This window comes from Aegilops tauschii, chromosome 4, assembly GCF_002575655.3.
Source record: "Aegilops tauschii subsp. strangulata cultivar AL8/78 chromosome 4, Aet v6.0, whole genome shotgun sequence".
In the NCBI taxonomy this organism is placed as follows: Eukaryota; Viridiplantae; Streptophyta; class Magnoliopsida; order Poales; family Poaceae; genus Aegilops; species Aegilops tauschii.
The window spans coordinates 56896962-56969050 of record NC_053038.3 but is presented as its reverse complement, the minus strand read 5'-3'; the positions used below and the strand labels follow the sequence as shown (position 1 = coordinate 56969050).

The following is a 72089-nucleotide window of genomic DNA, read 5'->3' as shown; positions in this document are numbered from 1 at the left end:
TGGGGGGGCGCCCCACTTGCCTTGGGGGGCAAGGCACCCCCCTTGGCCGCCGCCCCCCCTCTAGATGGGTTGTGGCCGGCGCCCCCCTCCCAGGGGGCCTATATAAAGGGGGGGAGGGAGGGCAGCAACATCTCAGCCTTGGGCGCCTCCCTCCTCCCCTGCTACACCTCTCTCTCTCGCAGAAGCTCGGCGAAGCCCTGCCGACATCCCGCTACAGCCACCACCACGCCGTCGTGCTGCTGGATATCCATCAACCTCTCCGTCCCCCTTGCTGGATCAAGAAGGAGGAGACGTCGCTGCACCGTACGTGTGTTGAACGCGGAGGTGCCGTCCGTTCGGCACTCGGTCATCGGTGATTTGGATCACGGCGAGTACGACTCCGTCATCCACGTTCATTGGAACGCTTACGCTTGCGATCTAGAAGGGTATGTAGATGCACTCCTTTCCCCTCGTTGCTAATATTCTCCATAGATGCATCTTGGTGAGCGTAGGAAAATTTTAAAATTATGCTACGATTCCCAACACACATACGTGGCCGTATTTTCTTTCTTGCAGCCTGGCCGCTGTACGTACGTGTACATGCTACGTGCGCGCCTCTACTACGACATGTGCGCGCCTCTACTACGACACGTGCGCGCCTCTACATCGACCAGTATGTACGTACACGTTCGCGACCAGAATGACAACGCTACGTACGCTTCGACCAGGTGGGTCCCGACTGTCAGGGACTTCCTTGCCTGCGAAGATGTAGCTAGTGGGTCCCAGCAGTCAGGGGGGCGAATCGTTTTGTTTTTTTGCCCGGACGCACTTCCTTGCGTGCGAAGGTGTAGCTGCTGGGTCCCAGCAGTCAGGGGGGCGAATCGTTTTTTGCCCGGACGCACTTCCTTGCGTGCGAAGGTGTAGTTGGTGGGTCCCAGCAGTCGGGGGGCGAATTGTTTTTTTTGGACGCACTTCCTTGCGTGCGAAGATGTAGCTAGTGGGCCCCAGCAGTCAGGGGGGCGAATCGTTTTTTTTCGGACGCACTTCCTTGCGTGCAAAGATGTAGCTCGTGGGTCCCAGCAGTCAGGGGGCGAATCATTTTTTCGCGAAATACGGTGGCCCGTCCGGTGAGTCACCGCCGTCAGGTGGAGGAATAATTATTTTGCGCGTAATAAGGAGGCACTTCCTTGCGGCTGCCGTGGACCCAGCTGTCAGCCTCTCCACGTACAGTCCACGTCCGATGGAAGTCGTTCCTTGACCACGTTGACCACGCCGCACCGAGAGCACCAGGGCGGTGGACGACGGCGAGGCCTAGGAAGGGGACGACGCGGAGCCGGGGAAGACGCGGCAGTGGATGCACACGCGGAGAGGAGTACGAGGGTTCACTGGTTCGGCCGCGCTGCCGTCGCCAGAGAATAACAGGGGGTGTGGGTGAGTGGAGGGATGGCCTGGCCAGCGGTGGGAGTAGTAGGGGGCGGTGAGGCCTCCGCGGCAGCACAGCCAGCCACGAGAGGCAGGAGCAGGCGGCACGACCAGCGCTGCTTTGGGCGGCTAGAGCAGACCAGAGGTTGAAGAAGCACGACGGCCGTTGGATGGACATCGTACGGTCACTGCAGCTAGAATCGTTTATATTGACTAAGTTGACAAAGCCCTTGGTACGTCAACTTAGTAGGCCCATAGGTCAGCTTCCGAAACGGTGCACCCCAGATGTCAGGGGGAGGAATCATTTTCTGGGCGGGTGAAGCTAGAATATCCGAGATTGAAGAAGAAGCACGGCATCCGTTGGATGGACATCCAACGGCCACTGCTGCTAGAACCGTGTGTTGACTATAAGTTGACAAAGCCTTGCATACGCGTCAACTCTGTTTTTTAGGGGACGCGTCAACTTAGTAAGGCTTGAAGTGTGTGGCAGAGAACTTATAGCCCATTTGAGATTTGTAAGGATGTGTAGCCCATTTTTGAATTCTAATGGAATTTACTACAGCCCATTTACAGTTTGTTAAAAGTACAGCCCATTTCAACCAACCGTTCAAAACAGAATTCAATAAAATTTCCCACATTTTGATGGGATCCGAAATATTTTTATCCCGAAATTTCTAGTCAGATTAAATACAATTTCAATATAAATTTATATTACGTAAAAATCCGACGAAACATTGCGCTCGCAACAATTAATGAAATTAAAATTTTCAATATCCAAAAATAATATTTTATAAAGTAATCACGTGTTTGGTGCATTTTTTATAGTTACTGCGCAGTTTTTATAATTACATCCCATTTATTATTTCTTAAAGCCCATTTTCTTGTTAAGCCTAATGCATCCCTCCTAGGAAAGATTTGCAGCCCAGCGGGGCGGAGAATAACAACTTGACCTTGCTTGGGTATTCCTAAAAAAAAGTATAGCTGTGCTAGCCATTTTTAGCTTGAAAAAAATTAATATCTGGGCTGGATATCTGGCCTGGGCTAGACGGGCCACAGCCCGCCCAGTTAATACCTGCAGCGATGTTTTCATTGTTGTTCAGAGGAGAAAAATTAATATCTGGGCTAAACATTGAAAAACTCTGCAGTGCTCACACCTCAAAAACACAAATACTGCTCGAGCTGCTTGGTCCCAGCTGTCGGCCGCTTCTTGTGCAATTCTCTCGTTTATTGACTACTACATAGGTTGACAATGGTGTGGGACCGTGATGTCAGGAAACCAGGAGGAAGCAAAATAAATTATAGTTATATATATATATATAATAAGGAGGCACTTGCGTACGTGAGGCTATGGACCTGGTGGGTCCCCATTGTAATCCTCTCCAAGTAAAGTCATCTCCTCGCCCGCGCGCGCTTTCCGCCCGAAACAGTCAGCGTCGCCCGCCCCGCTTCCCGGTGCAGACGATTGCTCCGCCTTCAAACGACACAAGTGCCGTCCGTCCGTCCATCTACCGCCCACATTAATGATACACGGTTGCCGAGGCGGCTACTCCGGCGCCACACGTCCGTCCCTCCGCCCGCCCACCATTGCTATATAAACTGCTGCGCCGGCCATAGCCGCAGTCATCCGCATTCGTTCCCTTTCTCCTGTCCACACCACTACTGCCCACCATGGCTTCTTCGCGCTCCAGCGCTCTTCGGGACGGGCGAACGACGGACCACAAGGAGATGGCAGCCATTGCTGCCGACCGGCTGGCCGGCAGGTAGCCGGAGGCGACGACGTCCCAATGGAGAACATGGTAGTCGATGATCCGGCGCCAACCCCCTCCTCCGCGCCATCCTCGCTGGTGCATTGCACCATGACCATTGGCGAGGCCCATGCCCAATATATGGACAGGGTGAGGCAGATGCGTGAGGAGCAGTTCCGGGAGGCGCAGGCCGACGCCGCCTACAACCACCATCTCCTCCAGGAGCACCTGCAGGCGGAGGAGCAGATCACCGCGGAGCGGGCGGAGCAGGAGGCGCTGCTCGACTCGTACCGCTCCGCCCGCAAGGGCCGCCTCGAGCGCTAGCGGTACCGCATGCGGGTGGCGGAGGCTGCGGCCGCCTACAAAGAGGCTAGCAAAGAGGGCGATGAAGCGGGCAAGGCGCTGTTTGGCGAGACCGAGGACGAGGCAGGGGACAATGCCGGCTCCGACGAGTCCCCGCTCCACTGGCGTCGACGAGGCCCTGCTCCGCCGAGGCCCCGCGGCGCCAACAACAAGGCAGAGGACACCACCGGCTTCGCCGAGGCCCCGCCCCGCCAACAACGAGGCAGAGGACATCGCCGGCTTAGCCGAGGCCCCACCCTGCCGGCAACGTGGGGGAGGATTTCCACCGCTCCGCTGAGGCGCCGCCCGACGGCAACAAGATAGAGGACATCGCCGGCTCCGCCGAGGCCCCGCCCCGCTGCCAACGAGGCCGTGCCACACAGAAAACAAGGAAGGGTAGAACACGGTAGGTCGCCGCCGCTCGGGTCCGAGTAAGGCCACCGCTGCTACCCTCCGGTTGAAGCCAAGCTAGGCGGGTTGACCATTGACGGCCGGTTAGCTTCTTGGTGGTGACGTGGAGTTGGAGAGCTGCGCTGGAGAAGAACGCTGCTTCTACTTAACTGCTGGTGCAGTTGGCTTACTGACACGTGGGCCCAACAGGCCACATGTCAGTTACGCAACTACACCTGCAGTTAAGTCACTGAAGCTTCTGTTCGGCTTAGCGGGACACAGGTGGGTAGCTTCGGTTAATTAGTTATACCTCCAGCGCACCCCTTTTTAGTTGAAGAATGTATGAAATGTAATGAAATCCGGCATGTTTATATGAAATCCGACCGTGTATGAATGAATTTATTTCGATTAGTTCGAATTCCTGTATCACTGGCATTGGATGAACATGCAAAACAATACGTACTAGCATTATTCCCAGGGTGATCACCTCGTTTGCAGCAGTTTCACATGTACTCCCTCCGGACCTTTCTAGTCGTTCATACAAGTTTTGTCTGCAGTCAAAGTATCTCTACTTTGACCAATCTTATACAAAAAAGTATGCACTTTCACAATGTGCGAAGTAAAAAGGAACAGAAGGAGTACAAAGAGTTTGAGCAGCTTTTTAGCGTTTCTGTACATTGCAATCAAACACACAGGCCTGGCAATTCATAGAGAACATTCAAAACAATCGATGATTATGCATCTCAGCGACTCACATGTCAGAGGCAATATTTACTTCACAACTAAAGAATAAAGAAAAAATTGATCGACGCTACTGACAGCAAAGGGCGTCCCATTCGAAAATATCAAACGCATGTCTTGCTAAAATCAATGAGCAAAATTTGACAAGGTTGTCCCATTCCAAAATATCAAATGCCTACGATTGTGGAATGGGCAGGGTTTGCCATCAGTTCGGACATTGACATGGCACCTCGTGCTAAATAAACCAGCTATTCTTTTTGTGCAGTTCCACCAAAATCAACCAAATTCGCGCGTAGCTTGTATGATTTCGCCCTTATATGTTGCAACGCCTTGAACTTATCGGCACCTCCTTTCTTGTGGTGGAAATGAATGATTCGATGTATTCATGAACATTTTGTGCAGTTCCCATTGAAATCAAGCTGAGCACCCCTGTTTGCACAAATACAAAAAAGTGATTAGTATAAGGCAAATTGTACTATGAATTGATAGTTTCAACAGGCACATACATGGTCCATGTAGAGCACACTTTTAGAAAAATGGAACTCACCAGAAAGAATCCTAGAACAACATTGTACTCGCGCATCACAGCAAAAAAATGGAGATAGTTTGGTCTTGTGGGGAGTAATGTAACCATCCTTCAACTGCTCCTTCTGATGAGAAGATAGACATGGCTTCTTCATCCTGGCATAATTGGAACTAGTCATTTCACGTACTCCATATTCTTCTTCAGAGGAAGATGATCCTGTTGTGCAAAGACAAGAGGACTACTAAATGCTAGCATCCCTGTTTGCTCGAAAAAAAGGAAAGGAATATTTAAAACAGCACAGATGAAGCACTTCTCAAGGACAATACCACTTTTTCATGACAGTATCTAAACAGTAGCACAACACCAATAGAGATGACAAAGCTCAATCATATGGATGAAATCAGTGGGCGAGTACCAACCTTTGTCAGGAGGCTTATTGTGTAGAGCATACAGATGAAGCACTTCTCCGGAACCATCTGTTGCTATCTACGGTGGTGGCCATGCTTACTATATACTCCTCGATTAGTTTAATGTTTCCAACATCTTCTTGTGCAGTTCCACTAAAATATATGGTATCTTCAAAGAAGATCCCTGTTTGCACAAGTAGAGATAATTACATATTACATTAAGAGTGGCATCAAATCAGTGGCAAAACAATTGCTTGTTCCAGCCATAGCAATAAATTAAGATGCAAAACTATATCATTACTTGTGTCATCACAGTTCCAGTACTTCATTACAGCACCGGGAGCTGATTTTTGTTTTTCTTCCGCTTGTTCTTCCCCTTCATCACTTGGTTCAATAACAGACAAGCTTCGCCTTCAATGTAAGATTTGGCATGTCAATTAGGGAGCACAAGTATAGTACTAAACTTAATTTTCTGATGAAAGTGGCAAAATACAGGCCAGCAGTTGTGAAATATCCTTATCTTACCTCAATGGGATATTACGGTGCACATACACATTGGAAGTCTTGTCTCCATTTGTGCAGTTCACTAAAATCAAGCAACATTATCGTACAAGTAGCACAACATATGAAAGCACACTGCAGAATCATGTGAAAGAAGGCTAGTATTGACCTCTCATGATGCGGAATTCAAACAACTCACAAGAAGAAGATCTGAACCAAATTCGCCTTAACGGATAGGAAGTAAGATCTCTTGTGCAGTTCCACTAAGATCAAGCAATCAAGCAACATTGTCGGTGTGACATTTTGGTTGAAGTGCACAAAACACTCTTAAAACAAAAGTGTTTTGTGCAGTGCAACAAAAGGTCACAATGGCAACGAGGTGAAGTAGATAACCCTGTTTACACAGAGGTGCAAAGGAAACAATTAGTGGTCAATAACATTGGATGACACAGAAGCCAACAAAAAGAAGCATCTACCTTATCTAAATGGGAAAGAAAGCAAGACAGTAGCATTTCTCAAACGGTGGAATTGATTAATATTAACATAGAGATTATATTAACAATAAAATTCGTTAAACATGTAATTTGGTTTAACTGTGGCATTGCATCAAAACATAAAATCCGTGTCAGTCCCATCTAAACCAAATAGGAGGGACTTTTAGGGACTAAAAGTGGGCATTTGGGACTAAAGAAAGAAGACCCCGAGGGAGTCTTTTTGGGACTTTTTCCAACAGTTGCCCCCGCCACGCATCGCACCTTTTCTCTATTAGTTCATTACTAGGGGTAACATGGTCTTTTGGCATGTCATTTAATAACCTCTAGTCCATGTTTAGTCCCTGGAACCAAGCAGGTAGGGACTAGGGAGTTTTTAACCAAACAGGGCCTTAGATTAAGTGGACGCACCAGCACCATGTGCATCTACCGATGTACTGTGGTCATGCACAGTCTGTTGCAACAAAGAACAAACAACCAAGGAGCATATTTGTGTTGGTCCCAGTTTTTTTATCTTTAGACACCTTTCCCTATGTGAGTGCAGCAAATCTAGTCCTGCTCAAACTCTGCAGCCTTGTCCCTTCCTTTTCTTTTTGAACTAGTACTTTCGCCCCTTCCTTTCCTCTTTGAACCACGTCCTAGATTTATGCGATACAACTTTCCCCACTACTTTCCCCCATTCCTTTCCTCTTTGAACCATGTCCTAGATTCATGCTATACAACTTTCCCCCTTCATTTCCTCTTTGAACCATGTCCTAGATTCATGCTATACACAACTTTTCCCACTACTTTCCCCCACTCCTTTCCTCTTTGAACCACGTCCTAGATTCATGGTATACATGCAGCTAGAGCAATGCATGTGGAGTAACTAAATTATACCTTAAGGTTCTAGGGGCGTGGTTCGGTGGGCGACGGGACGACGGTGAAGAAGAAGGGGTCGGAGGCCCTCCCGCGCCGCCGCCGGGTGGAAAGTGAACAGCTGCGCCGGTAGTCCCTCGCCGACGGCGACAGCGTTAAGCCTCCTGCCCTTCCCGGCGGACGGATCCTGCCGGCTCTTTGAGCAGCAGTGAGGGGAGAGAGAGAGGCTAACTAAGCCTTGTTTAGATCAGGAGAGGGCGAGAGAGTGTGAAGAGAGCAACTACAAGCGCTGAGGCTCCAGCGTGTATATATATACTGGAGAGAGAGTGTGAAGCGTGCAAACCCTAGAAAACACTTTGACCAGTCAAAGAATCCTCCTGGCACAAATTATGCTCAAGTGTAGTTATCGAACCCGAGACCTCAAGTTTGATGAGCGAACAGGCTAACCAGCTACACAACCCTCCCGTTATGTTCAACGAGAGGGAAATAACCTTTTATACATTCCCGCATTTGTGTGACAAGCATGTCGTGTTTTTTTGTGTGTGTGGGAGTCATTGGGATTTCAATCATAATCGTGTCATGTGGCTTTGGTGGTAAGACTATCCACAGTGGTGCAGAAATAATGCAGCCTTAGTCACCTTACCTCTCTCCACGTAGTACGTTGGGTCCCACCAGTCAGAGGGTGAAACAAACAAATTAATAAGAAAAATTAAAAGCGCCAGTGGTGTATCTTACCTCACACATCTCGCTACTGCTCGGGAACACTATCCAATTGATCCCTCTGTTCACTCACGTACTATTTTAAGTGAATCCTTATTATAACATACACACAAATTTTGGGCACTTGTATTCGACTTAAGTCAGTGTGCCACCGTATCTCGTATACTTACTACTCCCTCCGTCTAGGTGTAATAAGTCACGTTAGAAGGTGCAACGGGACCAAGGTGCATGCATGTGTGTGTGTTTAACAACATGTGTGTGTTAGAGAGAGCGATAGATCGACCTACGCCTACAGAGAGATGTTGTGTAGTGTACGATTTTAGCCGCGAGAGTCGGTGCATCCTCTCATTTCCGGGCGTGTCCGGTAGGGACATGCGGACAGCTGCCACGCCCGCTCCTGACCAGCCTGGCCCACCCAAAGCCCCTCCATCGCTCGCGCGCGCTTCCCGCCTGAAATGGTCAGCGCCGCTCCAAAGAATCGGTGCCGCATTCATGCCCGGGCAGAGCGGACGCGACCTCCCACTGGCGCAGGAGTGATGGTTGCTTCGTCCGTCCAACTTACTGCTGGGTCTATGTGATTTGACGGCTCATTGGTCTTTCTTACTGAGGTGGTAGGACTGCTGGATGTCCCACGCTTTCGGCAAAAGGTGGTACTACTACTAGATTACAATTTTCTCCATTCTTACAGCGGAGGCGTGCAAGAGTAGTGAAAACACGCAGGCTCAGTGATTACATGGCCCACCTCACACTATCACCGTGCGACACCTAACTCTTTACATAGTACTCCCTCCGTTCCTAAATATTACTAGATGAGTCCCCGCGCGTTGCCGCGGAACAGCGGTATATCTCTCTGCGCAAAATTATCGATTTCATAGAACTAAAAAAACTCTATAACTGCATGACAAATGTGGTAGCCAAACTAAATAAACTCCCATCATCATTTAGATCATCCCACGTAAGGAAAAAAGATCAGCCAACTCCTACTGCATAATGGGATTATATTTTTCTTTTTGACATGTTAGTGGGACTTAAAAGCTCACTTACATGCATGCTACCGGTGCATGCTTGCATGTAGACATGTTGATGTGATTTAAAACCCACTCACATGCATGTGCCACGGTATTTCTGCATGCTTGCATGTGGCTTAGTGCGGAGCCTCTCAACGTCTAGATCAGACGGCTATTATGGACTGATTTACTTCATCTAACGACTACATCAATTTTGATGATGTGGCTCAAGGAGAGGATAGAGAATTCCTAGTAGTGGGGGATAGCTATTACTAGTAGATAAGTCTTTGTAGAGATTCCACTACATACGGAACAAAATGAATGAATCTACACTTAAAATGCATCTATATACATCCGCATGTGGTTCATGGTGAAATCTCTACAAAGACTTATATTTAGGAACGGAGGAAGTACTAGTATAGTACGTACTGTAATTTATCAGCGAGATAAATTTGTACAATGCTATGAAGCTTCCAGCTTCTGTTACATGTATCTTGCGTCCAAGGTTGCCCGTTGCAACATTTCATCAAATACAAAGGAGACTAACATGCATGCTATTGCATCTCAATGATTGACAGATCATAGCAAATATGTACTCCCTCCGTTCCAAAATAAGTGTCTCAACTTTGTGCAAACTTTAGTACAAAGTTGTACTACTACTAAAGTTGACAGTTATTTTGGAACAGAGGCAGCTAAAGAAAAAAATGATCCATGAAGTCCCTAGCCCTTGAACCGTGAACCCTGACCAGGCTTCAATTTGCTGGCAACGTTCGAGCTTCCTAATAAATGAAGCTTGCAACCTTTTGACCATCGGATCATTTTGTGCAGTTTCACCAAAATCGAGATGAGCATCCCTGTGGCAAAGAAATTGAAGAAGCGTGATTAGAATAAGATTACTGGGACTAGTTGATGAGACATAAACTCATCACAAATACAGTACGTAGAAGCCAGTAGAGGTATGTGCGGGGCAAAGAAGTAGAGAAATATCCACAGGGAGTGATGTGGGCAGCTGGAGCAGTGGTGCAAGCCGGCTGTAAAGGGAGTTGTACCTGAGGGACGTAGCTCAACCTTGAGGAGGGCGGCGGGAGGCGGCAACTGCCCACATCGCGGCAGTGAGCAAGGGACGAAGGTAACCTCACCGGCTTTGTGAGAGAGAACGGCGGAGACCCCTGATCGGGACGTGCCGACAGTGGGTTTTCGTTGTCGGCGACGGCCACCGCATCTACACTAAGCATCCACCCCTTCCCCAAGCGGACGTGATCCGCCGGGATGTTAGAGATGTGGCCATCGTCGTTTTGTGCGAGAGAGTGTGAAGAGAGCAACCCCAACAAGCAACCGTGTAGGCTGGCCCGTCCTGATTATGTATATAGTGGAGCGGTTTCCTTTTCTCTCCATATGAACCTATCATATTGCGTACGTGCCACTGAAGAAGAAAAAAACTTTATTTATAAATGACGCGGCACCTACTACTCGTTCTCCTATAACCTTGCGCTTGGCATCTCCAAAATATTAACCTTGCGATTGGCTCTTCGCCTCTTCGGGAAGTCGAGCAATAATGGTAGTGCAGTATATATCGTTCTGGCTATATGAGACCGAATGAATTGCTGCACGTCCACCACGTGGGCGAGGGTCGAAGGGCGAGGGAGAGTGCTACATACGGAGCAAAATGAGTGAATCTACACTCTAAAATACGTCTATATACATCAGTGTTTGGAGTATGTACTAGTAGTTCATACTGAAATCTACTAAAGGACATATATATTCCAAACAATATGATATAATCTCTATAACCAAGGTAGTAGGGACGAGGAGTAAACGGAGGGAGTAGTAAATTTTTCTCCTCGTCCTGCGAGCCACCGCACGCATGGGCGAGGGAGCGGGCTTAAGGCGAAGCAAGCTTCACCTCATCCTGTGAGCCACCGCGCCCGTGGGCGGGGGAGATGGCGTAGTAAGCAAGCTTCTCCTCGTTCTGCGAGTTGACGGGACACATCAAAAGTACTCCATTGTATAGAGCCTTTCCTCTAAGGTAGGCCCCACATGGTTTGCCTCTTTTTTTAACATAACACGTCAAGTCGCAATTTGTTTGTTCACCCGTGGTAGACGATCCTCCCTCCACCAAGTGGACAACCAGTACACGTGCCAAATTACCACGTGGGCTGCCTTTTTTGTACAGAAATGAGCTCCACCGTGTACCCGCGCGGGTGTGGTTGGGAAAGAGACGGGAGTACGTGCGCCGTGCATGCACCTCTTGTCTTCGTGCACGTCCCCCACCTACGTGGGTGTGTGTGAGAGATACAAACCGCGTTCGTGAGTGTTTTTTGTTTTGGGGTGGGGGTGGGGTGGGGGTTGATTTCATGAATTATTTGTGGGAATATGTGTCGATGACATCTCAAACAAAATTTTGCATGCAATGTGTGTGAAATGGAGGCCTATACATATCATACATAGAGGGTCGAGCAATCCACGAGAAGAGAGGGAGCGGTCATAGCTATCGATAGAGTCGAAGAGAGGATCAAGTGGGTGGCTGCGAGATCGATGAAGAGAGCCATCGAAATTGTGTGCGTGTGCAAGTCAAAGATGTAGGGCGACTGGCCTACCGGAACGTTAGAGGGCACATGTCAAGTTTGTGTGTGGTAGGGAGACATGACTAGAGCTCTCGATGTATCGGTGTGTGTGGGGGGAGGGGGTGGGGGGAGGGGTAGGCAGACGCCTAACTATAGAGGTAGAACGACTCGTATATGTGTTGAGAAGGAGAGACCCAGCTATGTCTTGAGGGAGATCGGTCGACATCCATACATAACTGAAGGACGGGAAATATGATGGGACAGAGAGCGAGAGGAGAGAGGGAGGGAGGGAGAGGGAGGAAGAGGGGTAGAGTGATGGATGGGTGATGGAGTTGCTTCTCGAAGATGGTGGGAGAGGCCTACTAGACAAACTGAGGGTGGAACTGCAATGTTATCAATAAGAGTGGGGATGTGTTCCTGTGTGTGCCTGTGCGTGATAGATCTGTCGGGACGCATCCATGGATGATGAAGGGGAACCATGTGTTTGGTAAGCAAACCTAACTCGATCGGTAGATCAATTGTTGTTTGTCGGAGGAAGGGAGAGACACAACTAATGAGGTAGATCGATTGACGTGTGGGTAAAAACGAGTTATAAGGACCTAGCTAGCTATATGTATAGCGAGAGATCGGTTGGTGTACGTCAATTTGTTAGAGGCAAATAAGGCCCAGCGAGACGGATAAACAGAGAGAATGGAGCTAGGAGGTGGTGCGAGAGGCCCAAATACTAGCTAGATAGGGGGAGGAGTGTGCGGTTGTGAGATCGATGAAAAGAGGGGCGAGAGTTTACACGTGTGTCTGACCGTATGAGAGACACGAGGCAAGGACACATAAAGGAGGAGATTGAAGGTGTGTGTGTATGTTGTAGGCAGGCATCGCTGGAGAGGTTTATCGATCGGTGTGTGTCGGAAAGGAGTTGTGGAGACTCTGGGAGAACGACCTAAAGAAAAAAATGAATGTGCCCGGTGGATAGAATGTCGAGGCAGGGGGAGGGCGAGGAGGGTGTGTGCATGCACGAGAGAAAGTTAGTGGTAGCTACAAAGGTTAGAGGATTGTGTGGGTGTAAGAGACTAACAAAGATCATAATTTTATATGAAAGCGGATTCATATATTTGAATAGGAGATCATAGTGTTTTAAACATTGCATGCATGAATATAGCAGTGATACACGTGTTGTGCACATGTTATACCATAATGTGATAATGCATGGTGTTTGCAACTCACAGCTAAATGCCGAACAATCTAAACCATACTATACATCAAACAATCTCACATTTTATTTGAATTTATGATAATGTGTGGCGTTTGCAGCTTACAACTAAATATCGAACAATCTAAACAATACTATATATCGAACATTCTCACATTTTATTTGAATTTGTGGTAATGTGTGGTGTTTGCAACTCACATCTAAATACTTGTAGGCGTAGGGGGCGGGGCACCATACATAATGTGATAAACACATTATACATATGAGACATGGTTTAGATTATGAAGATCTAGCTAGAGCTAGAAGTGTAATGTGATTTGAAATCAAAATAAAGTGGATTCAAAAAATCTAGTTTGAGTTCATATAGTACACATAGTTCATATGTAACTCGAGACTAATCATGTGGTGTGCTGTGAAGATAATACACAAGCGATGGTTTAACTTGACAATAATGATGATTGTAGATCTTATTAAAACAGAGAAGCGAATTCAAATGCTTTGACTTCACAACAATCATTACTATAGATCTTATTCAAATAGAGAAACAAATTCAAATTTAGTTCTTATTGAAGCGGTAGTACATACGTTTGGAATGCACTAAAAAGTTCATTTGAGTAGTAGGTTGCATGCATTATACACGTAGCGAAATATTTTAATTGAACATAACATGAATTCAAAGTTTTGAATGACATTTGTAGTGCTCATTGATTTGGTACAGTACACGTTAGGCTTGTCCGGAAATTTCAACCCGCGCCTTGTTAGCCCGAAATATTTAAGATATATCTTTGTCTCGTTGTGCTCCGACAACTCCCTCCATCTCAACCCGCGCCTTGCTATTCCGAAATTAGAACGCGCGCGAAAACTCCCACCTCTTGTGAAATCTCGACACGCGAAATGCCCGTGGTACCCCTTAACCGAAAGAACTGCCTCAAATCGGTGGGGGTACTTTCATAACTTACCCCACATTTCGGACAAGCGCGTCTCTAAGCCATGGTTCCCCACTGCCATCCCATCCGCCCACCCATTCGTACACCGAGGCCGCGAAAACCCGCGATGAAACCCCACACCCTACTCCGTCCGCCACCCAGCCGGAGCCTCTTCCCCGACGACGTCGTCCACAGCAACACCTCGACGTCCCTCATCCACCGTACCGGATGAGGATCCGTCGTCGATCTCATCGTCCCGCCGGTTCAGCCACCCCGTCCTCCACCTCCAAGGAGCTGCCCCAACGTTCCCCTCGTCTTTCGCGCCACCTCCATTCCCACACCGCCGTCTTCACCTGCACCACCGGAAGAGCATCATCATCACTGTTTCCTCGGATGAAGCTGCAGCCTAATCGGCGCCACCAAAGAGGTTGTACACTAATCGCCGCATTGTCTTCTTGATTCGATCTCACGGTGCTGCCGGCGCTCGGTCTCGAGCCGACACGGCGCGGCTCCATCCACGGCGGCGTCGCCGGCCACTTCCTCCACGGCGTCGCTCCCTCGGCGGCGACGTCCACATCAGTAGGAGCTGCTGCTGCTTTAGCTCTCGCTCGCGCTGCTGCTCTGCTCTTGCTCTCGATCCCCTGCCTGGTCTGCTCTTGCTATTGCTCTTGCTCGCGCTGCTGCTCTCGCTCTTGCTCTTGCTTGCGATGCTGCTCCGATTTAGCTACACTTCAGTCAACTGAATCGACTTTTGGGTCAGTCGATTTTCAGGGGGTGGGGGGGCTCGGCGGGGTGAAGGAAGAACCAGCCGCAGCAGGGAGGGGGGCTCGCCGGAGAGGTACCCCACTATCTATCTTAGATTTCAGGATGGGGGCGGTGGTCGCCGGCGGTGGCGGGGCGGTGGCGCGGGGATCGCCGGAGAAAAAGCTCGGCACGAGGGGCCTAGAGGGATGGCCGGGGCGGCGGCGGACCGGCAGTGGGGAGTGTTTTCGGGGCGGGCGGGGCGGCGCACCGTCGGCCGTGGGCGGCGCGGGGCTGCTGTTTGGCCGGTGGTGGCTGGCGGCTCAGGGGGGTGGAGGTTGAAGATGAACCGCAGGCCCTTGAGTTCGTATCCAACGGCTGCAAAATCGACTGACCAGAGATGAAACAGTCAGTCGACCGACGTGTAGCCTCACCTTGCTAGAGCGTTCAGTTTCGACAGCAAAATTCAGTTTCGACAGTTAAGTTCAGTTTCAACAGTTAAGTTCAATTTCGACAGTTAAGTTCAGAGATGAGCGGCTGATGTATTTTACATCTAGCACTTTGTGGTTATGTATTTTACGTCATGTATTGGAGATGCTATTAGAATTCCACTCAGGTTAACGTTGTTCGTTGTCTCTCTTGTCCTGCTTCAGCCTCGGCGGCGTACAACTCACCGGAGCTGCTCCAACGACGAAACCCTCCATCACAGCGGAGCAGTACCTCGGGCTCCATCTCCAGACGCCTAAGATCTTCTTCCCCTCCTCTGACAGCAAAGTCAGCCGGAGCATCCTCACCGGCCAACCCAATCACGCTGAGATCGACATGGCTTCGCCAAAGAGGTTGTACATGTTGGAAATATGCCCTAGAGGCAATAATAAAATGGTTATTATTATATTTCCTTGTTCATGATAATTGTCTATTGTTCATGCTATAATTGTGTTGTCCGGAAACCGTAATACATGTGTGAATACATAGACCACAACATGTCCCTAGTGAGCCTCTAGTTGACTAGCTCGTTGATCAATAGATGGTTACGGTTTCCTGACTATGGACATTGGATGTCATTGATAACGGGATCACATCATTAGGAGAATGATGTGATGGACAAGACCCAATCCTAAGCATAGCACAAGATCGTGTAGTTCGTCTGCTAGAGCTTTTCCAAATGTCAAGTATCATTTCCTTAGACCATGAGATTGTGCAACTCCCGGATACCATAGGAGTGCTTTGGGTGTGCCAAACGTCACAACGTAACTGAGTGTCTATAAAGGTGCACTACGGGTATCTCCGAAAGTGTCAGTTGGGTTGGCACGAATCGAGACTGGGATTTGTCACTCCGTATGACGGAGAGGTATCTCTGGGCCCACTCGGTAATGCATCATCATAATGAGCTCAAAGTGACCAAGTGTTTGGTCACGGGATCATCCATTACGGTACGAGTAAAGTGACTTGCTGGTAACGAGATTGAACAAGGTATTGGGATACCGACGATCGAATCTCGGGCAAGTAACGTACCGATTGACAAAGGGAATTGTATACGGGATTGATTGAATCCTCGACATCGTGGTTCATCCGATGAGATCATCGTGGAACATGTGGGAGCCAACATGGGTATCCAGATCCCGCTGTTGGTTATTGACCGGAGAGTCGTCTCGGTCATGCCTGCATGTCTCCCGAACCCGTAGGGTCTACACACTTAAGGTTCGGTGACGCTAGAGTTGTAGAGATATTAGTATGCGGTTAACCGAAAGTTGTTCGGAGTCACGGATGAGATCCCGGACGTCACGAGGAGTTCCGGAATGGTCCGGAGGTAAATATTTATATATGGGAAGTCCTATTTTGGCCACCGGAAAATGTTCGGGATTTTTCGGTATTGTACCGGGAAGGTTCTAGAAGGTTCCGAAGTGGGGCCCACCTGCATGGGGGGACCCACATGAACGTGGGTAGTGGGGGCAAGGCCCCACACCCCTGGTCAAGGCGCACCAAGATCCCACTTTAGAAGGAATAAGATCATATCCCGAAGGGATAAGATCAAGATCCCTAAAAAGGGGGGATAACAATCGGTGGGGAAGGGAAATGATGGGATTTCTTTCCCCCACCTTTGCCAACGCCCCAATGGACTTGGAGGGCAAGAAACCAGCCCCCTCCACCCCTATATATAGTGGGGAGGCGCATGGGAGCAGCACCCCAAGCCCTGGCGCCTCCCTCCCTCCCGTGACACCTCTTCCTCCCCGCTTGCGCTTGGCGAAGCCCTACCGGGATCCCGCTACTTCCACCACCACGCTGTCGTGCTGCTGGATCTCCATCAACTTGTCCTCCCCCCTTGCTGGATCAAGAAGGAGGATACATCCCCGCTCCGTACGTGTGTTGAACGCGGAGGTGCCGTCCGTTCGGCGCTAGGATCATCGGTGATTTGGATCACGACGAGTACGACTCCATCAACCCGTTCTCTTGAACGCTTCCGCGCGCGATCTACAAGGGTATGTAGATGCACTCTTTTCCCTCTCGTTGCTAGAAGACTCCATAGATTGTTCTTGGTGATGCGTAGAAATTTTTTAATTTCTGCAACGATCTCCAACAGTGGCATCATGAGCCAGGTTTATGCGTAGATTCTATGCACGAGTAGAACACAAAGTAGTTGTGGGCGACGATTTGTTCAATTTGCTTACTGTTACTAGTCTTATCTTGATTCAGCGGCATTGTGGGATGAAGCGGCCCGGACCGACCTTACACGTACTCTTACGTGAGACAGGTTCCACTGACTGACATGCACTTGATGCATAAGGTGGCTAGCGGGTGTCTGTCTCTCCCACTTTAGTCGGATCAGATTTGATGAAAAGGGTCCTTATGAAGGGTAAATAGCAATTGGCATATCACCGTTGTGGCTTTTGCGTAGGTAAGAAACGTTCTTGCTAGAAACCCATAGCAGCCACGTAAAACCTGCAACAACAATTAGAGGACGTCTAACTTGTTTTTGCAGGATATGCTATGTGATGTGATATGGCCAAAAGGATGTGATGAATGATATATGTGATGTATGAGATTGATCATGTTCTTGTAATAGGAATCACGACTTTCATGTCGATGAGTATTGACAACCGGCAGGAGCCATAGGAGTTGTCTGAATTTATTGTGTGACCTGCGTGTCAATGAAAACGCCATGTAATTACTTTACTTTATTGCTAACCGTTAGTCATAGTAGTAGAAGTAATAGTTGGCGAGACAACTTCATGAAGACACGATGATGGAGATCATGGTGTCATGCCGGTGAGGAAGGTGATCATGCCGTGCCTCGAAGATGGAGATCAAAAGGTGCAAGATGATATTGGCCATATCATGTCACTTTATGATTTGCATGTGATGTCTGTCATGTTTACATCTTATTTGCTTAGAACGACGGTAGCATAAATAAGATGATCCCTCACTAAAATTTCAAGAAATGTGTTCCCCCTAACTGTGCACCGTTGCGAAGGTTCGTTGTTTCGAAGCACCACGTGATGATCGGGTGTGATAGATTCTAACGTTCGCATACAACGGGTGTTGACGAGCCTAGCATGTGCAGACATGGCCTCGGAACACATGCGAAACACTTAGGTTGACTTGACAAGCCTAGCATGTACAGACATGGCCTCGGAACACAAGAGATCGAAAGGTCGAACATGAGTCGTAGAGTAGATGCGATCAACATGGAGATGTTCACCGTTGATGACTAGTCCGTCTCACGTGATGATCGGACATGGCCTAGTCGATTCGGATCATGTATCACTTAGATGACTAGAGGGATGTCTATCTAAGTGGGAGTTCTTTAAATAATTTGATTAATTGAACTCATTGTCATGAACATAGTCTAAATTGTCTTTGCAAATTAAGTTGCAGATCAATAGCTCGTGCTTAAGCTCCCTGTTTTAATACGTTCCTAGAGAAAGACTAAGTTGAAAGTTATTGTGAGCAATTGTGCGGACTAGGGCCGTAGTCTGAGGATTGTCCTCACTGCTACACAGAAGGCTTCTGTCCTTGATGCACCGCTCGGTGGCCAACCCCTCTAGCGTCGTCTGTGGATGTTGCGAACATCTGGCAGACACGTTCTGATGACTACTTGATAGTTTAGTGCGCCATCCTTTACGGCTTAGAGTCGGGGCTCCAAAAGCGTTTTGAACGCCATGGAACATATGAGATATTCCAAGAGCTGAAATTGGTATTTCAGGCTCATGCCCATGTTGAGAGGTTCGAGACCTCTGACAAGATCTTTGCCTACAAGATGGAGGAGAATAGCTCAACCAGTGAGCATGTGCTCAGAATGTCTAGGTACTTCAATTGCTTGAATCAAGTGGGAGTTAATCTTCCAGATAAGAGATTGATTGACAAAGTTCTCCAGTCGCTATCACCAAGCTACTAGAACTTCGTGATGAACTATAACATGCAGGGGATGGAGATGATCCCGGAGCAGTTCGCGGTAGGCCGCGGAAGTAGAAATGAAGAAGGAGCATCAAGTGTTGATGGTTAACAAGACCACTAGTTTCAAAGAAGGGAAAGGGCAAGTAGGGAAACTTCATGAATGGCAAGCCAGTTGCCGCTCCAATGAAGAAACCCAAGAACCCAAACCCGAGACGAAGTGCTTCTATTAGGGCAACTGTTACTGGTAGCGGAACTGCCTCAAATACTTGGTAGATAAGAAGGCTGGCAACTTCAACAAAAGTATATTTGATATATGTGTTATTGATGTGTACCTTACTAGTACTCCTAGTAGCACATGGGTATTAGATACCGGTTCAGTTGCTAAGATTGGTAACTCGAAACAAAAGCTACGGAATAAACGGAGACTAGCTAGGGGCGAGGTGGCGATGCGTGTTGGAAGTGTTTCCAAGGTTGATGTGATCACCATCGCACGCTCCCTCTACCTTCGAGATTAGTGTTGAACCTAGATAAATGTTGTTTCCATTGGTGTCTGCGTTGAGCATGAACATGATTAGATCATGTTTATTGCAATGCGGTTATCCATTTAAGTCAGAGAATAATGGTTATTCTGTTTACATGAATAACACCTTCTATGGTCATGCACCCCATGTGAATGGTTTATTGAATCTCGATCGTGGTGATACACATGTTCATAACATTGATGCCAAAAGATGTAGAGTTGATAATGATAGTACCACTTTTGTGGCACTGCCGCTTAAGGTCATATTGGTGTAAAGCGCATGAAGAACCTCCATGCCGATGGAGTTTTGGAGTCACTTGATTTTGAATCACTTGACACATGCGAGCCATGCCTCATTGGCAAGATGACTAAAACCCCGTTTTCTGGAACAATGGAACAGGCAAGTGACTTGTTGGAAATCATACATGCTGATGTGTGCGATCTGATGAGTGTTGACGTGTGCGGTGGATATTGTTATTTTCTCACCTTCACCAATGAATTGAGTAGATATGGGTATATTTACTTAATGAAGCATAAGTCTGAAACGTTTGAAAAGTTCAAGCAATTTCAGAGTGAAGTTGAGAATCATCATAACAAGAAGATCAAGTTCCTGCGATCTGATCAAGGGAAAAGTATCTGAGTTGTGAGTTTGGCAATCACTAAAGACAAGGTGGAATCGTTTCACAGTTGACGCCACCTGGAACACCATAGCGTAATGGTGTGTCCGAGCGTCGTAGTCGCACCCTATTGGTTATGGTGCGATCTATGATATCTCTTACCGATCTACCGCTATTGTTTTGGGGTTATGCATTAGAGACAGCTACATTCACTTTAAATAGGGCACCATCTAAGTCCGTGGAGACGACACCGTATGAACTATGGTTTGGCAAGAAACCTAAGTTGTTGTTTCTTAAGGTTTGGGGCTACGATGCTTATGTCGATAGGCTTCGGCCAGAAAAGCTCGAACCCAAAGCGGAAAATTGTGTCTTCATAGAATACCCAAACAAGACGATTGGGTATACCTTCTATCTCAGATCTGAGGGCAAATTGTTTGTCGCTATGAATAGGTCCTTTGTCGAGAAAGAGTTTCTCTCGAAAGAATTGAGTGGGAGGAAGATAGAACTTGATGAGGTTGTTGAACCTTCACTTCAATCAGAGAGTAGCGCAGCACAGAAAGATGTTTCTGTGGCACTTGCCTCAGTTGAAGAGAAAGCTAATGATGATGATCATGGAGCTTCAGATCAAGTTACTATCAAACCTCGTAGGTCGACAAGGGTGTATACAACTTCTGAGTGGTCACCCTATCTTAAAGGTCATGTTGTTGGACAATGATGAACCTATGAGCTATGGAGAAGCGATGGTGGGCCCAGATTCCAACAAATGGCTAGGAGCCATGAAATCCGAGATAGGATCCATGTATGAGAACAAAGTATGGACTTTGGTGGACTTGCCTAATGATCGGCAAGCCATTAAGAATAAATGGATCTTTAAGAAGAAGACAGACGCTGATGGTAATGTCACCATTTATGAAGCTCGACTTGTCTCAAAGAAGTTTCCGACAAGTTCAAGGAGTTGACTGTGATGAGACTCTCTCAATCATAGCGATGCTAAAGTCTGTTAGAATTATGTTAGCAGTTGCTGAATTTTTATTTACGAAATCTGGCAGATGGATGTCAAAACAAAAGTTTCCTTGACGGTTTCCGTGAGGAAAGGCTGTATGTGATACAACCAGGCTGTATGTGATACAACCAGAAAGTTTTTGTCGATCCTAAGGATGCTAAAAGGTATGCAAGCTCCAGCTATCCCTCTATGGACTGGAGCAAGCATCTCGGAGTTGGAACATATGCTTTGATGAGGTGATCAAAGTTTTTGGGTTTATACAAAGTTTGCAAGAAACTTGTATTTACAAGAAAGTGAGTGGGAGCACTACAACATTTCTGATAAGTATATGTGGATGACATATTGTTGATCGGAAATGATGTAGAATTTCTGGAAAACAAAAAGGGTTGTTTGAATGGAGTTTTTCAAAGGAAGACCTTGGTAAAACTGCTTACATATTGGGTATCAAGATCTATAGAGATAGATCAAGACGCCTGATAAGACTTTCACAGAACACATACCTTGACATGATCTTGAAGGTGTTCAAGATGGATCAGTCAAAGAAGGAATTCTTGCCTGAGTTGTAAGGTGTGAAGTTAAGACTTAAAGCTCGACCACGGCAGAAGAAAGAGAAAGGACGAAGGTCGTCCCCTATGCCTTAGCCATATGCTCTATACGATATGCCATGCTGTGTACCGCGATGTGCCTTGCCACGTGTCTGGCAAGGGGGTATAAGAATGATCCAGGAGTGGATCATTGGACATCGGTCAAAATTGTCCTTGGGAATAAGGAAATGTTTTCTCGATTGTGGAGGTGATGAAGAATTATGCGTAAAGGGTTACGTCGATGCAAGCTTTAACACCAAGCCGGATGACTCTGAGTAGCAAACCGGATACGTATAATGGAGCAACCATTTGGAATAGCTCCAAGTGGAGCATAGTAGCAACATCTACAATATGAAATAGAGATTTGCGAAGTACACACGGATCTGAATGTTGCAGAACCGTTGACTAAAACCTCTCTCACAAGCAGAACATGATCAAACCCTAGAACTCATTGAGTCTTAATCACATGATGATGTGAACTAGATTATTGACTCTAGTAAACTCTTTGGGTGTAGTCACATGGCGATGTGGACTATGAGTGTTAATCACATGGCGATGTGAACTAGATTATTGACTCTAGTGCAAGTGGGAGACTGTTGGAAATATGCCCTAGAGGCAATAATAAAATGGTTATTATTATATTTCCTTGTTCATGATAATTGTCTATTGTTCATGCTATAATTGTGTTATCCGGAAATCGTAATACATGTGTGAATACATAGACCACAACATGTCCCTAGTGAGCCTCTAGTTGACTAGCTCGTTGATCAATAGATGGTTACGGTTTCCTGACTATGGACATTGGATGTCATTGATAACGGGATCACATCATTAGGAGAATGATGTGATGGACAAGACCCAATCCTAAGCATAGCACAAGATCGTGTAGTTCGTCTGCTAGAGCTTTTCCAAATGTCAAGTATCATTTCCTTAGACCATGAGATTGTGCAACTCCCGGATACCATAGGAGTGCTTTGGGTGTGCCAAACGTCACAACGTAACTGGGTGGCTATAAAGGTGCACTACGGGTATCTCCGAAAGTGTCCGTTGGGTTGGCACGAATCGAGACTGGGATTTGTCACTCCGTATGACGGAGAGGTATCTCTGGGCCCACTCGGTAATGCATCATCATAATGAGCTCAAAGTGACCAAGTTTTTGGTCACGGGATCATGCATTACGGTACGAGTAAAGTGACTTACCGGTAACGAGATTGAACAAGGTATTGGGATACCGACGATCGAATCTCGGGCAAGTAACGTACCGATTGACAAAGGGAATTGTATACGGGACTGATTGAATCCTCGACATCGTGGTTCATCCGATGAGATCATCATGGAACATGTGGGAGCCAACATGGGTATCCAGATCCCGCTGTTGGTTATTGACCGGAGAGTCGTCTCGGTCATGTCTGCATGTCTCCCGAACCCGTAGGGTCTACACACTTAAGGTTCGGTGACGCTAGAGTTGTAGAGATATTAGTATGCGGTTAACCAAAAGTTGTTCGGAGTCCCAGATGAGATCCCGGACGTCACGAGGAGTTCCGGAATGGTCCGGAGGTAAAGATTTATATATGGGAAGTCCTATTTTGGCCACCGGAAAATGTTCGGGATTTTTCGGTATTGTACCGGGAAGGTTCTAGAAGGTTCCGAAGTGGGGCCCACCTGCATGGGGGACCCACATGAACGTGGGTAGTGGGGGCAAGGCCCCACACCCCTGGTCAAGGCGCACCAAGATCCCACCTTAGAAGGAATAAGATCATATCCCGAAGGGATCAAGATCCCTAAAAAGGGGGGATAACAATCGGTGGGGAAGGGAAATGATGGGATTTCTTTCCCCCACCTTTGCCAACGCCCCAATGGACTTGGAGGGCAAGAAACCAGCCCCCTCCACCCCTATATATAGTGGGGAGGCGCATGGGAGCAGCACCCCAAGCCCTGGCGCCTCCCTCCCTCCCGTGACACCTCTTCCTCCCCGCTTGCGCTTGGCGAAGCCCTGCCGGGATCCCGCTACTTCCACCACCACGCCGTCGTGCTGCTGGATCTCCATCAACTTCTCCTCCCCCCTTGCTGGATCAAGAAGGAGGAGGCGTCCCCGCTCCGTACGTGTGTTGAACGCGGAGGTGCCGTCCGTTCGGCGCTAGGATCATCGGTGATTTGGATCACGACGAGTACGACTCCATCAACCCGTTCTCTTGAACGCTTCTGCGCGCGATCTACAAGGGTGTGTAGATGAACGCTTTTCCCTCTCGTTGCTAGAAGACTCCATAGATTGCTCTTGGTGATGCGTAGAATTTTTTTAATTTCTGCAACGATCTCCAACAGTACACTTGTTGCATCTCTTTTTTACTCTACATGTTATATATATTGTCCACTGAGCACACGGATTTGTTCCTTTAGTGTCTCCTTGAAATAAAAAACGTAGGAATTTTAATTTTCACTTGTCCTCCTTTTCAAATTCCTATTCATGAAGCACAAGGCTAAGAGATAGTAGCATAATAGCATTATAACCGTACATTTTCTTGTGGTTTGACTTAATCTCACCATGCTTCTTTGCATCCTGTGATCTTCCAATTGTTGTGAATCAAACACCCAGATTGGCAGAAATCCCGTGTTTTTAAATTCTCTGTTTTGCACGTGCATTCCTATCCTATTCCTGTCTATTTCCTATTCCTGCATTGTTGGAATCCTCCAATTCAAACGAGCCCTTACAGAATTACTTCTCTTACAGATAGTTGTCAAAGAAAACCTTGCGTGGTTTGTCCCGCTCCTGCTGCGCCGTCGTCCACCCCAGCTCAGCTGCTCCAACGACAGAAGGGTCCAGCGCAGCAGGGATCCGGCCTCCAGACTGTCTTTCGCCACCTCAGATCTTCTTCCCTGCCGCTGGCAGCCATGAAAACTGCATTACCATCATCAACCGAGCAGATGACCTCGAGGACTACACGGGTTCGCAAGAGAGGTCGCACTCTTTCGTGTCTGCTTACGTTATGCATCGCTTAATATTACATGCTACTTTATTGTCCTGTTCACCGATTAGACTCTGAGTCAGCTCCAAACTAATGGTCAAACTTGAGTTTTTAAATGGTTGTGGGGTACATATCGGGGCCGCTATCAATAGTATCTATCTACTATCTGGTTAATCTCCGGTGTCTACTATGAGTTTCATGTTGGGTGGGAAACAAACAGTAAAGAAGCCATTATTTGTATTTTTTAACTGAAGCCATTATCTGCCTGCTATTATTGGTTTTGGGTCTATCCACAGGTTTCTACCATCACTCTGGATTTCTGCATGCACTCCTTACATAATCTCACTATGTTTTATTCCTATGCATGACTGTTATTGTAAACAATGGAACTGAACATGTAGAGCAAAAGAGACGAGCCTTGCGTGGCAATCAAATTTCATGCAGACATCGCTCCATGGTAGGCGCAAAGGCAGCCCCCCCTCCACGCATTTCGGATTGTAATCGAGAGGAAGATATCTGTTCTGAGGGGGATTCAGAAGGAGAAGACAACTCCTATTTACCCCCTGAGGTCTTCGCTCTAACTTGGCATGCTGATGTTGGTTATATCATGCATATGGTGTCTTGCATTTCTTACTTTATACATCAAATATGTCATCTGCTTAGTTTAGACATCCTATGTGCGAATGCCATTTGTTTAGTTTATTCATCATTTATGTGAATTATGCAACGCCATCTTGTTTAGCCAGGCATCATATATGTGAATTTTGCAATGCCATCCTGCTTAGCCAGTCATCTTATATGTAAATTATATCAGGCCATCCTTTTTTTCGTTACATATTACATTTGTCAACAATGTTAGTACATTCAACTGCTCTTCGTGTGCATCAGCCATTTGACACGGTGATGGCAAATTCTGGAGTGAAAACAAGGTCTTTAGAGCAGACTATGCTATCTGACGAAGCACATATCTCGTTGGTTACGGATAGCTCCTCAGAGGAGGATTCAGAGACAGATGACTAGTCCTATTCCCCCCCCGAGGTGTATGCTCTAACTTGGCAGGGTTATGTTGCTCATATCGTGCGTATGGTGTCTCGCATTGCTATGTCATTTGATTAGTTTAGACATGCTTTGTGTGAATGCCACCTGTTCAGTGTCTAATTACCATATATGTGAATTATGCATTGCCATCTTGTTGCAAAACATTATATATGTGAATTATACAATGCTATCTTGTTGCAAAGGCATTATATATGTGAATTATGCAATGCCATGTTGTTTAGCCAATCATCATGTATGTGAATTATATCATGCTATCATTTTTTTGTATTACGTGTTCCATTTGTCGACAACGTTTGTATATTCAACTACTCTTCCTGTGCATCAGCCATTTGAAGCGGTGATGGAAGTATCTGGAGTGAAAACAAGGTATTTAGAGCAGACAATGCTACCTGCTGAAGCAGACATTTTGCTGGTTACAGAGAGCTCCTCAGAGGAGGATTCAGAGACTGATGACCAGTCCTATTTCCCCCCTGAGGTCTATGCTCAAACTTGGCAGGGTTATATTACCCATGTCATGCATGTTGTCTTGCATTGCTTAGTTTTTACATCATATATGGATTGCCATCTGCTTACTTGCTTACTATATAAATCATATATTTGAATTATATCATGCCATCATGTTTACATAGTACATACACATCATTTATCTGAATTATGGCATGGCAACCCATTTAATAAAGACATCATATAGTTATATCATCTCATCCTGTTTAGTGTTTACAGTCATCATATTTTGAATTATGGCATTCTATCCGTGAATGTATGTGAATTATGGCATGCCAACCTATTTAATAAACACATTATATAGTTATGTCATGTCATCCTATTTACATAGTCTCATATTTTGAACTATGTCTTTCCATCTTTTTTAGTTAGCCATCATAATGTGAAATTGTGTCATGCTATCCTGTTTAGTTAGCCATCATATATGTGAAATTGTGTCATGCTATCCTGTTTGGTTAGACAACATAAATATGAATTATTTCATGCCCTCTTTTATTCCCCACTATCCATTGCACCTGTCTATCATACAATGTCTATACTTTCAATTACTTTTCTTGTTTATCAGCCATTTGAATTGGAGAGCGTGATGGCAGTATCTAAGGGAGTAACAACACGGTCTTCAGAAAATATAGTGCTACCAGTTGATGCAGATAGAACCACGGTTGTACTTGCCCAAGGACCAGATCCACCACACATAACCCAGACTCTCGCAGATTGTACCCCTACCCAATTGGACAGAGAACCAGCTACACCCCTTCTAACCCCAACCCCGGCAGATAGTAACCCAGTTCCAGTTGACACAACACCGTCTCCACCACACAGCACCCAAACACGAGCAGTTAGTAAGGGAACTGCAGTGCCCAAAGCACGAGGACCACCACTCCGAATCCCAACTCAACACTTACAGGAGAAGAATATTTGTTCTCAGGTCAGGTTCTGTAGCTATGGTTCATACTCATTTGCTCTTGCATTACTGTATTTACTCATACCAACTATTTTCAAATTTGAAGGATGGAACTGAAACTCCAATGGCGCAACAGGTATGTTTTAAACCTGTTTCTTTAACTGGTTTGCTGTTGTAACCTTCTCTATCATGATTTCAGTTTCAATTGAATAAATAGTTATGTTCTCATGTCATGCACATTACAAGTGTTGTTATTGCTCTATAGTTACCCACACTTATATTCTGTCTATTCTGCTTCGTCTTGAACAAATATTATTTGAACTGTGTCTCCATCTTGATTTGGCAACAAAAACTAGAATGATATAGACCATAAAGTGACCATGGTACATAGATATATGTTTGTTTCATGCTGTTATCCTATCCACTTTACTACTAAACTCATTTACCAAAATGAGTTTCATATACAACATGGTAAACATGTTATGTGTTTGCTTGTTTCTCTTTTAGAATGCGGACAAAATATTGGAGAACAATACCGCGTTATCCAATGGTAAAGGAAGTAATGCAGATAAGGTTCAAGATAGTGAGACATCCCTGTTGGTCTCCAAGAAAGCTGATAAAAACTATCTTGACGACAGTGAGGGAACCCAAAAGTCCTGTCTTGATGTAGTGTTCGAGTTACTGGCCACTACTGCTGGCACAAGCTCTTCGAACTCGCTGCCTGAATCAGTTCGTCTTCTTGAGTCTCAACTTCAAGTTGAAAGACATCGATTAGATGTGCTGCGACAGGAAGCTGAAGGACTGAGGAAGTCCCTGCAGAATTCAGATGCATATTTTCTGGTGCAACAGCAAGCGCTGGAGGATTTAAGCGCCAAACAAGAGAAAGTTAATAAGCTTGCTAAGCATCTTGCCAGCATTATGGGTACCCAGGATATTGTTTCTTGAGATCTTCTGAAGTGGTTTCAGTTTTGGATTTGTTTTGCTGCGGCGTTTATTTGCGCTGGTCGCCAACTTTGACAACCAGTGTATATGATATGCTGCTTTGTTCCCTATATTTGCACTGGTGGCGAACTTTGATGCCCAGTGGATGTAATATGTGTAATAGCCGTGATAGCCTAGCGTTAGTTGCTTGCTTATTTATTTCCTTGTTGTCTTGTTTATTTGTTTGCTTGTAGTCATTGCAGTTCTTTTTCCGCGGTTAGCTAGTGGCTGCAATAACCTATTTGTTAAAACTAGGCCACAATAACCATGGGCTATATTTACTGTAGTGACACTGGGCCTCCTACTGGCCGTAGAAACAGTGGGCCTTCTACGGGCTGTAGAAACAATGGGCCTTCTACGGGCCGTAGAAACAATGGGCCTTCTGCGGGGTGTATCATCAATGGGCCTTATACGGGCCGTATGATCGATTGGCCAAACATGGGCCATACAGACCGCATTATGGCCGTAAACGGGCTAGAGTTGGAATCGTCCGTTCATGGGCCGACCATAACGGGCCATCGTTAATAGGCCGTATTTGGTGATACTATGAAAATGGCCCAACAGACTAACGGTCCACAAACGGGCCGACTGTAACGACGGGCCGAATTTGGCCCATAAGCAGAAAATGACAGTAACAGGCCGTAAGTAACCGAATGCTGCAAATGAGCCCAGGAATAAATGGGCCCTCAGAAGGCCGAAAGTTAACTTGGGCTGGAAACGGCCCAACGGAATAACGGGCCGTTAATGGGTATAAGGTGATACACTGTTCATTACGGGCCAGTTTCACCACGGGCCGTTAATGGGTGTAAAGTAATACAATGTTCATTACGGGCCAGTTTCAGCACGGGCCGCTAATGGGCCAAGAGTTACAAAGGGCCTCATATGGGCCGAAAGACGTCATGGGCTATACATGGGCCAGAAGTGAAAATGGGCTAGAATCATATTGGATGGCCCAGATGACACTACTGGGCCTAATTCGGATAGGGCGTAACGGGCCTTGGGTTAGCGGGCTATAAATGGGCTATATGCGAACAGGCCGTTAACAGGCTTTCCATGGGCCGGCCCGCCAGCTTTTGACCAAGTCAAATGGGCCGGCCTTTTCACAGGAATGGGCCACTGTTGGGCCGTGCCACGTGTCGACGTATCATAGGCGCCTTCTGTCCAGTGAGTGGATGACAGGTGTTTCCTCTAGCCAATGATGATTTTACACGTGGAAAATCCCCATTGGTCGGGGCTGTTAACGGGTTATCGGATCCAAAACCTGACCCGATAGCTTAACGGCGTTCCGTTACGGTGGATGCCACGTGTCGGTCACCCTTGACGAAAGCACTTCTGTGACGCGCGATTTATCGTCATGGAAGTGGACACTTCCGTGATGATAATTTTGGTAATGTCATGGAACACTTCTACGACAGCACAGGTATGACTATCTTGATTCTGTCATAAATTTGTCATGGATGTACATGCATGACAAAAAACGCGACCTACTGTGACAAACACGTATCATCACGGAAGTGTATTTTTTTGTAGTGATCTGTGGCCCTACATTCTTGTCCGTCTGCCTTGCTATACTATCGGGCCGGGATCACTCGGGAGGTGATCACGGGTATATACTTATATACATAATATATGATACCTGTGGTGACTAAAGTCGGGTCGGCTCGTAGGAGTACCCGCGAGTGGATCTTTGTGGCGGAGCGACAGGGCAGGTTGAGACCACCTAGGCGAGAGGTGGGCCTGGCCCTGGTCGGCGTTCGCGGTTAGTTCAAAATAACACGCTTAACGAGATCTTGGTATTTGATCTGAATCTGGCCACTGGCCTATACACACTAACCAGCTACGGGGAACAGTTATGGGCACTCGGCGTCGTGGTATCAGCCGAAGCCTTCGTGACGTAGCAACTGAGCGGCGCGTGCCGGATTGGACTGAAACGCCTGCTAGGCTAGGTCTGCTTCCGGCCGCCCACGCAACATGCAGGTGTGCAATGGGCGATGGGCCCAGACCCCTGTGCCATAGGATTTAGACCGGCGTGCTGACCTCTCTGTTGTGCCTAGGTGGGGCTGCGACGTGTTGATCTTCCGCGGCCGGGCATGACCCAGAAAAGTGTGTCCGGCCAAATGGGATCGAGCGTGTTGGGTTATGTGGTGCACCCCTGCAGGGAAGTTTATCTATTCGAATAGTCGTGTCCATCGGTAAAAGGACGACCCGGAGTTATACCTTGACCTTATGACAACTAGAACCGGATACTTAATAAAACACACCCTTCCAAGTACCAGATATAACCCGGTGACTGCTCTCTAACAGGGCGACGAGGGGAGGATCACCGGGCAGGATTATGCTATGCGATGCTACTTGGTGAACTTCAATCTACTCTCTTCTACATGCTGCAAGATGGAGGCTGCCAGAAGCGTAGTCTTCGACGGGACTAGCTATCCCCCTCTTATTCTGGCATTCTACAGTTCAGTCCACCGATATGGCCCTTTACACATATACCCATGCATATGTAGTGTAGATCCTTGCTTGCGAGTACTTTGGATGAGTACTCACGGTTGCTTTTCTCCCTCTTTTCCCCCTTTCCCTTCTACCTGGTTATCGCAACCAGATGCTGGAGCCCAGGAGCCAGACGCCACCGTCGACGACGACTCCTACTACACCGGAGGTGCCTACTACTACGTTCAGGCCGCTGATGACGACCAGGAGTAGTTTAGGAGGATCCCAGGCAGGAGGCCTGCGCCTCTTTCGATCTGTATCCCAGTTTGCGCTAGCCTTCTTAAGGAACACTTGTTTAACTTACGTCTGTACTTAGATATTGTTGCTTCCGCTGACTCGTCTATGATCGAGCACTTGTATTCGAGCCCTCGAGGCCCCTGGCTTGTATTATGATGCTTGTATGACTTATTTTATTTTTAGAGTTGTGTTGTGATATCTTCTCGTGAGTCCCTGATCTTGATCGTACACGTTTGCGTGTATGATTAGTGTAGGATTGAGTCGGGGGCGTCACACCTTATTCCAAAATCCATCAAATCTTTACACAAAAACTTGAAAACTTCACAACACAAAACTCAACAGAAAATCTCATGAGCTCCGTTAGTATAAGAAAATAAACCACCACTTTAATGTACTGTAATGAACTCATTATTTATTTATATTGGTTTTACACCTCCTGTATTCCAACTTCTCTATGGTTCATACCCCCCGATAGTACTCATAGATTCATCAAAATAAGCGAACAACACACGAAAAACAGAATCTGTCAAAATAGAACAGTCTGTAGCAATCTGTATCAAACGAATACTTCTAGAAATCCAAAAATTCTGAAATAAATTAGTGGAAGTGCGGAATTTTCCTATTAATCATATGAAAAAAGAATCAACCTAAAATCACTCTCCAGTAAAAAAATGGCAGCTAATCTCATGAGCGCAAAAGTTTCAGTTTTTTACAGCAAGATCGCAAAGACTTCACCCAAGTCTTCCCAAAGGTTCTACTTGGCACAAACACTAATTAAAGCATAAAACCACATCTAAACAGAGGCTATATGAATTATTTATTACTAAACAGGAAAAAAAGCAAGGAAGAAAAATAAAATTGGGTTGCCTCCAACAAGCGCTATCGTTTAACGCCCCTAGCTAGGCATAAAAAAAATAATAGATCTAGGTATTGTCATCTTTGGTATGCAATCCATATGTGTCTCTCATAATAGATTCATAAGCTAATTTAATTTTCTTTCTAGGAAGTTTTCCATGCCTTTCCTTAACGAAAATTGGAATCTAATATTTCCTTCTTTCATGTCAATAATTGCACCAATCGTTCTAAGGAAAGGTCTACCAAGAATAATAGGACATGTAGGATTGCAATCTATGTCAAGAACAATGAAATCTAAGGGCACGTAATTCCTATTTGCCACAATAAGAACATCATTAATCCTTCCCATAGGTTTCTTAATGGTGGAATCCGCAAGATGCAAATTTAAAGAACAATCATCAAATTCAGAGAAACCTAGCACATCACACAAAGTCTTTGGAATCGTGGAAACACTAGCACCCAAATCACACAAAGCATAGCATTCATAATCTTTAATCTTAATTTCAATAGTAGGTTCCCACTCATCATAAAGTTTTCTAGGGATAGAAACCTCTAGATCAAGCTTTTCTTCATAAGATTGCATTAAAGCATCAACGATATGTTTAGTCAAAGCTTTATTTTGATTATAAGCATGAGGAGAATTTAACACGGATTGCAACAAGGAGATACAATCTATCAAAGAGCAATTATCATAATTAAATTCCTCGAAATCCAAAATAGTGGGTTCATTGCTATGTAAAGTTTTGACCTCTTAAATCCCACTTTTATTAATTTTAGCATCAAGATCTAAAAACTCCGAATCATTGGGACGCTTTTTAACTAAAGTTGACTCATCTCCAGTCCCACCTTTATCAAGATTCTTATTGGAAAACAAAGATTTAATAGGAGTCACGTCAATCACTTTTAGATCTTCATCATTATTATCATGAAAACTAGAAGAACACGCTTTCACAAAGCAATCTTTTTTAGCACGCATCCTAGCGGTTCTTCCTTTGCACTCATCAATGGAAATTCTCATGGATTTGAGAGAATCATTGCTATCATGCTTAGGTGGAATAGATCTAAGTTTCAAAGAATCAACATCAAGAGAAATTCTATCCACATTCCTAGCCAACTCATCAATCTTAGGCAATTTTTCTTCAAGCAAAGCATTGAAATTCTTTTGCGAAATCATAAATTCTTTAACACTAGTCTCAAAATCAGTGGGCATCTTATTAAAATTTCCATAAGAGTTGTTGTAGGAATTACCATAATTATTAGAGGAATTACTAGAAAACGGCCTAGAATTAAAGCTTCCTCTATACGCGTTGTTACCAAAATTGTTCCTACCAACAAAATTCACATCCATAGATTCATTATTATTCTCAATCAAAGTGGACAAAGGCATATCACTAGGATCAGAAGAAACACTTTTATTAGCAAACAATTTCATAAGTTCATCCATCTTTCCACTCAAAACATTAATCTCTTCAATCGCATGAACTTTTTTACTAGTGGATCTTTCGGTGTGCCATTGAGAATAATTAACCATAATATTATCTAGGAGTTTAGTAGCTTCTCCTAAAGTGATTTACATAAAAGTGCCTCCCGCGGCCGAATCTAAAAGATTTCTTGAAGCAAAATTCAATCCGGGATAATTTTTTTGTATAATCATCCATAAATTCAGTCCATGTGTAGGGCAATTATGTATCATTAATGTCATCCTCTCCCAAGCTTGTGCAACATGCTCATGATCAAGTTGCTTAAAATTCATAATATCGTTCCTAAGAGAGATGATCTTAGCGGGAGGAAAATACTTAGAGATAAAAGCATCTTTGCACTTATTCCATGAATCAATACTATTTTTAGGCAAAGAAGAGAACCAAGTTTTAGCACGATCTCTAAGCAAAAACGGAAATAGCTTCAATTTAACAACATCATTATCCACATCTTTCTTCTTTTGCATATCACACAAATCAACAAAGTTGTTTAGATGGATAGCGGCATCTTTGCTAGGAAGGCCAAAAAATTGATCTTTCATAACAAGATTCAACAAAGCGGCATTAATTTCACAAGATTCAGCATCGGTAATAGGAGCAATCGGAGTGCTAATAAAATCATTGTTGGTGGTATTGGAAAAGTCACATAATTTAGTATTATCTTGAGCCATCATGACAAACAATCAATCCAACGCATAAGCACACAAGGGGCAAGCAAAAAGATGCGAACGGAAGAGAGGCGAAGAAAATGCAAAGGGTTTTGGAAAATCATTTTAGAAGTGGGGGAGAGGAAAACAAGAGGCGAATGGCAAATAATGTAATGCGAGGGAGAAGAGTTTATGATGGGTACTTGGTATGTCTTGACTTGAGCGTAGATCTCCCCGGCAACGGCGCCAGAAATCCTTCTTGCTACCTCTTGAGCATGTGTTGGTTTTCCCTTGAAGAGGAAAGGGTGATGCAGCAAAGTAGTGTAAGTATTTCCCTCAGTTTTTGAGAACCAAGGTATCAGTCCAGTAGGAGATAACACGCAAGTCACCTAGTACCTGCACAAACAATCAAGAACCTTGCAACCAATGCGATAAAGGGGTTGTCAATCCCTTCACGGTCACTCGCAAAAGTGAGATCTAATAAAGATAATAAGATAAACATTTTTGGTACTTTTGTTGTATAGATTGGAAAGTAAAGATTGCAAAATAAACGACGACATAAATGGGCAAGTTGACGGGAAACTAATATGTTATAAAATAGACCCGGGGGCCATAGGTTTCACCAGTGGCTTCTCTCATGATAGCATATATTACGGTGGGTGAACAAATTACTGCCGAGCAATTGATAGAAGAGTGCATAGTTATGAGAATATCTAGGCAATGGTCATGAATATAGGCATCACGTCCGTATCAAGTAGACCGAAATGATTTTGCATCTACTACTATTACTCCACACATCGACCGCTATCCAACATGCATCTAGAGTATTAAGTTCATCAGAACAGAGTAACGCATTAGGCAAGATGACATGATGTAGAGGGATAAACTCAAGCAATATGATATAAACCCCATCTTTTTATCCTCTATGGCAACAATACAATACGTGCCTTGTTGCCTCTACTGTCACTGGGAAAGGACATCGCAAGATTGAACCCAAAGCTAAGCACTTCTCCCATTGCAAGAAAGATCAACATAGTAGGCCAAACTAAATCGATAATTCGAAGAGATTGTCGGTGTACAAAAGAAGGGGCACACCTTTGTACCCCTTTACCTGTGCATAGACAGTCGGAGCCGCGCCCACGGCCGCACCAAGCAGAACGGGGGAGGTGAACCGAGGTAAAACCAAAGCCCAAGACAGCCAGAGCAACGCCAAGGCCGAGACCACAAAAGAGCAGAGAGATGAAGTAGGTTCCCCCGGCAAGACCCTTGCTGGGGCAACCTCCACGGCCCCGGCAAGGCCCTTGTCGGGGCGGCTCGTCCAACACCAGCGGAGCAGACCACCCTTGAGCCCACGGTCCCCAACACCATCAACCACATTGGGTCAGGGCTCGGGAGGCACCTCCATGGTGGCATGCAGATATTTGTGAAGACAAGGAATATTCAAGATCAGATGAGGATTAAAAGACAACGATCCTCGGCAAGATCCTTGCCGAGGGGAGCCACAAGACCCCGACAAGATCCTTGCCGGGGACAACAGCACGCCACGGTGAGGCCCTTGCCGGGCCACCCGGCAAGGCCCTCGCCAAGGGCGCCAGCAGGGCCACCTCCAGGCCCACACCAGCCAAACCTCCACCGCCGTTCGCATGCAGCTGCCAGCCCAACCAGCTGTGCAGGCACCTACGTGGCAACATGCAGCTCCCAGGCCAACTCATCAAGCGCCTGCGTGGCGGCATGCAGATCTTCGAGAAGACTTTGCCACCGCGCCACCTCAGCTGCCTGCCTGCCTACATGGCGCCGCATGCATCGCTGACTAGGGCGTGTGTCGAAGCAAGGAGGAGCGGCGACGGACGGGACGGGCCTCGTTCCCGTCCCCAATAAAGCAAGGGGACACCTAAGCGATGCATTAAATGCGTCTTGTCCTGTAATACGAGCGATAAGCTCGTAGCACCGTATGCCTTTCCACCTCCTGTGTGCCACTGTGGTAGCCCCTTTCGACTATAAAAGGAGGCCCATGGCATACTGGAGAAGGATTCGGCTTTTTGGAACGACCCATCCACCGTAGCTAGTTGGAAGGCTCAAGAACACTCAATACATCCACCAAAGCAGGACTAGGGTTTTACGCATCCTCGCGGCCCGAACCTGGGTAAACGATCCTTGTGCTGATTACAAATCCTGCTCTTCTTGCAACCCTGCGCCCCGGCAACTGTAGTAGGGATTCTTGTGATCCCATAGGTGTCGTTTCCCACCGACATCTTTGGCACGCCAGGTAGGGGGCGCGCGATTGTGAGAATTTGGTCTAGTAGTTATCCTAGCGTTTCTTCATCACCATGGCTCCCAAGAAGAAGACGGCCAAAAGGACAACGCTACCTGCAAGCGCGAAGGGCGCCAGAGCAGCGACAAGAAAGCTAAGTCATGCCGAACCTTTGAATATTTCCTTTTTTATATAAGGTTATTGTCCTCAGAGATCCTGCCTATGTATGGAAAACCTGCACGCAAAGGGGCCCTCCCGCGACTGGCAACGCCCTTGTTCTGTTTCGAGTCCGCTCAATAGCTCAAGCGGCCGCGTCGAGAGTGGCGGGGTAGCCTTCCGCACCTGGCAACGCTCTTGATTCTGACTCGAGTTAAGATCGACAGTTTGGGCGGCCGCGTTAAGGGCGGTAAGGTGGTTCGCCCGGCAGCAAGCACACCCGGCAGGCCAATGGGGATCCGTCCCCAAGACGCCACCCTGGGTTTACGCGCCGGCAGGCCTACCCAGTTACGTAGGGTGGACATACAAAGGAAAATTGAACAGGAAAATAACGTGCATAACATCAGAAGTACTGCAGAGTTATATTACATCAATTGTCGCCGCGGTTCAACTAAAGATAGAAATTGTCTTGGCCATGAACCTGCAGTGACGATAAGAAACGGGGAGCCTAATCTTGGCGCTGGCCCTCCACCCTCAGAATTCCGCCGACAGCACTGATACGTCTCCGTCGTATCTATAATTTTTGATTGTTCCATGCCAATATTATAAACTTTCATATACTTTTTGGCAACTTTTTATACTATTTTTGGGACTAACATATTGATCCAGTGCCCAGTGCCAGTTCCTGTTTGTTGCATGTTTTATGTTTCGCAGAAACCCCATATCAAACGAAATCCAAACGGGACAAAAACGGACGGAGAATATTTTTGGAATATTTAGAAAATTCAAGAAGAAGAATCAACGCGAAACGGTGCCCGAGGGGGCACGAGGCAGGGTGCGCGCCTTCCCCCCTCGTGGCCCCTGCGTAAGGCAGTTGCTGCTCTACTTTGGACGCAAGAAAACTAATTTTCGGAGAAAAATCTGGGCGAAGGTTTGAATCCAATCGGAGTTACGGATCTCCATATATACACGAAACGGTGAAAGGGCAGCAGACCAGAACGCAGAAACAGAGAGAGACAAAGAGACATATCCAATATCGGAGGGGCTGTCGCCCCTCCCATGCCATGGAGGCCAAGGACCAGAGGGGAAACCCTTCTCCCATCTAGGGAGGAGGTCAAGGAAGAAGAGGAAGAAGGGGGCCCCTCTTCCCCTCTCCTCCGGCGGCGCCAGAACGCTGCCTTGGCCACCATCATCATCACCGCGATCTTCACCAACACCTCCGCCATCTTCACCAACATCTCCATCACCTTCCCCCCTCTATCTACAGCGGTCCACTCTCCTGCAACCCGTTGTACCCTCTACTTGAACATGGTGCTTTATGCTTCATATTATTATCCAATGATGTGTTGCTATCCTATGATGTTTGAGTAGATTTTTGTTGTCCTATCGGTGGTTGATGAATTGCTATGATTGATTTAATTTGCTTGTGGTTATGTTGTTGTCCTTTGGTGCCCATCATATGAGCGCGCGCGTGGATCACACCATAGGGTTAGTTGTATGTTGATAGGACTATGTATTGGAGGGCAAGAGTGACAGAAGCTTCAACCTAGCATAGAAATTGATGCATACGGGATTGAAGGGGCACCAATATAACTTAATGCTATGGTTGGGTTTTACCTTAATAAACATTAGTAGTTGCGTACGCTTGCTAAGAGTTCCAATCACAAGTGCATAGAATTCCAAGTCGGGGATGACATGCTAGCAGTGGCCTCTCCCACATAAAACTTGCTATCGGTCTAGTAAAGTAGTCAATTGCTTAGGGACAATTTCGCAACTCCTACCACCACTTTTCCACACTCGCTATATTTACTTTATTGTGTTTTTATCTAAACAGCCCCTACCTTTTATTTACGCGCTCTTTATATTCTTGCAAACCTATCCAAAAACACCTGCAAAGTACTTCTAGTTTCATACTTGTTCTAGGTAAAGCGAACGTTAAGCGTGCGTAGAGTTGTATCGGTGGTTGATAGAACTTGAGGGAATATTTGTTCTACCTTTAGCTCCTCGTTGGGTTCGACACTCTTACTTATTGAAAGAGGCTACAATTGATCCCCTGTACTTGTGGGTTATCAAGACCTTTTTCTGGCGCCGTTGCCGGGGAGTTATAGAGTGGGGTGAATATTCTCATGTGTGCTTGTTTGCTTTATCACTAAGTAATTTTTATTTGTTGTTCTGAGTTGTTTTCTATCTTTAGTTATGGGTAGGAAACACAAAATACCAAAAAAATGAAGAACCACTCAAAATTTATCACACTCCTGAAGCTTATTACTTGGATCATCTTTGATCCCTATGTGCTCGTGCTGAAACCCCAACTAGCTTAGTTGAGGGCAAATCTTTAGATGAGCATGCTTGTTATGTGCGACACCGCATATCTGAAAAAGGGAAACGTTTACTGGATCAAATTCATCATTTGCAATGCTATGCTTGGAATTTATGCGAAATATATGATATTACTTGTTGTTCTGAAGACCCTAAGAAACACCTTCCCTACCAATGTTTGTTTAGTGATAATGGAATCGTATCTTCTTATGCTAAGGGTGTTTATAATTACTATGATGTTCAACAAATTGAAGAATTTGTAGCTTTTAAGGGTGCTTATGAAATTGCTTCTTTGATTGAAAAGTATGATGCCACTCTTTACAAATCTGAAATTTTTGCCATACTTGAATATTGTTATGAGAATTATGCTTCTAATGCCTATGTTAAACCATATATTGAGGACTCCTCCGCTGTCCAAGAAGAGACTAATATTTTGCAGGAGTCTATGGAAGAAGAAATTAATGACATTGTGAGCCCATTGGATGAAAAAGATGATGAGGAGAGTGAAGAACAAAAGGAGGAAGAGCGGATTAGCTACCTGTGCCCACCTTCTAATGAGAGTAACTCTTCAACTCATACATTGTTTAATTTCCCTTCGTGCTTACCGAAGGATGAATGCTATGATGATTGCTATGATCCCGTTGATTCTCTTGAAATATCCCTTTTTGATGATGCTTGCTATGCTTGTGGCCAAGATGCCAATATGAATTGTTCTTATGGAGATGAACTTGCTATAGTTCCTTATGTTAAACATGAAATTGTTGTTATTGCACCCACGCATGATAGTCCTATTATCTTTTTGAATTCTCCCGACTACACTATATCGGAGAAGTTTGCACTTATTAAGGATTATATTGATGGGTTGCCTTTTATTTACGCGCTCTTTATATTCTTGCAAACCTATCCAAAAACACCTACAAAGTACTTCTAGTTTCATACTTGTTATAGGTAAAGCGAACGTTAAGCGCGCGTAGAGTTGTATCGGTGGTTGATAGAACTTGAGGGAATATTTTTTCTACCTTTAGCTCCTCGTTGGGTTCGACACTCTTACTTATCGAAAGAGGCTACAATTGATCCCCTATACTTGTGGGTTATCAACCGCTTATGATGGGCTTGATGCGCTCCCTGAGCGGTGCGAGGTCAGTATCCTCTGGCAAGCTCTCCAGCGCAGCGTCAAAGTCGAGGTCGGGGTACCAGTACGCCACCTTGGTGAGAACCTTGGTCATGGCGCCCTGGCAAAGCCTCCGGGCCTCGTCGGCCAGCGAGGCCGCCTGGTTGGCGTGAAGCCGCTCGAAAGCACCGACGACCTTCTCCAAGAACAGGGTCAGGCTGCAGTTGGCGCTCACACTCTGCTCCGGGGCGTACCTCACGTCCGGCATCCCCATGGTGGCCAGCTGCGCGGCGGCCTGGTTGGCGACGGTGGCGAGGCGATCGAGCCAGCGGCTCTCGCCCTCCACGTGCTCCTTGGAGTTGAGGGCCTCGTTCTTCCGCAGCTGCTTCTCGGTCTCCAGGTTTTTGGTCAGGGTCCCCTCCCGGGCCCTGGCCTTCGACAACATCTTCTCGAGACCCTCAAGCTTTAGCTTGAGGTCTTTGATGGAGTTGTTGGCCTCTGAGACCTCCCCGGCCCTGCTAATGGCCGCGCCCTGCACCTCCGTCAGGGCGCTGTTAAGCGTGTCCTTCTCCTGGGACAGCTTCAGGGCCTACTCCTTCAGCCCGTCCTGCTCCACCTCCAGCTCCTTCACCTTGCTGGCGTGAACCAGGTCCTGGGCATCGAGCGCCTCTTTGTGCCTCTGCTCTAGCTCACGGGTCCACTTCAAGACAAGCTTCCCCACCTCTTCATCCTTGCCGCGAAGCGTGGCGGCAAGCTTCTCCTCGCGCGCGGCAAGGTCCTCCTCCTGGGAGTTCAGTGTGGCCTCGTGTTGGGTCCGGGCGGCTTCGGCGGCAGCGGCCAAGTTCTTCGCCGTCTCTTGGGCCTTCTCGATGTCGGCCAGCTTCATGGTGAGCTCCACATCATGCTTGGCCAGCTCGCCCTGGGCGGCCTTCAGCTCGTCGCGAGCCTGGCGGAACCAGTCCTGCGTCTCGGCGACGCGCTTCTGGAGGTCCGCCTCCGCTTTCTCCGCCACCGCCATCCTGGACCTAGCTTTGTCCAGGCAGGCACGGTGGAGCGCCTGGAGCCTCCGGAAGTTGGCACCCATGTCCTGGAGCAGCCGCTTCTCCTCGGAGCCGTCGCCACCAACGCTCGGCTCGCCGACGACCTCGAGTCCGGCGGAGGCGAGCACTTCGTCGTCGAACACCTCTCCCTCGACGGGGGCCCTGGTGCTCGACGCGCCGGAGAGGTGGACGAAGAGGTTGTCGCTCACCTTCAGGTACTTGCCGGAGCCAGAGGCAACGGAGGAGGAAGGTTGGTCATCGACCACCTCCTCCTCGGCGGCGGCCTTGCCGGGCTCCCCGGCAGGCCCCTTGCCGGCCTCCCCGGCAGGCCCTTTGGCGGCGTCCTCCGCGGCGCCCCTGGCGGCCTCCTCGGCGGCGATCTTCTCGGCCTCCGCCGCGGCGTCCTTGGCCATGTCCTCGATGACGGTGTCCAGGTCCTCCCGGCCCGCCGAGAGAGGATCTGGATATCAAGAAGAGGGTGGGGTAGAGCCAAGATCAAAGATTCAAAAAGAAGAGAGAAAGCAGGGACGAAAGGCCAGAGACTTACCAGTGCCAGGCTGGGAAGCAGAAGTCCCCTCCCCGCCAACATCTGGCGCTGAGGCGAAGCCACCAGCGCCCAAGTTCTCCTCCTCCTCCATGTGTGTGGGCTCGGTGCTTGGCGCCCTTGCCGGGGACGCCCCTCGGGGCGGTGTGGTTGATGGGGGCGGCGTGGTGGGAGTAGCCCTCTGTGGCTCCTCCCGCTGCTGTTCTCCTCCTGCATACGCGACAAGGTCAGCACCAAAGTATCATACCCCTGACACATGTCGACGAGAAGTGAGCGGTGAACTTACGTTGGGGGCTGCGCTGGGGGCTGCTGTCCGGGCTGCTCAACACCACCAGCGGCGCCCATGAAGCACCAGCCGGGGGCTGGCCGCCTGCCGAGGCCTTGGCACTCTTTACCCTTTGGGCCAGCGTCTCCGCGTCCCTGCAAGGATGAAAATAAGTCAAGACATGCGGCACAGACTGTGGAAACAGAGATGGCGAAGAGGGGCAAGTTGCTTACTCGACGTTCATCTCCTCCTCTGTTACCTTCCTATTCCTCCTTGGATTGAGGGACCCAAAATCAAAGGTGACCCCCGCGTCAACGTCCGCTGGGGGAGGGGAAGATGGTGGCGTCCGAACGCGCTTTGCCGAGGAAGAAGCGGATGCCCTCTCCTTCGCCGCCGTGGCCGTTGCCACTTTCTTCGCCGCCGCGGACCTCGTCTGGCGTGCGGACATCTCCTGGGCCTGCCGCAGTCGCGCGGCCCTGCCAGGCCGGACCGGCTCGCCGGAGGTGGCCCGCCGCAGGACCCGTCCTCTCCACGTGGCTGGAGGATCAACGGCCACAATCTCCTCCGACGACGACTCGTCGGCCGCGTCTTCGACAAGAGGAGCCCCGGTGCCGGCACTGCTGGCCTCCCCAGCGGCCTCCGCCCATCAGGCGAGCTCCTCCTCCTCCGCGGCTGCCGCGACCTTGTCCTCCACGCCACCAGCACTGCCGGCCTCCTCGGCAAGCTATGCCTCCATCGCCCTGGCACCGATGTAGTCCAACTCCGCCTGGGTGGTGTCCTGGATGAGCCGCGGCTCGTCAGTGACATACCCCTCGTGCAGGGTGTCGAAGAACTGCTGCACCTGGATGTCCTCTGGCTCGAGCCAGCTCGGGCCAGGGCCGTGCGCGTTGCAGTCCGGCATCATGGCAATGATGTCGGTCCGGCGCGAGTTATTGCTCAGCGGGACCACTCCTGCCGGCAATTTGAACAAAGGCCCCTTGACGACCTTGACGGCCTTCACGGCGGCCCTCGCGACCTTGCCGGTCCACTCGACCTCGCCGTCGCGGCCCACATCGACCTGGAAAAGCCGCTAGCAGAAGTGGGCATGCCCCATCACTGTGAAGTTGTGGTCGAGGCCGGGGCAAAGCCGCATGATGTCGACGGCGTTCGTGAAGAGCCAGGCCGGCCTCCCCTTGTCGTGCAGTGGAGCGATCCGGCGGCGGATGAAGTCCGCCCCGATCATCTCAAGGGTGAGCCCGGCCTCGGTGAGCCGAAGGATCCTGGTGGTGGCGATCGTGAGCTTTTCATCGTCGGCATCGACGTCGCTCCAATCGTTTCTGCGGACCGGCGGCGCCCAGCGAACTTCGCAGAACGCCGGCGGGTCCTTCTCTTCAATCCAGCACCACCGGCCCCGCCACTCTTCCCACCTCTCCTTCATGGCGCCATCCGGGTACGCTCCCTTGGACCTTGGGATCCAAGTGACGCAACCGAAGATGGCGCCCCCCGTTTGAATCCGAGGGAAGAAGTAGTGGCGGAAAAGCGCCGTGTTGTGGTGCACCCCGGCGAAACCTTCGCAGAGGTGCGCGAAAAGGGCCATGCACGCCACAGCATTTGGGGTAAAATCCAAGAGGTGGAAGCCAAAGGTATGCATGATGTCGCTAAAGAAATCGGAGAAGGGAGGACAAAGCCCGCAGGAGAAATAGTCGACAAAGAAAGGGTACCGATTCGGGGCAGCCTCGGCGCAGTTGGCGGGGATGACGCGCGTGGCTGGGTTCCCCGTCTTCTCTCCCCCCGTCTTCACCCCCCACAGGGGCTTCAAGGCGTCCCGGAGCTCGAGCACATCAACTGTCGAGGGGAAGTAGGCGGACTGCGTCCGCTGCACCGCCAGCGCACTCTCCGGTGGCTCCGTCGCTCCGGCATCCTTGGCCACTCCCTTGCCCTTGGTGGATTTGGGCACCATGGCGGCTGGGGGAGGAGGGCAAAACAGAGGACGACGGGAACGCGATGCCGGCGAGCAAGAGTGAAGCTTAGGGAAGAAGAGCAAGACGGACGGAGGCTTCCGAGATTGGGATTGTGGGGAGGGTAAAGGAACAGTGCGCTCACAGTTATCCCTTTTTATGGGGAAGGTGCGGGTCGCGCTGCCCATTTACTGCGATGTGATGCATGCGTGCGGGAACCGCCCCACACATGACCCCCACGTCACGCACGACCCTCCACGTCGCGCGCGGGTCGTGGGAAGCGCAGCGCGCGAAAAGTTCTACCGTGGTAAAAATCGCCCCTCCTACCCGCGCACCGTTTTGGGCCTGGCCCAACAACGTGTCGCGCTTATGTGTGGCCCAGGCCCGGGGGCTCCTGTCGGTGTACAAAAGAAGGGGCGCACCTTTGTACACCTTTACCTGTGCACGGACAGACGGAGCCGCACCCACGGCCGCACCAAGCAGAACGGGGGAGGTGAACCGAGGTAAAACCGAAGCCCAAGACAGCCAGAGCAACGCCAAGGCCGAGACCACAAAAGAGCAGAGAGACGAAGCAGGTTCCCCCGGCAAGACCCTTGCCGGGCAGCCTCCACGACCCCGGTAAGGCCCTGGTCGGGGCGGCTCGTCCAACACCAGCGGAGCACACCACCCTCGAGCCCACGGTCCCCAACACCATCAACCACGTTGGGCCAGGGCTCGGGAGGCACCTCCATGGTGGCATGCAGATCTTTGTGAAGACAAGGAATATTCAAGATTAGATGAGGATTAAAAGACAACAATCCTCAGCAAGATCCTTGCCGAGGGGAGCCACAAGACCCCCGACAAGATCCTTGTCAGGGACAACAACACGCTACGGCGAGGCTCTTGTCGGGCCACCCGGCAAAGCCCTCGCCAAGGGCGCCAGCAGGGCCACCTCCAGGCCCGCACCAGCCAGGCCTCCACCGCCGTTCGCATGCAGCTTCCAGCCCAACCAGCTGGGCAGGCACCTGCGTGGCAACATGCAGCTCCCAGGCCAACTCATCAAGCGCCTGCATGGCGGCATGCAGATCTTCATGAAGACTTTGCCACCGCGCCACCTCAGCTGCCTGCCTGCCTACATGGCGCCGCATGCATTGCTGACTAGGGCGCATGTCGAAGCAAGGAGGAGCGGCGACGGACGGGACGGGCCTTGTTCCCGTCCCCAATAAAGCAAGGGGACACCTAAGTGATGCATTAAATGCGTCTTTTCCTGTAATACGAGCGGTAAGCTCGTAGCACTGTACGCCTTTCCACCTCCTGTGTGCCACTGTGGCAGCCCCTTTCGACTATAAAAGGAGGCCCATGGCGTACCGGAGAAGGATTCGGGTTTTTGGGACGACCCATCCACCGTAGCTAGTTGGAAGGCTCAAGAACACTCAATACATCCACCAAATCAGGACTAGGGTTTTACACATCCTCGTGGCCCAAACCTGGGTAAACAATCCTTGTGCTGATTACTAATCCTGCTCTTCTTGCAACCCTGCGCCCCGACAACCGTAGTAGGGATTCTTGTGATCCCATAGGTGTCGTTTCCCACCGACAGAGACTTGCAAAGATATCAAATCATGCATATAAGAGTTCAGAGAAGAACCAAATATTATTCATAGATAAACTTGATCATAAATCCGCAATTCAGCGGATCTCGGCAAACACACCGCAAAAAGTATTACATCGAATAGATCTCCAACAACATCGAGGAGAACTTTGTACTGAGAACCAAAGAGAGAGAAGAAGCCATCTAGCTAATAACTATGGATCCGAAGGTCTGTGGTAAACTACTCACGCTTCATCGGAGAGGCTATGGTGTTGATGTAGAAGCCCTCCGTGATCGATTCCCCTCCGGCAGATCGCTGGAAAATGCCCCAAGATGGGATCTCACGGGTACAGAAGGTTGCGGCGGTGGAAAAGTGGTTTCGTGGCTCCCCCTGATGTTTTAGGGTATAAGAGTATATATAGGCGAAAGAAGTACGTCGGTGGAGCTCCGAGGGGCCCATGAGGGTGGGGGCGCGCCCTCCTGCCTCGTGGCCACCTCGCTGAGTTCCACACTTCAACTCCAAGTCTTTTGGATTGTGTTTGTTCCAAGAAAGATCACCGAGAAGGTTTCATTTCGTTTGGATTCCGTTTGGTATTACTTTTCTACAAAACACTGAAATAGGCAAAAAAACAAAAACTGGCACTGGGCCTTCGGTTAATAGGTTAGTCCCAAAAATAATATAAAAGAGCATATTAAAGCCCATTAAACATCCAAAACAGATAATATAATAGCATGGAACAATAAAAGATTATAGATACGTTGGAGACGTATCAAGCATTAATGTGTTTCCTTGCCAATGCCATCCCTTCATTAGTAGTGCAAGTGTCTTTTGCTTGTTCCTTGAAATCATTCAGAATAGATGTATATCTCATGATATTTTTTCCTTCCTCTATCATACCCTTCTTAACTGCTGGCTGTTGGTAATCAGGCTCAACAAGATCCTCCTCTGGATCCCATGTCCACCTCTCTAGGATATTCCTCCTAGGTATCTCGTAGACTCCAATCTGTTCCATTACTCGTAGTATGTGTCCGCACAATAGCCCATCACGATAAAACTTGCAACAAGTGCATGAGTATACCCCTTCATCCTTGTTCGCCTGCACATGGTAGTCCCTATCCCCATACTTTGGTAGTATTCCTCGGAGCGACCACATCCCGAAGGTTCCATCTTGCAAAGTGTCACATCCGTAAGCAGTCTTTAGCTTCATCTCTACCTGGAACTTGGAGAACAGATTTGACGTGTATATCCCTCGCATCTGCAACTCGATTGGGTTCAATGAATACATGTCTGCCTCTTTGTAGATTGTGTCCACTTGCTCTTTCGCCATAGCCACCATTACTTTCTCCTGGATTGCAGTGTATTGAGTTGTGAATCCAATCAATGAGTTGTTGGGGTTCACGTACTTCTTGAGCACAGCATTGGATCCCTCGCTCCTTGCAGTTGTCTGCAAGAATGGAAAGAAATGCTTCATGTAGTACACCGGGGCCCAACATTTCCTATTTTCCCACAGCCAGTGAAAATGTTCGTTGTCGATCTGGCCATATTCATCCATCATTGCCCACCATTTGTTTTCAAACTCTTCCTCTGTGATACGCAAAACATCAGACAATTACAACATCATACACAATCAATGGTAATTAAAGTACAAGTATGCTGGTAACTTTTCTTAGTTATTAGGTGGTAACTTCATGGAACCAATTTTCCAGATCATTTTTTGTTCTTTTTCATATGTGACAGTTTTCTTTTCTTTTTTTGTTTGTCTTACACCTAGTCTGGTAACTTTCTAAACCAATAGTTGGTATCAACATATGTAGTTTTTCCGGTACAAAATAATAGACACATTTTTTGCTAATATCAAATGTAAATGTTTTTGTTTGTTATTTTTCTTTTGTACCCAGATGGTGATTACATGTCCACACATTTTTCCATTGTAATTTGATGTTGTTCCAATGAAACTGCCCCTGGTAATATAACCAACAAGATCATGGTAACTTGTGTAGACCCACACATGGTAACCTAAACATGGTAACTTGTGCCTCACACATATTCATATGGCTTCTCAAGTTTGCTGCATGGTAATTAAAATGGGTCAATAGAGTAGGTACGTACCAGTCAAGCTATTGTTGACACAGTCTTTGAACGCTTTGTTTAGTGGTTTATCATCAACCATAAGCTTTCCAAGTTTCTCCTGCGCCTTCTTCATTATATGCCAGCGGCAATTTCTGTGTATTATGTTCAAGAAGACCTCGTCGATCGCACTCCTCATTGCAAAGTCTTGGTCTGTGATGATGTTTTTTGGGCAACACCACCCATTGCATGGAGGAATGTGTTAAACAGCCACACAAAGTTCTCCTTTAGTTCATTTCGAACGAAGCCACACCCAAACTGGATGGATTGACCATGGTTATTAATTCCAATGAATGGTGCACACGGCATCTTGTACATGTTTGTCATGTATGTCATGTCGAACGACAAACAATCATTATACTTTGCATATGCCCTGCATGATGCGCCATCAACCCAGAACAAGGTCTCAACCTTGTCCTCATCATCAAGCTTGATTCTCCAGTAGAAATATGAATCTTTGGCCCTCATCTCTTGGAAGTACGCAACTGTGCTACCAACATCCGCGTGGTGGTGCTCTAAGCGGAACTTAGCTCATTGATTAGCAATGTCTTGTGTCGTGTAGGGTACGTCTTTAGCGCTTCCGTAGAACCATGACATTAGTTGCATCTGCCTCGCAGTACCAACGTTGCATCCGTGTAGAACCCTCAAGAAGTCCTGCTCCTCCTTCAGAATGTACCGATGTGATGATAAGAATTTTGTTAGGGACGGCTTTTTGATGAGGGGATGATTGTGGTTGTCCTCGAAACGACCAACAGTCCACCATGCATCATTGTGGGATAGGTACATGTGCGCTTCACATTCAGTCCTAACAACTTTCTTTTTTCCTCTTCTTGACAATGCTAGCTGGGTTTTCCACATCTTGCAGCTCATCCCTGTCCCTGCGTCGTTTGCCATATTTTGTACAAACTAGGAGCACCCTGCTTATAGTTCCACCAACCCTCTCTTTCTTGAATTGCTACCTAATTACAAAGCCAGTCCTGCGCGTCTAGATGTTGTAGTGGTCACGTACGCTCTCCAGAGTGTCAAATTTTGTCCCTTTTAAAGGTGGCTTAGGTGTGGAATATGCCTCCATGTTGATGCCTTCCATATCAGCGTCGATCCCAGCAGATTCTGGAGTTGCAAGTTCGCTTATTGTCTGCTCTCCAAGGCTCCCAGCTCATGTGCTTGCATTTGTTCTAGCACTAGGTGCATTTGTTCCACCACTGGGCAAGCTGTTGTTTGCGCTGATTGCCCGAGCACCTGCAATTTGGCCTGGTAGATTAGTGGAATATAGCATGAGAAATAACAGTTTTGCATCATGGTAGTTTTCTGAAGATTCAGTGAATGTATTTTTTCTTTCTACCTAAACAACCCTGGTAAGTTGCCTATTTTGAGCTTGGTAATATATGTGCACCAATGTTGGTAATTTTCAAACCCACTTCAATAGTAAAGTATTCTTTCTACCTAAACAACCCTGGTAATTTGCCTATTTTGAGCTTGGTAATATATGTGCACCAATGTTGGTAATTTTCAAACCCACTTCAATAGTAAAGTATAAAACTGGTTTTTTTATTCCATGATGATATGTAAATACTAATGCTGGTAAGTTTACCTGTTTCCATGATGTTTGGGTACGCAGAATTGTTGCTTGGTGTGCGCGCTGCATCTTCCTCTTCATGCATTCTCCCTTCTCCTCCATCTTCTGCATTATCTCCTCTGCTAGCATCCATTATCTCCTCCTGCTTCATTGTTTTTACGTTTGCATGTTAGTATACATTTACACGTGTTCACTCTTATTTTGAAACTCACTCTTTTGTTTCCTCTTTACACAGTTGTTTGAAGGCAAGAATCGCAGGGGTGATTGGCAAGAACATTAAACAGGACAATTACAGTACAACACGAGCATCTCCATTAAAAGGCACCACTTTTGTTTATCCAATGGTAGTACTCAACTAAAGTGGATGATAACTTTTACTATGCACAAATTGATAACTTGTTTACTTCATGCAGTATAGCATTTTGTTGACTCAAAAAATAACCTATTTTGTAATGCATTTTCCATTTGTATGAGAGTATGATTTTGGTGATCAATAAAGGTTCCTCTTTCCTTTATCTGTGTTTATTTTTCCATGGTACACACAAAATCTATGTTTTTTTTAGCAAGGGAGTGGGGTATATGGTGGGTAGTCTGTTATGTTGCATAAAGTTGGTAACAAAAAGTACGAGGGGTTGGTAATTTTGCACTTAGTTGATTGGTAAGTCACTGTAATAGGCAGAATTATCAGAGAAGTTTGCTTATTATGTTTCCATGAGGTGGAAGGATGGTAATTTTTGCACGGATTGGGAGGGGTGGGGTGGGGGTGGGGTAAGTCTTTGTATTAAGCAGAATTTTTTGGAGATGTTGGATGAGTCTTGATTCTTACCAGGGATGGGGTGATGTTGCCTGGTGATTTGTTTGCCATATCCCTGGTAATTTCCCCCGTCCAGGCCTCTGGTTTGATGTATGCAGAGTAGTAGGCCTCTGGTTTGATCCAGATCTGGAGGAGTGTTAGGTTTTTGGTGTTCATTTGAATAGCTGGGTAGGGGGAGGGGTGAGTGGGTTGTGGGGAGGGGCGTGTGGGTGGTGGGGAGGGTGGGAGAGGGTATACTTGCGTGGGAGGTAAGGGGGGTGGGGGAAAGTTGGGATGTGGAAAGTGCGTCGTGGGGGGATGGCTTCTTTCTGTTGGGCCTTGTACAGCGATCAGCTTTGTAAGCGGGAGGGTGATCGGCCTGGTAAGCGGGAGTGACTGACTCGCAGGAGGGGGAGGATCGTATGGCAGATTTCCTATCGAGCACACTGTTGCCAAATATCACTGTCCTAAAACGAATGAGTGCCAAACAAAAGTGGTCATCTACTGCTTCCTTTATACCCTGATTAATACGTCGAGATGTCACTATTGCAGGATGCTGCTAACGCGACACTACGATCAGAGACCATTCGATGAAACTGTGTGCGATGCAATAATCGCAAACGGTGGTGTAAAAGAACCATCAAAAAGGTGCAAAACATTTGCGATGGCGGAGCCATCAAACACGATTCAGATTTTAGTTGTGTGTGCGATGCAGGGCATATGGTTCAGTCCAATGAACTGTTTGCGATGAGGCGGAACAAAAGAAACGGGCAGCCTGATGAAGGCGTGTGCAATATACAGCATACGGTTCACTCGGATGAAATGTTTGTGATTAGGAAACACAAAAGAAACGGTCAGCTAGATCAAGGTGTGTGTGATTGAGGGCATACGCTTTGAAAGGATTAATTGTTTGCGATTAGGCAACAGAACAGAAACGGGTCAGCCAGATCAAAGTGTGTGCGATTGATGGCATACACTTCACATGGATGAACTATTTGCGATTAGCCACAACAAACTGAAGCAGTTAGATAGATCAACGTGTGTGCGCTAGACGGGTACACACATTCTAATTAAAAGAAGCGTGCGCGATAGCAATAACGAGCGCGCACGGTTGTTGGACCAAGATGTGTGCTGACATTGCCTATTGCGGTGCACCCTATGGTGCAAACGCCACGTACGCGGTCGGGAAGGCGTACGTGCTCACGTTACGCCTTCCGGGAATAGTGCCGCACTTATAATCGTTAGTAAATTTTGAGCATGCGTCCCGTCACATTCCAAATTGCAAACCTATTCACACCGATCAAAACCTAAACGGTTTCCCACTTAGGAGCGTATTACTACTCGGTTATAAATACTACTACTCCAAGATGACTGCACATTCCTCCTCCACTCCTCATCCACAGAAACAAAGTAATTCATCATCGTTCCCTTTGCATCTGCCATGGCCAGCATGAGTTCTGGGTCGAGAGATTGCCACCAGGGAGATGCGAGCATGGAAGCGGAAGCACGAGAGATGTCCCGCCTCGCCGTGAAATCAGCCGGCATGTCCCGCCGCATGGCCGTAGCAGCACAGAGGTCCCGTCGCGCCGCTGAAGCAGCACACAGGTCCCGCCACGCCGTCGATGCGGCAGACTGGTCCGGCCACGCCGCGGAAGTAGAAGAGATGTCCCACCGCGCTGCGAATGCAGCAGAGATGTCCTCCCACGCCTTGGCAGCATGGCAAAATGTCTCGCGGGCAGGCGAGGACTCTTACAGGCGCATGCATGCGATCGTCCATAGCCAGATGGATCAGATCTCTGGCTGGGCAAGGTTGCAGGACGACATGAAAGCCTCTTTTGAAGAGGCTACCGGCGTAATCCGACAACTAAATGAGAGCAATGCAAAGCTCCGGGCCGAGCCCGACCTGCTGAGGGCGAAGATCGTCGGAAGTGCGGAGCAGCAGGAGGAGACCACTGCCTTGTTGAAGAGGTCTGGCGTCAACGTCGAGAAACTTATGGACGAGAATGCCATGCTGCGCATCGAGCACAGAAGGCTGGTGGAGGAATCCGTGGGTGCTCTCAAGCAGCATCTTGAGGACAAGAAAGAGCTCATCACCGCTCGCCGCGGAGACTAGTTCCTGCGGCCTGCAGCAATGTAGAGATTAGCGAGCCAGGTCATTGTCTTCCTTCTTCTTTTGCCCTTGTGTATTTCAGGCGTTGCCGCATGTGCTTTTTTTAATCATGCTCCTAAATATGTAAGGCAATTATTATCCACTGTCATCGTCCTTATATTCATCATGCTTGCTATAAGTCACAGTGGATGCTATATAAGTCCGTCAGATCTTACATCAAGATCCGTGCAAAACTTTCTTTTAAGATTTTCATTTTTCTCTCTTAAATCTCAGCCCAGTGAGACATATAGCCATGCCGTAGAACAGGGGCTCGGGCGCCATCATTGGAGACGTTGGGAGGGAGGTGCGCGGCGGGTAGAGGTCAAAGGGCTCTCCTCCCGATGAGCATGCGCAGGGGTCTGATCGCACGCCTCCCGTACTCAAATAGCTACCCCGCACGGCACCTCCTAGCCAATAAAATAGGGGACGCGTGGCGGCACGTAATTGGTAAGTAGAACGCCCACGGTTTCAATAATACTTGTGTTTCCGATTTGTAACGTGACAACACTTGTTCCAAAATGACTTTGTTGATTGTTAATGTGTGCGCCTTCGCAAATCAGACAGAAAAATTACCACAACATGTTGGTGCCATGTCATGACACCATGCCAAGTTTCATGATTTTCAGGCGTGTTTTGGATCTACAGGAATTAAAAAACCAAGTTTCTTAATCTTTCCGGCCGAGCCACGACGCCCAGATGTTTGAATTTCATTCTCATTTCCTGCATGGGACCTAGAAATTCACCCAAGGACACACATGTGATTTTTCAAAAAACTTTGCTGCACTTGAGCCTGTGATTGTAGTTCAAATTTGAATTATGCACATTAAAAGCGCAGAAACTCAATTAATGTATAAAAAAGGCCAAACGAACCAGGAATAATTCCAAAATTTAGCACAATACTTCTATTTGGTCTAATCTGCCTGTGTAGAAAAATTAAGACAGGAGAAGGCAGTGTACGTATCTCGTTTCGCACACGGAGGTGACACGTTCCCTCTCGTAACCACAAGCCTTCTTGAGGGAAGCTCCGGTTTGCAAGAAGCTTACACCAAAGATTGTCCCAATTCGGCCAAAAAAATTACCGCAGCATGTTGGTGCCATGTCATGACACCATGCCATGTTTCATGATTTTCAGGCGTGTTTTGGATTTACAGGAATTAAAAAACCAAGTTTCTCAATCTTTCCGGCCGAGCCACGACGCCCAGATGTTTGAATTTTATTCCCATTTTTTGCATGGGACCTAGAAATTCACCCAAGGACACACATGTGATTTTTCAACCAACTTTGGTGCGCTGGAGCATGTGCTTGTAGTTCCAATTTGAATTATGCACATTAAATGCGCATAAACTCAATTAATGTATAAAAAGGCCAAACGAACCCAGAATTATTCCAAACTTTAGCACGATACTTCTATTTGGTCTAATCTGCATGTGTAAAAAAATTAAGGCGGGAGAAGGCAGTGTACGTATCTCGTTTCGCACACGGAGGTGACACGTTCCCTCTCGGAACCACGAGCCTTCTTGAGGGAAGCTCTGGTTTGCAAGAAGGTTACACCAAAGCTTGTCCCAATTCGGCCAAAAAAATTACCGCAGCATGTTGGTGCCATGTCATGACACCATCCAAGTTTCATGATTTTCAGGCGTGTTTTGGATTTACAGGAATTAAAAAACCAAGTTTCCCAATCTTTCCGGCCAAGCCACGACGCCCAGATGTTTGAATTTCATTCCCATTTCTTGCATGGGACCTATAAATTCACCCAAGGATACACATGTGATTTTTCAACCAACATTGGTGCACTGGAGCATGTGCTTGTAGTTCAAATTTGAATTATGCACATTAAATGCGCAGAAATTCAATTAATGTATAAAAAAGGCCAAACGAACCAGGAATAATTCCAAAATTTAGCATGATACTTCTATTTGGTCTAATCTGCCTGTGTAAAAAAATTAAGGCGGGAGAAGGCAGTGTACGTATGTCGTTTCACACACGGAGGTGACACGTTCCCTCTCGGAACCACGAGCCTTCTTGAGGGAAGCTCTGTTTTGCAAGAAGCTTACACCAAAGCTTGTCCCAATTCGGCCTAAAAAACTACCGCAGCATGTTGGTGCCATGTCATGACATCATGCCAAGTTTCATGATTTTCACGCATGTTTTGGATTTACAGGAATTAAAAAAAACCAAGTTTCTCAATCTTTCCGGCCGAGCCACGACGCCCAGATGTTTGAATTTCATTCTCATTTCTTGCATGGGACCTATAAATACACCCAAGGACACACATGTGATTTTTCAACCAACTTTGATGCACTGGAGCATGTGCTTGTAGTTCAAATTTGAATTATGCACATTAAATGCGCAGAAACTCAATTAATGTATAAAAAAGGCCAAACGAACCTGGAATAATTCCAAATTTTAGCACTATACTTCTATTTGGTCTAATCTCTCGTGTAAAAAATTAAGGCGGGAGAAGGCAGTGTACGTATGTCGTTTCGCACACGGAGGTGACACGTTCCTTCTAGGAACCACGAGCTTCTTGAGGGAAGCTCCGGTTTGCAACAAGCTTACACCAAAGTTTGTCCCAATTCGGCCTAAAAAATTACCGCAGCATATTGGTGCCATGTCATGACACCATGCCAAGTTTCATGATTTTCAGGCATGTTTTGGATTTACAGGAATTTAAAAACCAAGTTTCTCAATCTTTCCGGCCAAGCCACGACGCCCAGATGTTTGAATTTCATTCCCATTTCTTGCATGGGACCTAAAAATACACCCAAGGACACACATGTGATTTTTCAACCAACTTTGGTGCACTGGAGCATGTGCTTGTAGTTCAAATTTGAATTATGCACATTAAATGCCTAGAAACTCAATTAATGTATAAAAAGGCCAAACAAACCTGGAATAATTCCAAAATTTAGCATGACACTTCTATTTGGTCTAATCTGCCTATGTAAAAAAATTAAGGCAGGAGAAGGCGGTGTACGTATCTCGTTTCGCAAATGGAGGTGACACGTTCCCTCTCGGAACCACGAGCCTTCTTGAGGGAAGCTCCGGTTTGCAAGAAGCTTACACCAAAGCTTGTCCCAATTCGGCCAAAAAAATTACCGCAGCATGTTGGTGCCATGTCTTGACACCATGCCAAGTTTCATGATTTTTAGGCGTGTTTTGGATTTACAGGAATTTAAAAACCAAGTTTCTCAATCCTTCCGGCCTAGGCGTGTTTTGAATTATGCACATTAAATGCCCAGAAACTCAATTAATGCATAAAAATGCCAAACAAACCCGGAATAATTCCAAATTTAAACACGACACTCATTTACTAGTTGCATGTTCACTATACGTAAATGTTCTAGCAATTCAAACACCGTCCTTTCCCTCCGTAACACCATTTTGTATTTCAAGGCATAATGAAAAAATCAGGTATACCACAAACAGTTTACTAGAAAGAATCGTGTGGGATGCGATATAAAATATCTTGGCGCACCGTCTTGTCTGGCTTACGTAGGAAGCTTCTTCGTCTACAGTCCACCGCCCCCGCTTGAACCACACTTGCGCGCCAGTTTCTCGCGGCACCGAGCGAAATTTTTTTTGCCACCGTGGAAATATCTATCTCACCACCCCCTCCCTCCTATCAAAAGCCACATTTCCACTTTTCCTGCTTGCTTTCCAAGTTCAAACCTTCACTGCTGCTTACTGGCAGCTCAGCCTCCTCGCCGGCGACCCTTCTTCTTGCAGCGCCGCCTCCTCGCCGGCTACCCTTCTTCTTGCAGCGCCGCCTCCTCACCAGCGACCCTTCTTCTTGCAGCGCCGCCTCCTCGCTGGCGACCCTTCTTCTTGCTGCGCGGCCTCCTCGCCGCCGACCCTTCTTCTTGCTGCGCAGCCTCCTCGCCGCCGCCCCTTCTTCTTGCTACGCGGCCTCGTCGATATGGTCAGGTAATCCACACCCCACCCACACCATCCTCCTCCTTTTCCGTCCCACATGCCCTGACCGACGGCGCGACACCTTCCACCAAAATCACTGCCCCCCTCCTCCAATTAAGCGCCGCCCACAGCCATTTTGCACGCAGTATAACGTGGAGCTCAGTAGCATGCAGCCGCTGATAACCCACAAGTATAGGGGATCGCAATAGTTTTCGAGGGTAGAGTATTCAACCCAAATTTATTGATTCGACACAAAGGGAGCCAAAGAATATTCTCAAGTATTAGCAGTTGAGTTGTCAATTCAACCACACCTGGATAACTTAATATCTGCAGCAAAGTATTTAGTAGCAAAGTAGTATGATAGTAACAGTAACGGTGGCAAAAGTAACAGTGATAGTTTTATAGTGATTGTAACGGTAGCAACGGAAAAGTAAACAAGCGAAGAACAATATGTGAAAAGCTCGTAGGCATTGGATCGGTGATGGAGAATTATGCCGGATGCGGTTCATCATGTAACAGTCATAACATAGGGTGACACAGAAATAGCTCCAATTCATCAATGTAATGTAGGCATGTATTCCGAATATAGTCATACGTGCTTATGGAAAAGAACTTGCATGACATCTTTTGTCCTACCCTCTCGTGGCAGCGGGGTCCTAATGGAAACTAAGGGATATTAAGGCCTCCTTTTAATAGAGTACCGGACCAAAGCATTAACACATAGTGAATACATGAACTCCTCAAACTACGGTCATCACCGAGAGTGGTCCCGATTATTGTCACTTCAGGGTTGCCGGATCATAACACATAGTAGGTGAGTATAGACTTGCAAGATAGGATCAAGAACTCACATATATTCATGAAAACATAATACGTTCAGATCTGAAATCATGGCACTCGGGCCCTAGTGACAAGCATTAAGCATAGCAAAGTCATAGCAACATCAATCTCAGAACATAATGGATACCAGGGATCAAACCCTAACAAAACTAACTCGATTACATGATAAATCTCATCCAACCCATCACCGTCCAGCAAGCCTACGATGGAATTACTCACGCACGGCGGTGAGCATCATGAAATTGGTGATGGAAGATGGTTGATGATGACGATGGTGACAGATTCCCCTCTCCGGAGCCCCGAACAGACTCCAGATCAGCCCTCCCGAGAGAGTTTAGGGCTTGGCGGCGGCTCCGTATCGTAAAACGTGATGAATCCTTCTCTATGATTTTTTCTCCCCGAACGTGAATATATAGAGTTGGAGTTGAGGTCAGTGGAGCACCAGGGGGCCCACGAGGCAGGGGCGCGCCCTGGGGGGGCAGGCGCGCCTCCCACCCTCGTGGACAGGGTGTGGGCCCCCTGGACTTGATTCTTTCGCCAATATTTTTTATTATTTCCAAAAATAATCTCCGTGAAGTTTCAGGTCATTCCGAGAACTTTTGTTTCTGCACAAAGATAACACCATGGCAATTATGCTGAAAATAGTGTCAGTTCGGGTCAGTTTCATTCAAATCATGCAAGTTATTGTCCAAAACAAGGGCAAAAGTGTTTGGAAAAGTAGATACGACGGAGACATATCAACTCCCCCAAGCTTAAACCTTTGCTTGTCCTCAAGCAATTCAGTTGATAAACTGAAAGTGATAAAGAAAAACTTTTACAAACTCTGTTTGCTCTTGTTGTTGTAAATATGTAAAGCCAGCATTCAAGTTTTCAGCAAAGATTATGACTAACCATATTCACAATAACACTTAGGTCTCATGTTTACTCATGTCAATGGCATAATCAACTAGCGAGCAATAATAATAAATCTCGGATGACAACACTTTCTCAAAACAATCATAATATGATATAACAAGATGGTATCTCGCTAGCCCTTTCTGAGACCGCAAAACATAAATGCAGAGCACCTTTAAAGATCAAGGACTGACTAAACATTGTAATTCATGGTAAAAGAGATCCAGTCATAGTCATACCCAATACAAATTAATAGTAATGGATGCAAATGACAGCGGTGCTCTCCAGCTGGTGCTTTTTAATAAGAGGGTGATGACTCAACATAAAAGTAAATGGATAGGCCCTCCGCAGAGGGAAGCAGGGATTTGTAGAGGTGCCAGAGCTTGATTTTGAAATAGAGATAAATAATATTTTGAGCGGCATACTTTCATTGTCAACATAACAACCGAGAGATGGCGATATCTTCCATGCTACACACATTATAGGCGGTTCCCAAACAGAATGGTAAAGTTTTACTCCCCCTTCACCAACAAGCATCAATCCATGGCTTGCTCGAAACAACGAGTGCCTCCAACTAACAAGAGTCCCGGGGTAGTTTTCTTTGCAATTATTTTGATTTGGTTTGCATAAAGCATGGGACTGGGCCTCCCGGTGACCAGCCATTTTCTCGTGAGTGAGGAGCGGAGTCCACTCCTCTTGAGAATGACCCGCCTAGCATGGAAGATACAGATGTTGGAAATATGCCCTAGAGGAAATAATAAAATGGTTATTATTGTATTTCCTTGTTCATGATAATTGTCTGTTGTTCATACTATAATTGTATTAACTGGAAACCGTAATACATGTGTGAATACATAGACCACAACATGTCCCTAGTAAGCCTCTAGTTGACTAGCTCATTGATCAACAGATAGTCATGGTTTCCTGACTATGGACATTGGATGTCATTGATAACGGGATCACATCATTAGGAGAATGATGTGATGGACAAGACACAATCCTAGGCATAGCACAAGATCGTGTAGTTCGTTTGCTAGAGCTTTTCTAATGTCAAGTATCATTTCCTTAGACCATGAGATTGTGCAACTCCCCGATACCGTAGGAATGCTTTGGGTGTACCAAACGTCACAACGTAACTGGGTGGCTATAAAGGTGCACTACAGGTATCTCCGAAAGTGTCTGTTGGGTTGGCACGAATCGAGACTGGGATTTGTCACTCCGTATGACGGAGAGGTATCTCTGGGCCCACTCGGTAATGCATCATCATAATGAGCTCAATGTGACTAAGGAGTTAGCCACGGGATCATGCGTTACGGTACGAGTAAAGTGACTTGCCGGTAACGAGATTGAACAAGGTATTGGGATACCGACGATCGAATCTCGGGCAAGTAACGTATCGATTGACAAAGGGAATTGTATACGGGATTGATTGAATCCTCGACATCGTGGTTCATCCGATGAGATCATCGTGGAACATGTGGGAGCCAACATGGGTATCCAGATCCCGCTGTTGGTTATTGACCGGAGAGTCGTCTCGGTCATGTCTGCATGTCTCCCGAACTCGTAGGGTCTACACACTTAAGGTTCGGTGACGCTAGAGCTGTAGAGATATTAGTACGCGGAAATCCGAAAGTCGTTCGGAGTCCCGGATGAGATCCCGGATGTCACGAGGAGTTCCGGAATGGTCCGGAGGTAAAGATTTATATATGGGAAGTCCTATTTTGGCCACCGGAAAATGTTCGGGATTTTTCGGTATTGTACCGGGAAGGTTCTAGAAGGTTCCGAAGTGGGGCCCACCTGCATGGGGGGCCCACATGAACGTGGGTAGTGGGGGCAAGGCCCCACACCCCTGGTCAAGGCGCACCAAGATCCCACCTTAGAAGGAATAAGATCATATCCCGAAGGGATAAGATCAAGATCCCTAAGAAGGGGGGATAACAATCGGTGGGGAAGGAAATGATGGGATTTCTTTCCCCCACCTTTGCCAACGCCCCAATGGACTTGGAGGGCAAGAAACCAGCCCCCTCCACCCCTATATATAGTGGGGAGGCGCATGGGAGCAGCACCCCAAGCCCTGGCGCCTCCCTCCCTCCCGTGACACATCTTCCTCCCCGCTTGCGCTTGGCGAAGCCCTGCCGGGATCCCGCTACTTCCACCACCACGCCGTCGTGCTGCTGGATCTCCATCAACTTCTCCTCCCCCCTTGCTGGATCAAGAAGGAGGAGACGTCCCCGCTCCGTACGTGTGTTGAACGCGGAGGTGCCGTCCGTTCGGCGCTAGGATCATCGCTGATTTGGATCACGACGAGTACGACTCCATCAACCCCGTTCTCTTGAACGCTTCCGCGCGCGATCTACAAGGGTATGTAGATGCACTCCCCTCTCTCTCGTTGCTAGATGACTCCATAGATTGATCTTGGTGATACGTATTTTTTTTTTAAATTTCTCCTACGTTCCCCACAGTGGCATCATGAGCCCGGTCTATGCGTAGATTCTATGCACGAGTAGAACACAAAGTAGTTGTGGGCGATGATTTGTTCAATTTTCTTGCCGTTACTAGTATTATCTTGATTCGGCGGCATTGTGGGATGAAGCGGCCCGGACCGACCTTACACGTACTCTTACGTGAGACAGGTTCCACCGACTGACATGCACTTGATGCATAAGGTGGCTAGCGGGTGTCTGTCTCTCCCACTTTAGTCGGATCGGATTTGATGAAGAGGGTCCTTATGAAGGGTAAATAGCAATTGGCATATCACCGTTGTGGCTTTTGCGTAGGTAAGAAACGTTCTTGCTAGAAACCCATAGCAGCCACGTAAAACATGCAACAACAATTAGAGGACGTCTAACTTGTTTTTGCAGGGTATGCTATGTGATGTGATATGGCCAAAAGGATGTGATGAATTATATATGTGATGTATGAGATTGATCAAGTTCTTGTAATAGGTATCACGACTTGCATGTCGATGAGTATGACAACCGGCAAGAGCCATAGGAGTTGTCTTAATTTATTGTATGACCTGCGTGTCAATGAAAATCGCCATGTAATTACTTTACTTTATTGCTAACCGTTAGCCATAGTAGTAGAAGTAATAGTTGGCGAGACAACTTCATGAAGACACGATGATGGAGATCATGATGATGGAGATCATGATGATGGAGATCATGATGATGGAGATCATGGTGTCATGCCGGTGACGAAGGTGATCATGCCGCGCCTCGAAGATGGAGATCAAAAGGCGCAAGATGATATTGGCCATATCATGTCACTTTATGATTTGCATGTGATGTTTGTCATGTTTACATCTTATTTGCTTAGAACGACGGTAGCATAAATAAGATGATCCCTCACTAAAATTTCAAGAGATGTGTTCCCCCTAACTGTGCACCGTTGCGAAGGTTCGTTGTTTCGAAGTACCACGTGATGATCGGGTGTGATAGATTCTAACGTTCGCATACAACGGGTGTTGACGAGCCTAGCATGTACAGACATGGCCTCGGAACACAAGCAAAACACTTAGGTTGACTTGACGAGCCTAGCATGTACAGACATGGCCTCGGAACACAAGCAAAACACTTAGGTTGACTTGACGAGCCTAGCATGTACAGACATGGCCTCGGAACACAAGAGACCGAAAGGTCGAACATGAGTCGTATAGTAGATACGATCAACATGGAGATGTTCACCGATGATGACTAGTCCGTCTCACGTGATGATCGGACACGGCCTAGTCGATTCGGATCATGTATCACTTAGATGACTAGAGGGATGTCTATCTAAGTGGGAGTTCATTAAATAATCAGATGAACTTAATTATCATGAACATAGTCAAAAGGTCTTTGCAAATAATGTCGTAGCTTACGCTTTAGTTATACTAAGATATGTTCCTAGAGAAAATTTAGTTGAAAGTTGATAGTAGCAATTATGCGGACTGGGTCCGTAAACTGAGGATTGTCCTCATTGCTGCACAGAAGGCTTATGTCCTTAATGCACCGCTCGGTGTGCTGAACCTCGAGTGTCGTCTGTAGATGTTACGAAACATCTGACATACACGTTTTGATGACTACATGATAGTTCAGTGTGTGATGCTAACGGTTTAAAATTGTGGCACCAAAGACGGTTTTGAAATGTCGCAGAACATATGAGATGTTCCAAAGACTGAAATTGGGATTTCAGACTAATGCCCACGTCAAGAGGTATGAGACCTCTGACAAGTTTCTTAAGCCTGCAAACTAAGGGAGAAAAGCTCAATCGTTGAGCATGTGCTCAGATTGTCTGAGTACTACAATCACTTGAATCGAGTGGGAGTTAATCTTCCAGATGAGATAGTGATGGTTCTCCATAGTCACTGCCACCAAGCTATTAGAGCTTCGTGATGAACTATAACATATCAAGGATAGACATGATGATCCTTGAGCAACTCGTGATGTTTGACACCGCGAAAGTAGAAATCAAGAAGGAGCATCAATTGTTGATGGTTAGTAAAACCACTAGTTTCTAGAAGGGCAAGGGCAAGAAGGGATAATTCATGAAACGGTAAATCAGTTGCTGCTCTAGTGAAGAAACCCAAGGTTGAACCCAAACCCGAGACTAAGTGCTTCTGAAATGAGGGGAACGGTCACTGAAGCAGAACTACCCTAGATACTTCGTAGATGAGAAGGCTGGCAAGGTCGACAGAAGTATATTGGATATACATTATATTAATGTGTACTTTACTAGTACTCCAGTAGCACCAGGGTATTAGATACCGGTTCGTTTGCTAAGTGTTAGTAACTCGAAATAAAAGCTGCGGAATAAACGGAGACTAGCTAAAGGTGAGATGACGATATGTGTTGGAAGTGTTTCCAAGGTTGATGTGATCAAGCATCGCATGCTCCCTCTACCATCGAGATTGGGGTTAAACCTGAATAATAATTATTTGGTGTTTGCGTTGAGCATAGACATGATTGGATTATGTTTATCACAATACGGTTATTCATTAAAGGAGAACAATGGTTACTCTGTCTATTTGAATAATACCTTCAATAGTCTTGCACCTAAAATGAATGGTTTATTGAATCTCGATCGTAGTGATACACATGTTCATGCCAAAAGATATAAGATAGTAATGATAGTACCACATACTTGTGGCACTGCCACTTGAGTCATATTGGTATAAAACGCATGAAGAAGCTCCATGTTGATGGATCTTTGGACTCACTCGTTTTTGAAAAGATTGAGACATGCGAACCATGTCTATTAGTATATATGCATGAAGAAAGTCCATACAGATGGATCATTTGGACTCACTTGATTTTGAATCACTTGAGACATGCAAATCATACCACATGGGCAAGATGACTGAAAGGCCTCGTTTTCAGTAAGATGGAACAAGAGAGCAACTTGTTGGAAGTAATACATTTGATGTGTGCAGTCCAATGAGTGCTGACGCACGCAGTGGATATCGTTATGTTCTTACTTCACAGATGATTTGAGTAGATGCTGAGAATATTTACTTGATGAAACACAGGTCTGAATTATTGAAAGGTTCAAGTAATTTCAGAGTGAAGTTGAAGATCGTCGTGACAAGAGGATAGAATGTCTGTGATATGATCATAGAGATGAATATCTGAGTTACGAGTTTGGCCCACAATTAAGAAATTGTGGAAATTGTTTCACGACTAATACCGCCTGGAACACCATATTGTGATGGTGTGTCCGAACATCATAACTGCACCCTATTGGATATGGTGCATACCATGATGTCTCTTATTGAATTACAACTATCGTTTATGGGTTAGGCATTAGAGACAACCGCATTCACTTTAAATAGGGCACCACGCAATTCCGTTGAGACGACACCGTATGAACTATGGTTTAGAGAAACCTAAGCTGTCGTTTCTTAAAAGTTTGGGGCTGCGACGCTTATGTGAAAAAGTTTCAGGCTGATAAGCTCGAACCCAAAGCGGATAAATGCATCTTCATAGAATACCCAAAATAGTTGGGTATACCTCCTATTTCAGATCTGGAAGCAAAAGTGATTGTTTCTAGAAACGGGTCCTTTCTCGAGGAAAAGTTTCTCTCGAAAGAATTGAGTGGGAGGATGGTGGAGACTTGATGAGGTCATTGAACCGTCACTTCAACTAATGTGTAGCAGGGCACAGGAAGTTGTTCCTGTGGCACCTACACCAATTGAAGTGGAAGCTTATGATAGTGATCATGAAACTTCAGATCAAGTCACTACCAAACCTCATAGGACGACAAGGATGCGTACTACTTCAGAGTGGTACGTAATCCTGTCTTGGAAGTCATGTTGCTAGACAACAATGAAACTACGAGCTATGGATAAGCGATGGTGGGCCCGGATTCCGACGAATGGCTCGAGGCCATAAAATCCGAGAGGATCCATGTATGAAAACAAAGTATAGACTTTGAAAGAACTACTTGATGGTCGTAAGGCTGTTGGGTACAGATGGATTTTAAAGGGAAGACAGACAATGATGGTAAGTGTCACCATTAAGAAAGCTCGACTTGTCATTAAGATGTTTTCCGGCAAGTTCAAGGAGTTGACTGCGATGAGACTTTCTCACTCGTAGCGATGCTAAGAGTCTGTTAGAATTATATTAGCAGTTACTGCATTATTTATGAAATCTTGCAGATAGGATGTCAAAACATTGTTTCCTCGACGATTTTCTTGAGGAAAGGTTGTATGTGATACAACCAGAAGGTTTTGTCAATCCTGAAAGATGCTAACAAGTATGCAAAGCTCCAGCAATCCTTCTAAGGATTGGAGTAAGCATCTCGAAGTTGGAATGAATGCTTTGATGAGATGATCAAAGATTTTGGGTTTATACAAAGTTCATGAGAAACTTGTATTTCCAAAGAAGTGAGTGGGAGCACTATAGAATTTTTTGATGAGTATATGTTGTTAACATATTGTTGATCAGAAATGATGTAGAATTTCTGGAAAGCATCCAGGGTTATTTGAAAAGTGTTTTTAATGGAAAACTTGGATTAAGCTACTTGAACATTGAGCATCAAGATCTATAAGGATAGATCAAAAACGCTTAATAGTACTTTCAAATGAATACATACCGTGACAAGATTTTGAAGGAGTTCAAAATAGATCAGCAAAGAAGGAGTTCTTGGCTGTGTTACAAGGTGTGAGTATTGAGTAAGACTCAAGACCTGACAACGGCAGAAGAAAGAGAAAGGACGAAGGTCGTCCCCTATGCTTTAGACGTAGGCTCTACAATATGCTATGCTGTGTACCGCACCTGAAGTGTGCCTTGCCATGAGTTAGTCAAGGGGTACAATAGTGATCCAGGAAGGGATCACATGACAGCGGTCGAACTTATCCTTAGTATCTAGTGGACTAAGGAATTTTCTCGATTATGGAGGTGGAAAGGGGGTTCGTCGTAAAGGGTTACGTCGATGCAAACTTTGACACTAATCCAGATGACTCTGAGTAGTGAACCGGATTCGTATAGTAGAGCAGTTATTTGGAATAGCTCCAAGTAGCGCGTGGTAGCTGCATCTACAAGATGACAGAGATTTGTAAAGCACACACGGATCTGAATGTTGCAGACCCGTTGACTAAAACCTCTCTCGTAAGCATAACATGATCAAACCCTAGAACTCATTGAGTGTTAATCACATAGTGATGTGAACTAGATTATTGACTCTAGTAAACTCTTGGGTATTAGTCACATGGCGATGTGAACTTTGAGTGTTAATCACATGGTGATATGAACTAGATTATTGACTCTAGTGCAAGTGGGAGACTGTTGGAAATATGCCCTAGAGGCAATAATAAAATGGTTATTATTGTATTTCCTTGTTCATGATAATTGTCTGTTGTTCATGCTATAATTGTATTAACTGGAAACCGTAATACATGTGTGAATACATAGACCACAACATGTCCCTAGTAAGCCTCTAGTTGACTAGCTCGTTGATCAACAGATAGTCATGGTTTCCTAACTATGGACATTGGATGTCATTGATAACGGGATCACATCATTAGGAGAATGATGTGATGGACAAGACCCAATCCTAAGCATAGCACAAGATCGTGTAGTTCGTTTGCTAGAGCTTTTCTAATGTCAAGTATCATTTCCTTAGACCATGAGATTGTGCAACTCCCGGATACCGTAGGAATGCTTTGGGTGTACCAAACGTCACAACGTAACTGGGTGGCTATAAAGGTGCACTACAGGTATCTCCGAAAGTGTCTGTTGGGTTGGCACGAATCGACACTGGGATTTGTCACTCCGTATGACAGAGAGGTATCTCTGGGCCCACTCGGTAATGCATCATCATAATGAGCTCAATGTGACTAAGGAGTTAGCCACGGGATCATGCGTTACGGTACGAGTAAAGTGACTTGCCGGTAACGAGATTGAACAAGGTATTGGGATACCGACGATCAAATCTCGGGCAAGTAACGTACCGATTGACAAAGGGAATTGTATACGGGATTGATTGAATCCTCGACATCGTGGTTCATCCGATGAGATCATCGTGGAACATGTGGGAGCCAACATGGGTATCCAGATCCCACTGTTGGTTATTGACCGGAGAGTCGTCTCGGTCATGTCTGCATGTCTCCCGAACCCGTAGGGTCTACACACTTAAGGTTCGGTGACGCTAGAGCTGTAGAGATATTAGTATGCGGAAATCCGAAAGTCGTTCGGAGTCCCGGATGAGATCCCGGATGTCACGAGGAGTTCCGGAATGGTCCGGAGGTAAAGATTTATATATGGGAAGTCCTATTTTGGCCACCGGAAAATGTTCGGGATTTTTCGGTATTGTACCGGGAAGGTTCTAGAAGGTTCTGAAGTGGGGCCCACCTGCATGGGGGACCCACATGAACGTGGGTAGTGGGGGCAAGGCCCCACACCCCTGGTCAAGGCGCACCAAGATCCCACCTTAGAAGGAATAAGATCATATCCCGAAGGGATAAGATCAAGATCCCTAAAAAAGGGGGATAACAATCGGTGGGAAAGGGAAATGATGGGATTTCTTTCCCCCACCTTTGCCAACGCCCCAATGGACTTGGAGGGCAAGAAACCAGCCCCCTCCACCCCTATATATAGTGGGGAGGCGCATGGGAGCAGCACCCCAAGCCCTGGCGCCTCCCTCCCTCCCGTGACACCTCTTCCTCCCCGCTTGCGCTTGGCGAAGCCCTGCCGGGATCCCGCTACTTCCACCACCACGCCGTCGTGCTGCTGGATCTCCATCAACTTCTCCTCCCCCCTTGCTGGATCAAGAAGGAGGAGACGTCCCCGCTCCGTACGTGTGTTGAACGCGGAGGTGCCGTCCGTTCGGCGCTAGGATCATCGCTGATTTGGATCACGACGAGTACGACTCCATCAACCCCGTTCTCTTGAACGCTTCCGCGCGCGATCTACAAGGGTGTGTAGATGCACTCCCCTCTCTCTCGTTGCTAGATGACTCCATAGATTGATCTTGGTGATACGTATTTTTTTTTTAAATTTCTCCTACGTTCCCCAACAACAGACAGCCCTAGTTGATACATGAGCTATTCGAGCATACAAAACATAATTTCAGCTGATGGTTTGGAGTTTGGCACATACAAATTTACTTGGAACGGCAGGTAGATACCGCATATAGGAAGGTATGGTGGACTCATATGGAATAACTTTGGGGTTTAAGGAATTGGATGCACAAGCAGTATTCCCGCTTAGTACAAGTGAAGGCTAGAAAAAGACTGGGAAGCGACCAACTAGAGAGCAACAACAGTCATGAACATGCATTAAAATTAATAAACATTGAGTGCAAGCATGAGTAGGATATAATCCACCATGAACATAAATATCGTGAAGGCTATGTTGATTTGTTTCAACTACATGTGTGAACATGTGCCAAGTCCAGTCACTGGAATCATTCAAAGGAGGATACCACCCTATCATCCCACATCACAACCATTTTAATAGCATGTTGGCACGCAAGATAAACCATTATAAACTCCTAGCTAATTAAGCATGGCATAAGCAACTATAATCTCTAATTGTCATTGCAAACATGTTTATTCATAATAGGCTGAATCAGGAACGATGAACTAATCATATTTACAAAAACAAAAGAGGTCGAGTTCAGACCAGCTTCTCTCATCTCAATCAGTCCATCATATATCGTCATAATTGTCTTTCACTTGCACGACCGAACGATGTGAATAATAATAGTGCATGTGCATTGGACTAAGCTGGAATCTGCAAGCATTCAATACGAAGGAGAAGACAAGGCAATATGGGCTCTTGGTTAAATCAACAATAATGCATATAAGAGCCACTTCAACAATTTCATTATGGTCTTCTCCTATCGACCCCCAAAGAAAAGAAAAGAAATAAAACTATTTACACGGGAAGGCTCCCAACAAGCAAAAAGAAGAACGGGAAATCTTTTTGGGTTTTCTTTTTAATTATTACTACTACAACAAGGAAAGTAAACTAGCTAAGAGCTACAACTAATTTTTTTTCTTAAGGTTTATCAAACACACAAGAAGAAAGCATAAAAAGGAAAATAAACTAGCATGGATATTACAGTGAAAAAGTTGAGCACCGATAACTAGCATGAGTGTGTGAATATGGATGTAATGTCAGTGAGAAATACGTACTCCCCCAAGCTTAGGCTTTTGTCCTAAGTTGGTCTATGGCCACGGCTGGACTAGCGGATATCCTGAGTTGTAGTTGGGGTCGTACTGAGATGCAGCGGCTATTGCATCGTGGGCTGCAGCTTGGAGGCGAGCTGCCCTCGTCCTCCTCTCGTACTCATTTGCCTCCTCCCTGGTTATGACATATCTCCCCTTTGCCTGAAAGTCAAAGAGAGTAGGAGCAGGGAGGACAATATTGACGGCGTGACGCCTATCAAAGATTAGTCGGTACTGGAGAGGCGGTTCATTCCTCTCAACAAACTGATGGTGAACCATGGCATTAATATCTAGATAAGAAGGAGGCAATTCCATATCATAATCACGAATAGGTATTCCAAGAAAATTAGCTAGACGGGTTGCATAAATTCCACCAAAGAAATCTCCATTAATTCTATTATTATGCAACCTACGTTCAACAATGGCTCCCAAATTATAATGTTTATCTCCTAACACAGCGCTCCTGAGAACACTGAGATCAGGGACACACATGTGACATGCTTCATCCTTACCATTTATGCACCTACCTATGAAGAGAGCAAAATAATGTATAGCAGGAAAATGAATGCTCCCTATGGTAGCTTGTGTTATATCTCTAGACTCCCCCACGGTTATACTAGCAAGAAAATCTCTAAACTCATATTTGCGAGGTTCACTAGGACTACCCCATTGTGGAAGTTTGCAAGCAGTATTAAAATCCTCTAAGTCCATAGTATAAGAATTTTCATAAAGATCACACAGGACAGTTTGAGAATTGCGTGATGATGAAAATGCAAACCTCCTCACAAAGGAATCAGTGAGATAGTGGTACTGACGGCACTTATATACCTCGAAGCTCACAAGATCAGCGTTACACACATATGCGTTAAATTCTTCCTTGATTCCTGCTCGATCCATAAAGTCCTCTGAAGGCCATTCACAAGCCCGCACTTGAGCTTCCCTTGGAGGTTCATCGTCCGCATCGCATATTGCGGGCTTGGGCCCTTGCTTCCTTGAAGGACCACCTTGGTACATTTTCCTAAACTGTAGCGACCCGACCCGAATGGATCAAGTCTCTGTGCTTAGGTGTCATCCCTGGATCGGTATGCTGACACACACAGTACTCGAGGATTTATAACAGAGGTAAATCACATGTATAAAGTAACGTAAATACTATTACCTCAATCCAAATAGCGGAAGTAACAAGGTTGTGGATTCCCATCAACACCAACGGCAAAGTTGAGTGTAGAAATTGTAACCCTAACGAATCACTTACTCGTCGTAAGATATCCTGCAACATGAAACGTTGCAGCCCGTAAACGGGTCAACACATGGAATATGCTGGCAAATTCACACCATAGGGAAATGATGAACAAAGGCTATCACTACATGCATATATGGCTGGTGGAAAAGCTCTATGGTTATACTGTTTTTGCGAAAAGCCAATTTTTCCCTACTGCAAAGGAATAAATTTTATTTAACTACCATTGTGGTTGTGAAACATTGAGATGGTTGACAGCATCTCAATCCCAATTAAGAACGTGATTAAACCCAAATCAAATTTAAATTAAGTAACATGATGAGATCAACGGGATAATCCAAGAACTAGATACTCAAAATGTCCATAACCGGGGACACGGCTAATCATGATTAGTTTGTACACTCTGCAGAGGTTTGCGCACTTTTCCCCACAAGACTCGATCTCCTCCGTTGGATTTCTCGCACTACATGGTGTTTGAGAAACGGATGATCGAGACACAGTCTTTCAGAAGCATTTACTCTCTACTCCGGGCAGACCGTTACACCTACAATCCCCCTACATCTGCTAGTCCACCTCTTCAAGAGCTCACACAACTTACTCAACTATGCCAGAGCCCATAATGGTTTGTGGCTGCACACGGAAGTTTCTAGCATGAATAATCTTATGATCCCTTTGACTCTGGGTGGCGGTCCATAGGATGATCACACGGGTACTCCGGGATATCCAAAAATACAGGCAACACTGGGTTCTCCAGGTGCCTCAATCTACCCAGATGTTTATTTAAGTAGCCACCTTAAGTTGAACCATTAATTAACAATCTCACATCTGTTATGGAAATTCACACAAACCCAATCCACGTCTACGAGCATAGCATAGCAATATAAGAAAACGTGAAGTAACTCCCAAAGGTTTGATTGTAAACAGGGCAATAGGTACTACCTCATCAACTACTTCCCAATACCCACATGTTATCAATCCTACTCATGCAATGTTTGAGGGTTGAATCTAATGCATAAAAACTGGGTATGAAAGGGATATGATCAAAGTGTGAACTTGCCTGCAATGTTGATGAAGATGATTCGCACTCAAAACTCTTGATAGATCTACTCGTCACACTCCGTCAATTTATCGTAAGCAAGCAATAGTAACCACACATAAGCAATCACTCAAAAGATCGAGAAGAACGAAGAAGATACTTCGGAAAACATCAAAACCAAGCAAATAACTCTTGCAACATAAAACAATTTCTAACAGTACCAAAATTATGTGAATTTGGCCTTATCAGAAAGTTTAGGTCAAGGGCTTCGCTTTGCAAAAAGAATCAACTCAAACGGAGTTACGGAACTTAAGTTATGAACAAAAGAAGTTTGAATATGAATTTGAACAAATTTCGAAATTTGAAAATTTCAAAAAGTTGACGTGACAGGTTAACTGGATAGGTGAAAACAAGACGAAACTATAGGCGCTGGTTTCATCTAATTTGGATGAACGAGTAAAAAGTTATGGCTATTTGAAAAATCAGGGCCAAGCTGTTTTGCAGAAGAAAAAAAAATAGCTACGGATAAAAGAATTCTAGATCTAACGTATAAATACAGAGAACGAATAAATATACCTTTATAAGGTATAGAAAAGACGACTTGAGAGTGTGGAGACAACTTCCAAAAGTCCCGCCGGAGAGGAGAAATATATTTTTAGCTAGGCAAACCAAAATATTGATTTAACCCGCAATGGATAATTTTTGGAGGCTCTATGTGTCTATATTTATAGGTGGAAAAGAGGTTTAGGGGTTAAAGGCTAGGCAATGTGGGACTAAACGTAAACGAATAAATAAAATAAACGGGGAACCGCATGGGCTAAAAGAACCACGGGCCGGCTGCGGCGCTGCAGTTTTTTTTTTGAAATTAAAAAAAAAAGAAAAACTATGGAGAGAAAAAAAATGGGAAGCATTATGGCCGGCTGGGCCTGGCCCATTTAGGAGAGAAAAAAACGATGGGACGCCAGATACTATTATGCAGCGCAAGGGCGATAAATAAATATGGGTCGTACGTACAGTTTTTTTATTAGAAACAGTAAGGAAAACTTTATAACGAAAACAAAAATAAAATTGTACATAGGCATATTATATATCAAATGTTTCAGAAAAAGATTTCCTACAGCGTGAGCATTTTCCTAGCATTAAATAAAACCCACAAAAATTCAAATAAATCAAAGAGTGCTACTGCTCTACTAAAATCCAATAAAAATCATTTTCAAAATACCAAAATTAATTCAAATTTATTTCTCTCCAATTTTCTTTTGTAGGGAATCATGTTACCCTATTTTCCATATATTTTTATTTTGGAGAAAAATAATTTTAATAAAACCTAAATACTCCAAATTGAAAATAATTTCCAAAAGGACTTTAAATTAGATCCTTTTAAACTTCCAACTCATATTTCATATGTTTTGAAGAAGTCATTTTATCTTCTCTCATGAAAATCATTGAGTTGCTTGAAGTTTCTGAATTGGAAATATTTTCAAATGATATTCAAATATTTTCAACACCCCTTTTCATTTAAATAAATGGAAGAAGTCATGTCATCTTCTCTCGAGGGTTTTGTGATGAAAAGAATTTGAATTCATGGAGATCATAAAAGCAAAATGAAAGTTTGGGAAAGTCCTTTTATTCCCTCTCATTTAACTTTCAAAAGATTTCGAATTTCACTCACTTTCAGTCAATCAATCACACAACAATCCAACAAACAATCAAATCTATCTATTTATTATAACATTCCAAAATTTAGAATTTTGGGATGTTACATAAACATATTTCTTCCTCTGAAAAATTTATGAAATTTTTAGTAACTCAAAATAAAAGTGAACCAAACTCAACAAAATTGATAGCAACTACTCCCACAAGTGCCTAG

General features: G+C 46.2%; 1 protein-coding gene across 1 annotated transcript; it reads right to left on the bottom strand.

Annotated features, from left to right (window-relative positions):
• Nucleotides 1-45767: 45767 nt before the first annotated feature.
• On the bottom strand, nt 45768-48852 carry LOC141021650 (protein FAR-RED IMPAIRED RESPONSE 1-like). Its single transcript, XM_073497502.1, has 2 exons — nt 48717-48852; nt 45768-46582 (listed from the first exon to the last, which is right to left on the bottom strand). The coding sequence occupies exons 1-2, from the start codon at nt 48850-48852 to the stop codon at nt 45768-45770; spliced, it is 951 nt and encodes a 316-aa protein (XP_073353603.1).
• Nucleotides 48853-72089: the final 23237 nt, after the last annotated feature.

Coding starts and splice junctions, on each gene's coding strand:
- LOC141021650 (XM_073497502.1), bottom strand. CDS start 48,852: ATGAAGCAGGAGGAGATAATGGATGCTAGCAGAGGAGATAATGCAGAA. Junction 46,583..48,716: donor CCCAAACATCATGGAAACAG/GTAAACTTACCA, acceptor TGCGTATCACAG/AGGAAGAGTTTGAAAACAAA.